This window comes from Carassius gibelio, chromosome A8 (assembly GCF_023724105.1).
Source record: "Carassius gibelio isolate Cgi1373 ecotype wild population from Czech Republic chromosome A8, carGib1.2-hapl.c, whole genome shotgun sequence".
Classification (NCBI taxonomy): Eukaryota; Metazoa; Chordata; class Actinopteri; order Cypriniformes; family Cyprinidae; genus Carassius; species Carassius gibelio.
The window spans coordinates 26229579-26301667 of NC_068378.1; the positions used below are offsets into that span (position 1 = coordinate 26229579).

At 34.5% G+C, this 72089-nt stretch overlaps 2 protein-coding genes and 1 long non-coding RNA gene across 3 annotated transcripts in view; 2 read left to right on the forward strand and 1 right to left on the reverse strand.

Annotated features, from left to right (window-relative positions):
• Window positions 1–10146: 10146 nt before the first annotated feature.
• crb2b (crumbs cell polarity complex component 2b) lies at window positions 10147–39997 on the reverse strand. Its single transcript, XM_052604991.1, has 13 exons — window positions 39610–39997; window positions 30123–30818; window positions 29084–29279; window positions 26532–26671; window positions 25176–25358; window positions 24976–25089; window positions 19090–20019; window positions 17646–18205; window positions 16447–16612; window positions 14403–15273; window positions 12511–12627; window positions 12312–12438; window positions 10147–10615 (listed from the first exon to the last, which is right to left on the reverse strand). Exons 1-13 carry the CDS (start codon window positions 39674–39676, stop codon window positions 10394–10396), a joined length of 4389 nt encoding a protein of 1462 aa, XP_052460951.1. The 5' UTR covers window positions 39677–39997; the 3' UTR covers window positions 10147–10393.
• Window positions 39998–44748: 4751 nt separating this feature from the next.
• LOC128019037 (proline rich transmembrane protein 1B-like) lies at window positions 44749–51422 on the forward strand. Its single transcript, XM_052604992.1, has 4 exons — window positions 44749–44902; window positions 46713–47011; window positions 50067–50195; window positions 50280–51422. The coding sequence occupies exons 1-4, from the start codon at window positions 44893–44895 to the stop codon at window positions 50424–50426; spliced, it is 585 nt and encodes a 194-aa protein (XP_052460952.1). The 5' UTR covers window positions 44749–44892; the 3' UTR covers window positions 50427–51422.
• A 17408-nt stretch (window positions 51423–68830) lies between these two features.
• Window positions 68831–72089, forward strand: part of LOC128019038 (uncharacterized) — a 5083-nt gene continuing 1824 nt past the window's right edge. Inside the window, exons 1-2 of the long non-coding RNA XR_008185044.1 lie at window positions 68831–69250; window positions 70458–71485. This is a non-coding gene — a long non-coding RNA (uncharacterized LOC128019038). The remainder of the gene's footprint in view (window positions 69251–70457; window positions 71486–72089) is intronic.

The window sequence follows — 72089 nt, forward strand, 5'->3', positions numbered from 1 at the left end:
GTGAATGCACAAGACTTCCAATGCTTTATGCACTATAATAACAAAGTCCATAAAACTGTTTGCACTACAGTGCATTAAAATTATTTAAGAAACACTACTTTGCTGTATCATGCAACACAATGAGCAATGTTTCGCACAGCTTGTAAACCTAGATAGTACACGTATCTGCAAGATCGCTTCATTTGTAAAGCATCTGCTGTGTACAAACCTCTCTGAGATGTCAGTTTTACATTCATTCGAAATCATAAACATCCTAAAGACATCTTCTAAACATCTGTTAGACATCTGATAGGAAGCATCCTATGGAAGTATTGCAGATGAGCAAACACTTTAAAATAGACTACTGTATGCTTGATTTGTTGGTGTGTGAATGATGACAAGATTATTATTTTGCATGAATTTGTAGGATCTGCTCACGCTTCATGATAGTTATCTTTATGGGTCGAAAGATCGTCTTAATTCATAAGAGATCACCACCTTGTAAAAGAGTTGCATTTTGAGTTGCAAAAACGACGCTGCACAGTGTTTGATCTCACACTGACAGACAGAAGAAATCCTAATTGCACCGATTCAAAGATTGAAAGAAAGGTGGAACCCTGCTGTTCAAATGCATTAGCGTTAGCTCGCATTAAACCAATAAAGGAAACACGATCTAGCTGTTCTCATTGGTGGAGAGCAGAGAGAGAAAGACGAGTCCCGCCGGGTGCGTTCTGCTCTCTGCCATAAGCAAACTGAATATGCATTAATGAAGTCCATTGAAATGCAAAATCTAGCAGCAATTTGTTCCGTAAAGCTCTTAGAGAAATATGGATTAGACAGGGGGCAATACATTAGGTGTTTTAAATAGCTTTGAGACGTTGCCTCTTTTTTTTTTTTTCTACATCTTGCTTGTTCTTGACTAAGAAAACCTGCTGTGGTTTCAATATGCATGAAGCCTTTTTCATGTTGGCCGTTCCCTCTCTTTGTCTGGCCCTGTAGGTGGCATGAGGGGGTCAGTAGACACGGTTCGCAGAGTACACAGTGTTCATATATTTAAGGAGTCGCAACACACCTGAAATAGGCCTGTTGTTATGTTGCTACAGACAGGTCGAAGATATTCAAACTGGGCTGAAGTTTAGATGATCTTGCTACTTCCCTCACTAAAAAACACTGGATGGGTTGAGAGCATGGTTTATGTATGTTTATGTTTACGTAAGAAAAAACATTATTCCAGATAATGCAAATAGTCTGTATCTCAAGTATTTAGTGCCGTTTTTTTAAGATGTTGTCCCAAACAGATGTTTTGCAATCTGTGATATATAATAAAAAAAATGATATAATTTTCTGTTCATCGGTATGTTCTTGAATTAAGTTTGTGAATGACATCTCTGGTGCTTATGCATTTATTTGATCAAAACTACAGTAAAATATTGTAAAATATTATTAAACTTTAAAATAACCATTTTCTAATTGAATATATTTTAAGAAGTAATTTATTCCTGTGATGCACAGCTGTATTTCCAGCATCGATACTCCAGTTTTCAGTCACATGATCTTCAGAAATCATTCTGATATGATGATTTGCTGCTCAAGAAACATTTCCGATTATTATCCGTTTTGAAAACAGTCATGTTTTGTACCATGAAACATTATTTTTGCAGTATTCCCTCTATTTGAAACCTAAATGAACATCCACCTGTTGCACTGGTTCAGGACACAAGTTTACACCGTCTTCATTTGCACAACAATCAGACCATGTTGTCTTCAGTACTCTACAAATGAAAAGTATCCGATCTCATTTGATTTTAATTATTTTTTTGGAAGCTGATGGACACAAGGCATAGGCTGACACATACCTATCATGTTATAATGCTATATAAATTGATGTATACAGCCTCGGGCCGTCAGAATGAGTGTTATTCCCACACACACACACACACACGTTTACACTTTCAGGAGGTCTCTGGTGTAGAGAAGAGAGCTTCACTAGAGAAGGACTGAATCGGTGACAGCAGTGACTGCACGGCTGCTGATGGACCCTGAAGCGCAGACTTAATTAAACAGACCCTCTCTCTCTCAGTCTGTTCCAGGGGGTCTTTAATGAAGTGGTCTCCTCCATCGATCCCGCTGAACATTGGGTCTCCTTCCTCTGCTGGCTTGGCTGGCAGCCACTTGGCTTCGCTCTGTCAGCTCCGCGCAGCTAATTAGCTCTGTTGTTCTTTTGCCTCCCTGAGATTTCCTCCCTGTTACAAGATGAGGAGAGAAATGCAAAGAGGGTGGATCAGGCGTAACAATCCAACTACCCACAGTCCTAACATTAACAACATCATGCTACAACACTGGAGAGAGATATCTCCATGTAAAAGAACGGCCAAAGTGTCTGTATTACTGTGTGTGGATCCACGTCTCCAAACCTATAAACTCTCTCATAGTGTTTGAACTGATATTTAATGACAAATAAGTGTAAAAAGGTTGGAAGGGAGTGAATTGTATATTCTCTTTAATAAGTTTTGATAACTGAACTGAATCATGTTATACTAAACAGTTTTAGTTTTATTTAAAACCCATTTTGAGCAGCCTTGGCTTTTTCTTATTCATTTTTTTCCCAAAGTGATTTTAAAAGCATTTGCATTTAAGAGTTATAATCCATGAATCAAACCAACCCGCTATGAGGGGAATCACAATATAAACTTTCATTCAAAGCAACAAAAAAAGTAATTGAAAACTAGATAAAATTGGTTTTTATAAGGGAAATAACTACAACCATGAAGCATTAGGATAAAAAACAATGAAACTGAGCTATTGTTTTCATTTATAGGTATATATGTTTGACACAAACCTGACGTGAAACGCCAGTCCAATCTAAGTATAGTTTGTTATTACTATAGTACGGTGGCCGAGAGAGCTCAACACGCTGCAACTTAATAAAACACCAGCAAATGAAGAAAACATCTACATCAGTTTGACAACACAAGTGTTGCAAATTATCACAACACATGCAAATTAAGATGTTTTGTGAGGATTTGCAGCGCGTTTCGTTAATGCATGTGTTGTGAGATTTTGCAGCGCGTTACGTTAATGCATGTTTTGTGAGGATTTGCAACGTTTCTTAATTGGCATGTGTTGTGAGGATTTGCAGCGCGTTTCGTTAATGCATGTGTTGTGAGATTTTGCAGCGCGTTTCGGTAATGCATGTGTTGTGAGATTTTGCAGCGCGTTTCGTTAATGCATGTGTTGTGAGGATTTGCAGCGCGTTTCGTTAATGCATGTGTTGTGAGATTTTGCAGAGCGTTTCATTAATGCATGTTTTGTGAGGATTTGCAACGTTTCTTAATTTGCATGTGTTGTGAGATTTTGCAGCGCGTTTCATTAATGCATGTTTTGTGAGGATTTGCAACGTTTCTCAATTTGCATGTGTTGTGAGATTTTGCAGCGCGTTTCATTATATGCATGTGTTGTGAGGATTTGCAGCGCATTTCGTTAATGCATGTTTTGTGAGGATTTGCAGCGCATTTCGTTAATGCATATTTTGTGAGGATTTGCAGCGCATTTCGTTAATGCATGTGTTGTGAGGATTTGCAGCGCATTTCGTTAATGCATATTTTGTGAGGATTTGCAGCGCATTTCGTTAATGCATGTTTTGTGAGGATTTGCAGCGTTTCTTAACATGCATGTGTTGTGAGATTTTGCAGCGTGTTTCGTTAATGCATGTTTTGTGAGGATTTGCAGCGCATTTCGTTAATGCATATTTTGTGAGGATTTGCAGCGTTTCTTAACATGCATGTGTTGTGAGATTTTGCAGCGTGTTTCGTTAATGCATGTTTTGTGAGGATTTGCAACATTTCTTAATTTGCATGTTTCGTGAGGATTTGCAGCACTTGTGTTGTCAAACTGATGAAGATGATTTCTTCATTTGCTGGTGTTTTTTTCAATTTGCATGTGTTTTCTTAAATTGCATTGCGTTGAGCTCTCTCGGCCACCGTACTATAGTGATATAGTTTAATTGCAAAAAAATGCATGTTTGTTTACATATTAAAGCTAAATGCATGGTTTCTATACGGCTATTACTAGAAATAACAAACAATACTTAAATAGGAATGGTATTTCACATCAGGTTTGTGTCAAACAATACAGTTAAAATATATATAGTCAGTTTCAGTGTTTATAAAGGCATTCTGCAGTGTAATGTTGGTGACAGGAGATGTTTAAGGTTAGCTCATATCAAGTGCAATTGTGGCAGAACTGCTTCCTCGGCATCACATTCACACCCACCGAGCCAATTTAGCATCCGGGAAGCAGCATAATAACAAGACATACAATTATAGGCTGGACTGACCCGAAACCATTAGACTGAAATCGTGTCTTATCTATGTATTCAAATAAGACGTGAGATATCTCCATATGTGGGCAAAATGAGGCGAGTGGATCCTGTGAATAGGCGGGAAAGAGCCTGGGCTGAGGTTGTGAGGTGAGGCCGCGTTTGAGAGTTGAACATGGAATATTTTTATTTTTATTGACAGAAATACTGGTAATGAGGAGACAAAAGGTCAGGGGAAAACAATTCAGCTTAAATGTGAAAATATTAAGTGTTATAAAAGACAGGTTTCATTGCAGTAATGGTGAGTTTCCATCAAACGCTGAATTTGAAAGATAACAGTTTTTACTGTTTTTATACTTTTTATACTTTTTTTTGTAAGAGCATTCAAAAATCACTATTCTTTGTGATTTTTTCCTCTCTTTCAGATAAGATGCATCATATAACCTTGCTAAAAAAAAAAAGATAAAAGTTTTAGCTGGTTTAGCTGGAAGTAGTTGGTTTTAGCTGGTTGTTTCAGCTGATCTCCCAGTCTGACAAAAATAACAAAAAGTTCAAGAGCATCAGCAAGCTTTTCCACCACGGAGTATAACTTTAAAAGCATTAGACCTAAAGTGAGTGTGTGTGATTGTTCTGCCATCTTCTGGTGAAAAAGCAACAGTGCTAAATCTGCTTCAATAAGCAGTTAACATCAAGCATATGATTAAAAGTAAAAAGTGCTGTGTCTGAGGAAAATAATGCACATCTATAGGGTTGCTTTTATCTTTCACAACACTGTCTGAGAATTCGTATTAGGCCTATTGCTGTACGTTTCTTCTGAAGGAATTTCTGAGGTTTATGTGTGTGTCATCACAACAACATCCCTCTGTTTACCTCAAACACGTTCATGCAAATGAAAGCGCAATGCCCGTGTGTTTATAAAATCCCTCACTCATCCTCACTTCGGTCTCAGTACCAATGCCGAGCTGTTTTTGACAGCCCCAGAGAAACACATCTCTAATCATGGCAGGGAGTCTGAACACAAACACTGGGAATGACATCCCGTGCCAACAATGCACATCCGACACTTCTCTCCCCCTCCAGATCCCTCCTTTTTGCTCCCGTGCACTCTTCTCCACGCTTGTCTCCCCTCAGCGAGAGCGTTTCTCTCTCTTAGTGTCAATTAAAAGAGTGAACTCTCTGCATTTGTCAACATATCATCTCCGGGCCCCGGCGTGACGCGCGGATGATTTGTCGGTGCTTCCTGACACGGTGTGGGAGACGGTGATCTCCCTCATTAGAGACAGAGCGAGAGCCATCATATCTGACATGATACTTACCAGCTGAACCCCCCCACCCTCAGCCACGAGTCTGTCAGGCCTGTCACATCAAGCCCCCACCAGCAGGTAAAGCGTGCAAGGCTTCAGCAAAGAGTGAGAGAGCATGCATCTCACACAGGCACCCATTTACTCACAAAGTGAAAGATTTGGTGCTGGTGTGGTGGACGTGCGATGCCAAGGATCTCATACAGATGAGCCTCACAAAACCTGTCAACATGTCACCTTAAAATTTAAATCAAATGCTTTAAGTAAAATTATTTCTATTGCAGTTAAGGACTGATGCAATGTTAGTATCACTGATTTACTGTTATAATTTTCCCATCCCAACATGAATCTCCCATAAGCCATTCCCAAAAAAACATTCTCAATACAGTTTATTAAGAGGTCCCATGTTTTGTTAAATATTCTGATTGATTCCTTGAGAAATATTTTTTTTTATTTATTTGATAATATTTGTATGCATTTCCATTTTATTTTATTGTGATATACCATTATCTGATATACTATAGTAATATTTTGAATTTGTTTATGTTTTTACATTTTTACATTTTATTTTTATAAATTTTGTCATTTTTATTTGTTCTTATTTAAATATGTCTGATTTATAATTGTAATTTTAATATTTTAGTACATCATAAGCAAACGTTAGAAATGTTGTCTTGGCAAATATAGCTGAAATAAAATAGGATTTTTAAATATTTTATTTCAGTTATTAATTAAAGTAATTATTATTTTTATTATTATTATTGTTTGTTTGTTTTTTGTTTTTTTTGTGGGTTTAGATACAGTTTTTACTATACTTTTACTTTATTTTACTATTATTTTTTTATTGTATTTTTTATTTTATGTCATTTATATTTATATATTTTTATAAATAATTTATATAATTTATATAATTTTCAGGTGACTATGACCTTGATGTGTTCTTGTGAGATTTCATAAGATTCACGCCTGTATTAATCTAATGTTATAGAAAGTTTCATGTGGATGTTGTTGTTTTACATGTTTACTGGTTAGAATTGTATCATATTTGTATGAATTTCAATTTTATTTTTATTGTGATATACCATTAGTTGTGTACAGATATATTCTTTATTTAAAGTTTTAGTGGTTACTGTAAGGAAAGTGTATTGTATATAATTAGCTGACTGCGACTTTTTAGATGTGTTCTTGTGAGATTCAGCATTTAAAGCTGCAATAGGGAACTTTTGTAAAAAAATATATTTTTTACATATTTGTTAAACCTGTCATTATGTCCTGACAGTAGAATATGAGACAGATAATCTGTGAAAAAAATCAAGCTCCTCTGGCTCCTCCCAGTGTCCTATTGCCATTTGCAGAAACTCCATCGCTCCCGGTAAGAAACAACCAATCAGAGCTGCGGTCTGTGACTTTGTTTGTGTTCAAAACGTAGAAAAAGATATATAATAAGCGGGTACACCATGAATCCATTTTCCAAACCGTGTTTTTAGCTTGTTCTGAATCACTAGGGTGCACCTATAATAAGTGTTTATATTCGGACTATTTTAGATTGCTTCGGGGGTACCGCGGCGGAGTAACCCAGTACCTTTGTGATTCTTCATAGACATAAACAGAGAGAAGTAGTTCCGGCTACGATGTTCTTCCGCAAGACGCAAGCAGTTCTGTTTATTAACCGCTAGAGCGTCAAAAGTTCCCTACCGCAGCTTTAATGTTGTTGAATAATGTTATTTTAGGTTTTATGTGAATGTGTCAGACATTATGCGATATGCCATTTAAGATCTAGATAAACCTTCAGAAAGCCAAAATGTTGATCAAATGCTTTACTTTGGTCCAATTTTTATTTTGAATGAATTTGAGCATCATCTCATGGTTTATGAATATCGACTTTCTTTTGTGAGATAAGTGGAACTCGTTTCTTGTTATGTTTGTAATCTAACCCTTTCCTTAAATAACTTAAGTGTGATTTTATGCTCTAAAAATGAAGTGAGTAAAGACTAAAAGGAAGCGTGTTTGTGTTCTTTGGGAGTTTCTCTCTCTGGAATGTTCTGTGACTCCCTTCAGAGGATCATCAGATCATGACCTAAAAACAAAAAGATGGACTGTTACCTCAATCTAATTAGCCAACATGAACTGAGATTTTTGCCTGAATTATGGCAAATATTTTTATTTATTTATATTAGTTTTTTTGTTATTTTATCAGCATTTTTATTAAATATTTTTGTTATTTAATCAATTTATTTTATTTATTTTTTTAAATTTTAGATTTATTTATATATACAGTATATATATGGGTCAAAGACGTTAAGATGTCCGCATCAAGAAAAATGTAAAAAACATTTGTGTCCATAGAAAGCACATTAAATGTAAGTAAAATGTCTACTTTTAAGGTTTTAAATACATTTTTGGAGAATTAAATATCAAAATTTGGTTGAAATAATGTTACATTGTCATTCAGTGTAACACAATATTTATGCAAAAAGTCAAACAACATGCTTATTCTGAAGTGTACATATTAAAATATCTAAATGAATAATGGAGCATACTAAATTTTACTGTGTTTTAAATTCGTACAAAATTCTTACTGACAAATGGGCAAAACCTAGGACAGTGGCAAATGTTAAAAATGTAAAATTACAAAAATTACAACAAAGGGTGAAAGTAATTAGTCTTTTAATATGTCATAAATTGATTTTTGTTGTAAATATGCCTGACAAGATTGTTACACTGAATGACATTTTACTGGGTGTCTTCTGTAAATCAGGGGAAAATGTATGATATTTATTTTTTGCTCAGAAAAACAAAAACAAAATTTCAATTAAATAAAACAGAAAACTTTGGGGATTTTTTTTTTGGGGGGGGGGGGGGGTGGACTACAACAGTTTAAAGCAGTATATATATATATTTTGGTTTATAGAAGCCCTGTGGTACAATAAAAACAACTCTGTATATTTGAGCATCCTGGGACCATCTGATGAATGGCAGCTTGCCATTTAAGTTTATTGTTCAAAAATCATTTTGCAATTGCATTTAACTAGTGACGGAGAAATTAAACGACTAAACTTAAAACAAAAAACACACAGGATCCATGATGGATTACATTTATGCATTTGATTTTTTTATCCAAAGCAACTTACATCTTGACAGTCACACTTTCCCTTCATGTATTAAAATCACAGCTTGACTGGGAAATATATATATACATATATATATTATAGAAAAAAAGCACAGCTGTATTTACTTAACACTTTCACTTTCAGTAATGTCACATACAGCAATATAAAATTATGCTTTTTTCTCATAATAAGATTCAAATATGTACATCAACTAGAAAGAAATGGCAGAACAATATGAAAATACAAATCCAGTCATCGCATCTCAGTAATACTGTAACAGCAGAAACACAGAATCAATCCAGTGGAAAAACAGTCCAGTGTTAAACGTCAAATACAGAGAAACGTTTCTTTGCACTTTTTCAGCCATGTTCGTTATGAATCTGATACTTCATTTGAACTTGAGCGAAATCAACAGAATTCATCATAAAACATTTTATAAAAACCTTGCTTAAGGAAACGGAGGGGGGGAAATTGACTCGAAAACATAAAAGTCTTGACTTTTTGGGTATATTAGAAAGGCACACATATATACCAAAACATGCCTGTGTTAAAAGGCCTATTTGACACGAAACACTATGGACAGTATGCCGACTCTGTGTTCGAAATATCTCTCGCTTCTTCTTTACACACAGTAATAAAATATCATATTTTCACGGATATCACACTCCTGTAAATGTTGGCATAAATAGATCATTTTCATTACATATGGGGGGGTGTTCATAATGGTCACAGTTACATATCTTAACAGTATATTTACACCTTTATCATGCTACAGTCGCATTACTTAAAGCATGGTGTGTGTGAATCATGGCCTGATATAATGATCTAATAAGCCGTTGCTCTCACTGGAATAGAAAATAAGGAAAACTTTACACATGAAAAAAGCCAAAACACGTCACAAACCGAACACTTATAGCCTCTACTTGGACAAAAAGCCTTTGTTACTACCAGAAACCCCTAATTTAGTGCTTTCCTGCCACTGGAATTACTGTCACAGTTGTGTAAAACACAATAATTATACCCCATATGGCAGAAAATATATATCATATATAATTTTTCTACCCAAAATATGTTTTAAATATATGCTATATACTGTATATATATATATATGTGTGTGTGTGTGTGTGTGCGTGTTGTAAACAGTGAAGTGCAGTTAAGTATCTTTGAAATATTTAAAAATTATTTCAAATATAATTACTTTCAACCATTTATATATATATATATATATATATATATATATATATATATATATATATATATATATATATATATATATATATATATATATATATAAAAGCATTTAAAATACATATTTTCTAAAATATTTTTTTTTTAAAGAAAAAAATCATGATTTCATTCATAATTTATTTTTTTTATGAGTTGATTTTTCGGGCCATTTTATATATATATATATATATATATATATATATTTTTTTTTTTTTTTTTCATATGGGATAGAAAGTGGTCACAGTGTTTATTTCTCACGTTGGCTTCATCTAACCTTCTGCTCTCTCACTCAAAGTGGTGAAAGTGAGTGTTTATGATGGAGAATCACCAGTGTTTTCTCCATCCTCCGTCTACAGAAGGCACACGCAGCTGTGCTCAACATAAAGCCACATCTGTCAGCTTCGCTGCTTTAGAGATTCATGTGTGTTCGGCCCGAACCGTCCACAGGACGACCGACGTCAGATCAGTCTCTCCTCGGGAGGCACCTTCAGGACGCTGCCCATCTCTAGTCGGGCTCCAGCTACTTCCTGTTGACTGGGGCTGTAGGTTCCCTCCGACTGGCGCTTCTTCTGGGCGGTGAGAACCAGACAAACCAGGCCGACCGCTGCTAGCAGGACGGCTAGACACGCCAGCGGGACGGCCACCATCAGCCACGGCACGCGCTCCTGCTGCTGCTGCTTCTGCAGGAGAAACACCCAACTACATTACACTGGAAATGAACACAAAACAGACTGTATGAAGAATTACACGTCATGGTGTGTGTGTTTTTCTAACAATCCTTGTATTTTGATTATCCAAACTAAATTAAACCATTCAAATGGAATCTAGAATAATTAAAGCCGAAAAAAAAAACTAAATTTGGTAAAAGTAAAAAATGGCGGAATTAATAGAATTAGGGAAACACACTTTTGGGGGAAAGAAAAATAAAACAGTTTCAACAATTTCATAGAGCACCCAAGAAAGGTTTTTTTTTTCACTTTTAATTAATTGTTGTTAAATTGGGTAAGTTTCATGACTTCAATGAATAAGAATTGCTTTTTAATTACTAAAAGTTAACCATTAAAACAGAATCCAGATAGACAGATAGATAAATAGACAAAGAAAGAACGAAAAAGAAAGATAGATGGACTACAGAAAAAAAGGAAAACACTAAATTTGGGGAAAATAAAACTGATTACAACTGGCCCTAAAATGTTAATAAATTGTTGTAATTACTAAAAATTGTATTTATTTCAAAAAAGGATTCATGAAATAGTAAAATGAATTAAAAACAATGCAGAAAATTTTAAATAGAAAACACAGAATTCAGGAAAATAAAAAGGGATTTCAAAGTGCCCTAAAATGTTTTTTTTTTTTACTTCTTTTTTTACTTTTCAGAGATTGTTGTTAAACGATTAAATTTAACGATTACGATGTTTAACGATTATATTTTATTATTTAATAATATCTGATAATTAGACACGCCTTTGAATGACTAAAATGTAATTTACCCCTTAAATTTGAATACAATGATATTACAATAAAAATGGAAAACAGAATTTGGAGGAAAATAACATACATTTCACAAAGCCGTATAATTAATTAATTAAATAAATTGATTCCTTTTTTGTTAAACGTTTAATAAACTGCTGTTAAATTAAACAACATTCAGAATTTCAATTAATCAGACTTTTATTATTATTATTATTGTTATTATTATTATTATTATTATTGTTATTATTATTATTTTTATTATTATCATCATCACTAAAATTTGAAATCCTGAAACAATTACAATGGAAAACATGTAATATGAGAAAAGAAAAAAATTTTCAAAGGCCCAAATTTTTTTTCAATATTGGATTAGGGTTAGGTTTAATAATAATCAGAAGAAAAAAAAAAGTTTCATAATTTCAATTAATTAGACATACTGTTTGTTTATTATAATCTAACTACCATATTTTTTCATAGTTTGGCTGGTCCTGCGACTTATAGTCAGGTGCGACTTATTTATCAAAATTAATTTAACGTGAACAGAGAGAAATGAACCAAGTTAAAACATTACCGTCTACAGCCACGAGAGGGCGCTCTATGCTGCTCAGTGCTCCTGTAGTCTACACTGAAAACATAGAGCGCCCTCTCGTGGCTGTAGAAGGTAATGTTTTCTCTTGGTTCCTGGTTCTAAATAAATGCGACTTATATTCCGGTGCGACATATATATGTTTTTTTCCTCTTCATGACGTATTTTTGGACTGATGGGACTTATACTCTGGTGCGACTTATAGTCCAAAAAATATGGTACATTAATTAAACAGAATACAGAAAAATAAAAAAAAAATCTGGGGGGAAAAAATAGGCTTTAGAGCATGGATGAAACAAAAGGACACAAGGACTCACCGTATCCTCACAGTTTTCTCCGCTGAAGTCGGACACACACTCACAGATGTACTGATTGTGTCTGTTCACACACGTGCCTCCATTACGACACGGGTCCGACTCACACTCGTCTACATCCACTTCACATCTGGAACACAGACAGACATCAGTCTAACCGCACGCACGTTTAATCATCCTGATGAAGTCTGCAGAAGCGCACCTGTCTCCAGTGAAGCCCGGTCTGCAGGTACACTTCGCCCCCGGCCATCCATCAGTGCAAACGCCTCCATGTTCACACTGTACATCCACATCACACTGCCGAGGAGGAAAACGCCATCTGATGGAAACAGCCTTTAGACAGTGCAGCCTTTACAAATAATAAATGTGCAATGTTTCAAGCACTTGCTGCTGCTCTGGTATCACAATAAAACTAACTTTAATGGTGCACGAATATAAACGTATACTGTAGAAAAGCTTGAATGTATTTAAAAAGTGTGATTGTGCAAATCAATTGGCTTAGTTTATGGATCAATATGGCAGATAAGTTCAGCATATACCTGTATCTGATTTAGAAAACTATTAGAAATAATTGATGTTCATTGAAATAAGGCTAAAATAGAAATATTAGATGAAAAATATGACTGGTAATCAATTGAAATATATTTATACTATATATTTGTTTTCATTTTCATTTATATTATATTGTGTTTCAGCTTTATTCCAATTGACAACATTGTTTATTATAATTTTTAGTTGATAAGGATGGCATAAATGAAAAAGGTCACATACTTCAGAGTAAATGTGAAGTGTTATTAGAGTAATATATTTGACTTTTCAAACCTTGCTAACATGGTTGTTAGAGGTAACTAAAATTAAATCCATAAAAATATATAATTTTTTAACTTTACATTGTATATAGCCATATACAGTAAAAAAAAAATGCAGTAAATTATCAACACAACGATTATCAGTTTAACTATAAAGAAAAATTATATATAGCTAAAAAAATAATTATAAATAAATAAAAAGACAATAAAATATAACAATATACATTACTATTTTTAATGTTTTTGAAAGAAGTTTCTTCTGCTCATCAAGCCTGCATTTATTTGATCAAAAATATAGAAAAAAACTGTAATATTGTGAAATATTATTACAACTTAAAATAATAGTTTTCTATTTGAATATACTTTAAAAAAAAAAATATTCCTGTGATGCAAAGCTGAACTTTCAGCATCATTCCTCCAGCCTTCAGTGTCACATGTGACATCAGTCGATCACATGATCATTTAGAAATCATTCTAATATTCTGATTTATTATGAGTGTTGGAAACAGTTCTGCTGTCGAATATATTTGATCAATAAAAGGTTAAAAAGATTTATTAAAAAAAAAATTATAATAATATATATTCTAATAATACATTTTCTTCAATTATATCATTTTTAATCAATTTAACACATCCTTGCTGAACAAAAGTATTGATTTTATAAAAATAAAAAAAAAATAAAAAAAAAATAAAAAAATACTGACCCCAAATTACTGACCAGTAGTGTATACTTTTATTACACAATATATTTACATCTTTTTTTTTTTTTTTTACAGCAGAACTGTTTCCAACTTTGATAATGAATCATCATATTAGAATGATTTCTAAAGGATCATGTGATAATGATCCTAAAAATTCAGATTTGCATCACAGAAATAAATGATAATTTAAAGTATAATACATTTAAAATCTATTATTTTAAGTTGTGATAATATATCACAATATTACATTTATTTCTGTATTTTTGATCAAATAAATGCAGGCTTGATGAGCAGAAGAAACTTCTTTCAAAAACATTAAAAATAGTAATGTCCAAACTTTTGGTCTGTACTGTATATACGACACTGAAGACTGGTGTAATGATGCTGAAGATTCAGATTTGCATCACAGAAATAAATTAGGTTTTACAATGTATTCACTTAGAAAGTTATACACACAGTAGTTATTTTTTAATAGCAGTAATATTTCACAATTATACTGCTTTTACTGTATTTTTGATCCAATAAATGCAGCCCTGGTGAGCAGAATATATACACACACACAGACACTTAGTAGTGAGACTCACTGGCAGAATGGTCCGGTGTGATCAGGTGGACAGACGCAGGTGTATCCTGTAACCGAAGCCACACATGAGCCTCCGTTCTCACAGCGATGCTCCTGGCACTCAGGCACCTCCAGCTGGCAGTTCTTCCCAGAATATCCAGGAACACACAGGCACTCATAGTCCCCCGGCAAATCCCGGCACGTCCCGCGGACACAGGGCCGTCTCTCGCACTCATCGATGTTCTGCTGGCAGCGTTCGCCCGTCCATCCCGGGCCACATTCACAGGAGAGGAGATTGAAGAGGTCCGAGCAGGTGCCGTTGTTCAGGCAGGGATCGGAAAGACAAGAGGAGGAGCTTCTGCATCCCAGACGAGGCTCCCAAATCCCACCGACCCGGATGAACTGTGACGTTTGCGGTGCTTCTTCCCCTAGGTGTCCAGAAAACGGTAAATAAATGCCGCCGACCCGCACCTCGCCCAAACAGCCGGTGTAGTTCTCCGCCAACAAAACGGTGGAGGAGTTGAAGAAGTCCATGTTTCCTGCGGCTTCCAAACTGAATCCGGCCGCTCGACCGTCCACAGCGAGGTGCCAGCGGGACGCGGAGATCCTCGAGCTGGACGTGTAGAGCTCCACCTGGTGCCAGTCTCCGTCAGAAACAGGGACGTCGCTGGTGAAGGCGTGCACCTCCAGACTGTTCCCGTCACGAAACTTCACGATCAGGGAGGAGTTCAGAAGCCCCATGCAGAAGAACTCCAGGCGGCTGGAGGCTCGTAACAGCGTCCCGTTCTCCTCTCGCGTCCGGAGCTGCATCGAGATGCTCGTCACGGGGAGGAACAAGGAGCCGTTGGCGCTGAACTTCAGAGCGTTGCTCTCAAACGTGGCGTTGGCTAAACCTGGAGTGAGCGGGAGATTATTAAATATGCACAGAGTTTGTTTTAGTGACAAGAGCTTCCAGAGCAGAAGGAAGTACAGACATTTACAGCAGATCTTATAATTTTATGTAGTTCACATTTATTTTTTGTGCTAAAACACTGAATTTGATTGTCATGTCTTGGGCAGTCATTGAAATACTATTATAGTTTGTTATTACATACATACACACATATATACATATATATATATATATAATTTTTTTATTTGCCTATTTTTATTTCAGTTTTAGTTTTGCATATTTAGTACATCAGGTTAAACTAAATTAAAATGAGAAAAGCTGCTTTGACTAAAATAAGCTTTTTTAAATATTTTACTTTATTTGAGTTAATTTTGATCAAGTGTTTTGTTGTTGTTGTTGTTGTTGTTGTTGTTAGTAAAATATAGTAGCCCTGGTTCTAGGTCAAAATGAAGCTAATTGTATTCAATACAACTGACCAAAAAATAATAGTAATAATAAAAAGAAAAACAGTAAATCGTTAACAACAGTTTAACTTCTCATTAAAAATGTATGTTTGATTTTGAATACTATTTTAAAATATTTAAATGCTAATATTATGTTATCAAAATGTTCCATTTTAAATAACAAATTGATTGTGTGTGCTTTCACAAAGATCATGTGTTTGATAACCAGCAAAATTCAAATGCATAACAATTATCTTTTAGTTTTTATTAAAGTTTTTAATTATTTTTTTTCTATATTTCTGTTATAATTTAACTTTAGTTAAAGTTTTATTAATTAGTTTGTACATATTGTTTTTTTAATATATCTATATAATTTACTGTTGTATTATTTTTAGTTTTTTTAGTGCATCGAATGAGAAATGTCTCTTAGGCAGTTAGTTGAAATAAAAAGTTTTTTTAAATATTTAATTTCAGTTAACATTTATTTTAAACAACAAAGGTGTTTTTTTAATTTATTTTTTTATGGGTTTTAGTGTGAGTTTTAATTAGCTTAACAAATATTACCAACAACTCCAAAATGTGTTGGCGGTCAAACTGACCCAGAACATAATGTAAGAGTTTCTAATTGACTTCTATGAGCTTGCTTGTCTGTTTTTTTTAATACTGAGAAATAAGTTAAGGTAAAAACACAATTCAGTGGACAATGAAGCCTCAACAGAACAGTTACTCACACTCATAACCGTCAGGTAAGTCCACACATCGAGTCCCAGAGTCGCACGGATCGCTGACGCACCACACACGAGTGTCACACGTCTTCCCAGAGAAGTTCAGTGGACACGAACACACAAAGTCATTCCAGATGACCTGACATTTCCCTCCGTTCTGACACGGCCTCATCTGCAATAACAGAGTCAAAGAGCTTTTGTGATTGTGCTTCATCTGAGAAGACCAGACAAGCACTAGAGAAGTGAATAAAACCAAGTTTAAGAATATAAAGATCAGCAGAAAAAGACTAGCTAACTAGTTTTATGCTTTGGATAGACGTCTTTTATGCTTACCAAGGCTGCATTCATTTGATTAAAAAATGCAATAAAATCAATAATATTGTGTAATAACTGTAATTTATTCCTGTGATGCAAATCTGAATTTTCAGCATCATTATTCCAGTCTATATGATTTTTCAGCAGTGTTATTTGCTTATTTTCTAGACTCAAAACTCATCTTTTCAGCTGTGCAATTATTAAATAAATAGTATATAAATATATAAATAAACTTGCTTTGCCTATATTTTGAATTAGTTTATATTTTTTTATTAGTAAAGCTTTAGTACATTTGTTGTGCTTTTGTAAAATAAAGAACTGAGAAATCTCTGTATAAGAGGTCATTGTACTATAAAAACATCCTGTAAGTTTGATACGTTTTATTTTTCAGGATTCACAGCTGAATAGAAAGTTCTATTTTTGTAGAAAGTTTAGAATCTTTTGTAACATGTACTTACTGTCACTTTTGATTAGGGATGCACGATAATATCGGCACAACATCGGTATCGGCCGATAAAAGCTTAAAATGACCATCATCGGTATCGCCCGATATGAATATTTCTGCCGATGAGCCAAACCGATATTCTCCAAGTGAAATAATTGACCTGTTTTTCAGATGTGAATGTCTGTCTACATTTGTAAAATAATACATTTATGGTAAAATCAGTACAGAAGAGATACATGGATTTCTCTTCAGTAAAATTAAAGTTCAAATATATCAGGCGAAAAATTTGCATACATATCGATATCGGTATCGGCATCGGCCAAAATTATTTTGAAAATATCGGCATATCGAATATCGGCCAAAATCCAATATCGTGCATCCCTACTTTTGATCGATTTAAAGCATCCTCGCTGAATTTGAACGGTTATGTTTCAGTGAGTCTCACCTTACACGTCTGGTCGCCGACACAGCCTTCCAGCACATTAGAGGAGTTTCTGGGTAAGTAGCTGGGATGCTGTGGTTTGTGGCTGATGCTGCCGGAGTACATGTACAGCTGTGTGTCGTCTACACGGACGTCCTGCAGGCAGCCCTTAAAATATCCACCCCACTGTCTGGCGTTTTCTCCTTCAGGAAGTCCTCCGAGATACGCCACATCTCCAGCCTCCACCTCGAAACCAATCATCTCTTCGGGAGTAAAAACCTGCTGCGTCTGATTAAACAATATAAAGCCTTGTTCTTTTTTAATGGTCACAAAGACCTTCTCCCCATCGGTTAGGAAGCTGGAGGCTTTTCTGATGGAGTTATATAACGCAATGTATAATGAGCCGTTTTTCAGAAAAACAGTGAGGTAAGCTTGATCCTCACGCTGGAGCTGGAAGACCAGGCCATTTAACTGACGTGATTTCAGCCACAGTGACACGCTCACGTCACCGGCGTGCTGCTGCATGATGGGAAACGCAGCGAAGCTCCTGTTGCGCTCGGGACTGAACGTCCATGAAGTGAACTCTGCGGAGAAAGACGAGTAATACGTCAGTGTAGAGTATGAAACCATCCTGACACACAAGCCCAGCTCATATTTCACCCCAATAATGAGAGCAAAATACTAATTTAGATTTGATAAAAAAAAAACATTATACCTGCTTATATATATATATATATATATATATATATATATATATATATATATATATATATATATATATATATATATATATATATATATATAAATATATATAGGTTAGATAGGGTTTTTTTTTTTTTTTAGCTGAACCTTTCTGACCTAAAATTATATTAAATTACAATTTATTTAAAGTACAACTGATATATATATATATCACAAAATGACTATTTGGTGGATAAACCCTGATTTTCAATCACAACAAATTAAAATATTATTTAGATCAATTGTCGTTTTCTGCAAAAAAATAAAATAAAATAATAATAATAATATAAATATATATATATATATATATATATATATATATATATATATATATATATATATAATTTTATTTAATTTTTTATTTTTTATGAAATGGAAAAATTACAAAATTTTTAGTTCAAATTTAAAAGAGATGTTACCAGACCTTTATATAATAAAACAAATATTAACATTTACTCAAACCCACACCTAGTAAATTTAGTAAATCCAGAGAAACTTTCAAGCTGTATCTTAATTTTTTCCATAGTTCCATATATATAATAATTAAGTACATAAAAAAACTACCTAACATAGTTGACGTGTATATAGCTATATATATTCATGTTACATTTTAAAAGTAGAGGCACATCAATTAAGCATTCAAGCATTCAAGGTCACAAATAAAAGTCACATAATAGGCAATTACATTTTTTATTCCAGAAAGCTGTTATTTAACAAGAAGCCTCACCTTCTGAACAGTTGTGTCCATGAAACGGTCTGTGGCAGTCGCACCTGTAGTCTGACCACAGATCCACACAGCGTCCGCGATCAGAGCAGGGCTCCAGACCGCACCAGTCGCTCTTCTCACACACCATCTGGACGTCCGGCTGCGTGCTGAAGCTTTGGGGAAGAACCGGCTGAGAATCCACCAGCAGATCCTCAAAACAGCCCATGAATCCCGTCCTGGATGTGGATCGGTTGAGGTATTCCTGCGGCACCCCGCCGATGTAGACTTTCTCCAAACCGTGCGGCTGGAAGGACAGAAGCTGGTTGTGACCTCCATCCTCCGCTTTGGTGATGTTGTCCGACAGCGAGGTCAGAATCAGTCTCTCATCCACACTAACCGAGACTTGGTGCCAGAGTCCATCGCTGAAATCCCCGCTTAACTGCACAGCGTACTTTAAATCTCCTGATTCGGCTCTGGACTGCAGATTTCCACCAATTAGCTCCAGTATGAAAAAGTGCTCTTGGCTTCCCCGGAAGAAGAGAATTAGATCCGGCAAGGTCGTCCTGAACCTCAGCTGGACACTGGGTCCTTGTGATCCCGTCTGCCTGCGGGTCCTGTTGATACGTGGGACTTCGATGACCAAATAACCTCCAGCTGTCAGGGAGAAGGTGGTGGATGTTTCACATGTGTCACCATTGAAACCTGAAGGGCATCTGCAGGTGTGCTGATGCTGGTCTCCGTGCAGTGAAGGCACACAGGTGGCGTTGTTTAGGCAGGGGTCAGGCACACAGCCGGTCAGCGGGACGTCGCAGTCGTGGCCGCCCCAGGGCAGCTGGCCCGGTGCAGCAGGTGGACAGTAACACGAGTAGTCATTGATGGCATCTTCACACCTGCCGCCGTTCTGACACGGGTTGCTCTCGCACTCGTCCAGATTAATCTCACACATGACACCTGCAGAGGGAATTACAGAGACTATGGTCATGTGATGCATTTGGCAAAGATATTCGACCCCAATAAACATGCCCCAATAAACTTAAACACTTAAATGCAAAACCAGAGCGATGCATAAAAATACTAATTATATCATACAAAATAAAAGTCATAGGATTAAAAGCCAGGTTATTATTGTGGACTAAAATAAAAACCATAAAAAATAATAAAATAAACACCAACTGAATTCAAATAATATATATAATATATATATATATATATATATATATATATATATATATATATATATATATATATATATATATATATATATATATACACACACACACACACACACACACACACACAAAAATTTCAAATTTTTCTTTTATTTGAAGTTAAAGTAATAAAGTAACTACAATATAAATGTAAAAAATGTAATTAAAAATATTTAAAATAAAAGAATAATAGCAATGACAAACAACAAATTACTAAAATTGATCTTATTTAAAATTAAAACAGAAATTAACTACAGTTTATTATTATTTACTTTGATTACAGTTTTCGTAATGTAAATATTTATATAAAAATCAACCTATGAAGCTACTATAACGTACAGTACAACAGAGCCAAAGACTCACATATCAGTGAACTAAAGGAAATGAACTGAGTTTTAATTGCATTTACTTTAATCCTTTGTCTTTAATCGTCAGTAATGTAATCCTGCTAATGGGGTTGGCATGTCTGCATATGGTTGCAACTGTTACTTCAACTTAACTGCTGTTTAGTCTGTGAGACGACGATTAAGTAAAGACATGCACCAGTAAATATGACCAAACTAAACAAAGCAGGAATGTATGCACTACATGTGCACATGCAGCTGAGTAAGAAAGTCCATCACTGGGGACGACAGCAGGTGTCAAACACACAACCTGCTATTGTGCAACCGTTCCTGAGAGTTATAATCAGTGCAAACTGTAAAAGCTTCTAGTGGTTGCTTGCAATATATTATGAATTCTTTGGCAATATTAAACATGAAACATAAATAACCGATAGGCTGCTTCGAAACCATGAAAAGTGCTCAAGTGCTATGAATCATTTCTATGCAGAATGCAAAAAGCTGTGTTACTGTTAAATTACATTAGTCTTTAATCTGATGCGTTTATGATGCACATGAGGAAAAAACAAGTTTATACTAAAACCAAAAATGAAATCAAGAGGAAACCAGTGTGATCCAAACCTAGCAGACGCGTGTGCACAGAAAAGAAAAAAACAGATAGAAAAAAGTGCATTTCTTCCTCAGTACTAAAAGCTAATGCACATTACCTGAAATTAAATTAAATATATGCAATTTTTTCATTTTTACTTAGATTAACTTGACGTACTAAAGTAAGTAAAACTGAAATATTTTTAAATGTTTTAATTTAAAATAAAAATAAAATATTGTTAACAAAATTAAAATTCCAGCTACTGTTAGAGGCCAAGGCATAATTTCTCCTTTTCATTTAGTTTACGTTGAAGTACTAAAATAACTAAAACTAAAATGTAAAATAAAGAGTAAAAATTAAACAATTAAAAAAAAAAAAAAAAAAATACAAAAACAAAAATGTAAAGCTTTAACTGAAATTAAAATGTAATGTAAAATATAACAGTTATCAAAATATTAATTAAAAAAAACTATAATACTATTTCACTACTAAAATAAACCCTAAACATCTAAATTCTTAAATCAAGATACAATTACTTGATATGCAAAATTACATAAAATAAGAATTCTTGTTTTCTGATTTATTAGAATGTATCAAAATGTTATGCTTAAATAATAATAATAATAATAATAATAATAATAATAGCTTAAAAGGAAAGCAAGTTCATACCAAACTTGTTTATACAATTTTTTTAAGAAAGCAGGACTTCTTATCTCACATCACGTTTTGAAACAAAAAAATAGTGAGCCATAAATTAATCTATTGCAGTACTTTAGCGGTTAACAAAACCTGAAGAAAGAGCATGCACACATTCTACAGTATCTGATATTAATAATAAATCACAGGAGAGCCACACACTTCATTTCCAATCGTTCTCTCTCCGCAGGTTAATTCAACACTAATGCAGAAATCCTCCAGAAAGCCCTGACGCTTTACCTGTCAGGAGAAGCAGCCTAATCACTATTAGTCCTCTCATCCTGCCAAACGTCCAGCCGGAGACTGACACACAGCCGACAGTTCCCATCCAGCGATTTCTTGCTCTCAGTCCCTATCTACTTCTCTTTCTCTCTAGCTTCCACCTCTCAGTACCAAGCGTCCAGGAGTGATTACGGTGGACTCGTCCAGCATGACTCCCTCCTCCGCTGGGATAATAATCCTCTGAGCCTCTCCTCTCCTCCCATCCCAGCTGGCTCCCGTCAGTGCTGACATCAGGAATGTCTGTCTGTCTGTCCGGCCGGAGTGAGTGAGTGAGCCATTGCTTTCCATACCGGCCAGAGCCGACTCATTATTGGAGATGTGAGTTGAGTAATAAACTACAGGACTTTCCAGATCTGAACAGATTTAACACACTAGGCAAAATACAGAGCATTTGTAAATAGATACAGAGAAAACTGGGCATCATACAGAGCTGGGTAGATTATTAAGATTACTAAGATTGCATGCTGAAAATTGCAGTTAGTAACATTAGAAATTAGATATTTTAAAGCTGCTGTCTTGTCGCATCTCTGTTTGAAACCTGCAATTGCAGTTATTTACAGAATTATCTTCTTTATGTGGGTTGCGCAGATGGATCTATATGTTTTGAGGTGTGTGTGTGTGTGTGTGTGTGTGTGTGTGTGTGTGTGTGTGTGTGTGTGTGTGTGTGTGTGTGTGTGTGTGTGTGAGGTACTGGAAAACATAATCTGAACATGCAAGTAACATGTCTGCCACTTTTGTTCTGACCAACTTTAAAAAAAAGTTTTACAATAAATTGCGCTACCAATGGTGATTAAATCCAACCAAATAAAGTTACAGAGTGCAGCTTTACGTAATGCACTCAAACTACTTTTTCATTACTTTTGAGCCCATTTTGTCAAACTGATTTGAATCGAATAAACTTTAGTATGACTACAGTTAAATAAAACTAGATCCATAAAAAATGCATTTTCATTACCTGGTGTAAAATACACATTTATTGAAGTAAAAAAAAAAAGAATAAAAAACATATTTAAGCTAGTTGCCGTCAAATACCTAAACTTAAAATTAAAATTATACAGAAATTTAGGTAACACTAATAAAAACACCAATAATTGCAATAAACACATAACACTAAACTTCTAAATACTAAAAATATTATTAACAAAAATCATCAATGATACTAAAATAGCACTGTCCAATACACATCTAATTTCTAAACTAATTTCTTAAAACAAGATACATTCATTTGAGATGCAAAATTACATAAACTAACTTTGTAAACAAAACAAAAAAATACAAAGTGTTGTTATAAACAACATCAAGTGCATTAAAAATTACATTATATCATGATTTTCCAGAATGGGAAGTTAATTAATCACCTTTTAAATGTTTTTAATTAAAATAAATAAATAATTTTACATTTAAAACAAATCAAAATAACACGTGAAATATTAACCTCTCAATTTTCCATGTAATTATAGTCACCTGATGTGCAATTCAATTAAAACTGGAAGATTTTCCTAACATAAGTAAATGGGAAATGTAAAAATAACATAAAAAAAGTGCAAAAATAAAATAAAATAAAAAAATAAATGAATTAGGGCGAATCAGTTAATTTTGAATAATTTACTGCCGTTTTATGAATTTTAATTAATTATGTAATCAATAAAAGGTAACTGCATGTAGTAAACAGATTACATGTAATCAGTTACTACTCAGCCCTGCATACAGTGAAAGACATAAATACATAAACGTATTTACACACTTTCAAGTTGTTCCAAATGCAACAAATTTGCTATACATGCAACATGTTGCTAGGAGACGCATGACAAATGTAAACAAACTTGTTTGATCTCTTCTGATTGGATGGAATCTTAGTCTGAAACTTAATAGCTGGAGTCTGTGTGCATTTCTGTCTAAAACGGACTAAAACTGAACAGCTCTGTATAAACTCCCGCCTTAGTTTTAATTACAGAGGTCATGTTTGAATCAGTGCATGAAATAGACATGCTGTAATTATGTAATAAAACCATAAAAAATGTTTTTGGTTACTTGACATAAAAGAAACGTTAACCAAAATAACATAAAATAAAACGTTTAAATTTATTTTAACCTGATGTACTAAAATAAAATAAAAAATAAAAACAACATTTATAGAATTAAAAAAAATAATAATAAAAAAGAAAATCGCTAAAACTTTTAAATTAAAATATGAAAATAAAAACTGATTCAAATATATATATTTATATATATATATATATATATATATATATATATATATATATATAAACATTTTAATAATATGTCGATTACCTTTAGTTTCAACAAAATTTACAGTATAATTTAAAAAGAAAATATAAAAATATAATCTAAAACTAATTAAATGAAAATAGAAAACATGAAAATAAAAGCTCATTTGTGGTTTTAGTTTTAGTTTCAACAAAATTAACAGTAAAATTTAAAAAGAAAATGTAAAATATAATCTAAAACTATAATTAAAATTTAAATGAAAATAGAAAACATGAAATAAAAGCTTATTTGTGGTTTTAGTTTCAACAAAACTACTAAAACTCAATATAGTAAAAAAAACTCAAAATACCCAAAATTCAAAAGAAATTAAATATCAAAAATTGTAAACTATAATAGTATCTTACTGATACCAAAACAACTCGGTGGAGTTTTGCAAAGCTGTAAATAGAGGCATGTTTTTCCAGTGGAACTCCAAGCACATTCAGCCTCTGATATATTAGCATTATTCTGAATGATCTGAAGTGAAGTCAGGTGGTACTGTATATGCAGCACACTCACACACCTGTGAACCCCGCAGGACACGAGCACCGAAACGCATTGATGAGATCTTCACAGGTGCCTCCGTTTTCACACGGCGTGGACTCGCATTCGTTCACATTAACTGAGCAGTTGTCGCCTGTGAAACAGAAAAGCTCTTTGAGAAGACAGTGTTGCAGGTGATGTGTCTCAGTGTCCCGACCCGTGGTCAGTTCTGTATCTCACCTGTGAATCCAGCGAGGCACTGGCACAGGTATCCGGCTGCGCTCTCGTAGCTGAAGTCTGAGTCCAGTTCAGGCAGAACTCTGTAGAGTCTGGAGTCAGATCGCTGGAAACATACGCCGTCATTCTCACACGGCTGCGTCTCACACTCGTCCACATCCACCGCACAGTTCGCACCTTCATAACCTGAGAATAAAGAACATGAGCTACAGAAACTCGAGGAGAAATACTATTATAATTGTATTAATATTCTGAATCAGGTTTTATTTTCATATTTTAAATTTTAGTAATTTTTGGTAATTTTTTGTAGTGCCTTTTTTAGTTTTAGTATTATTATTATTTTTAGTAGTACATCAAATTAAAGTACATAAATGTTTTTTTTTTCAGTTAACATTTATTTCAAGTAATTTTAGTTCAATAAGATAGTATTATAGTTTTTATAAATATTGGTTTTTATTTTCAGTTTTTTTTTTTTCTATATATATATAGTTAAAGTTTTAGTAATTTTGTTGCTGACCGTTTATGGATAGTTCAAACCTACAGCCTTATATAATCATATATCATGTATTATATATGTATAAGTAATGTTTATTGTTATTTTAGTATCTTTGAGATATTGTAAAAATAATTAAGTTTACCTTTTAATTTTAGCTTTTAATTTTAAGTTTAATTTTTTTATTTTTTTTCTTCTTTTTTTTTTTTTTACATTTTTGCCATTTCAAGTAGTTTTTTTATGTCTATATAATTTTTATTTTTTTCATCTCATCAAGTTCAACTTAATTAGACCGAATAATTTTGCCTTGTTTTTAATGTGTTATTTTATCTCAGTTAACATTTATTTTTATTTAAAGTAAGGAAAATGTTTTTTTTAAAATGATTTTGGATTTAGTTAACTATAATAACCCTGCTAATATTTTTTCATCTTAAATATTCTTTTCACCTTAATATTCATTTATCATCTTAAACGTGCTGCACTTACAGCTATATACCAAAGCGACTTATATAATGCAATTAATGTCATACACGCAGAACACATTTGGATTTGTCTCATATGTGAGCCCATGTTTATTTCTATAGACAATTTATATTTTATATAATTTCTGAAAATATGATAAATCTACTCCAATACAAACATGCATTTCATACAGTCATAGTCTGAAACAGCATTTCATTGGGAGTTTATGGTTATCTTTGCAATGTCCTGCATGCTCCTCTAGGTGGCAGTGCAACAGCACATCACTTTATGAGCACAATATGATGCTTAGACATTTTCACCTCAATTAATTTTCCATTTAATGAGCCTCTAAATGCATAACTAAGCACCAAAATGATGACCAGGTTAAACTGAAGACTGGTTACCTGGCCAGCAGAGGCATGTATACTGGTTAACCCCTTCCTGGCAGGTTGCACCGTGCTGACAGGGGTCCGATGCACACTCTGGTATGTCCTCTTCACAGAAAGAGCCCACAAATCCAGTGCCACTGCATTCACACTCATAACTGTAATTCAGCACAGGAAATAAACCACCACATTATTTTATACACAAGGCAATGCATTTATCATCAGATCAGATCATTCACGTGCCATTCCACTTTTACTTTAATATCCTCTTACACATACTTTTTTTTTAAGCTTGACCCATTGTGGTGGTTCTTAAGTGGTTGCCAGGTCTGCAAAACAAAACCTGCCCAATTGTTATTCAAAACTATAGCCCATTCGCATCTTTTCTGTGGTTTTCCCAGAATAGCGAGAGAGCAGAGAGAACGCTTTAACCTGCGGATGAAAAAACAACCCGCTGGAACAGTGTAAAAGTAGCCCAATTCCACTGTGAAACTGATTGATTAGTTAAGACACTGAGTGGTTAGCTACAGACTGGTTAGTTTAGACATTGGTCGATTAGTTCTGTTAAGAAGTTAACAGTACTGGTTAATTAGTCAACATTTGACTGCATCATAAAAAACCTTTGCTTTCTCTTTCCTCAGTCTGAACAATGTCTGAAACTTTGTTTTACGAGCTCTTCCTGTGTTAATTTGCCTCTTTATAACACAATAATTGCTTGTTGTATTCCTCAATCCCTTTGGATAAAAGTGTCAGCTGAAAAGTGTTTGCTAAATGAATACATTTAAATGTAAAAAACATGGACTTGGCAACACTGTTCTTTAAAGGAATCTGTAATGTGAGTAAAGTGTCAATGTGAAACACTGGTTAATTAGTTAAAATGATAACTGACTTGATTAAGTACTGGTTTTCTACCTGAATAAATGATTCAGTTAGTTAAGATGCTGACTGACTTGATAAAAAACTGGATAATTAGTAAATATACTGAATCTTAATTATTACAGATTAGTTCAGACACTAGTTGATTGGTTGGTTAATTAAGACACTTGTTTAGTTAAGAAATTAGTTGATTAGTTAATGACCTGATTAATTAGCCACAGAATCAATCGTTTAGAAGATGGTCGATTAGTAAAGACAATGTTTAAGCCACTGACTGACCGGTTAAGGCACTGATTGTTTAGTTAAGATTCTGACTGATAAATCAATCGTTCTGAAATTGATTTATTTGTTAAGTCACTGTTTGTTTAGTTGAGGCACTGATTGATTAGACACAGACTGGTTAGTTGTATACACAGATTGATTAGTTAAGGCACTTTATGTTTTGTTGAGACACTGGCTGATTCATTTAAGCACTGGTTGATTAGTTAAGGACCTGATTGACTAGCTAGAGATTGATTACATGTTGTTTGATTGGTTTAGACACTGATTGATTAGTTAAGACACTCCCAAACATTTTTAACATTGTTTAATTTAGTTATGAAACTGAATAATTAGCCACAGACTGACTAGTTAAAGCACTGGTTGATTAGTTAAGGCACCACAGATTGATTAGTTAAAACACTGGTTAATTAGTAATAGCACTGATTGATTAGTTAAGACACTGGTTGGTTGGTTAATTAAGACACTTGTTAGGTAAGAAATTGGTTGATTAGTTAAGGACCTGGGTGACATGTTAAGACACTACAGATTGATTAGTTAAAACACTGGTTAACTAGTGATATGACTGATCGATTAGTTAAGACACTGGTTGGTAGGTTGGTTAGTTGTTTAATTAAGACACTTGTTTAGTTAATATATTGGTTGATTAGTTAAGGACCTGATTGATTAGCCACAAATTGACAAGTTAAAACACTGATTGATTAGTTAAGACACTCCCTAAACAATTAAGGCATTGGTTAATTTAGTTATGAAACTGAATAATTATCCACAGACTGGCTAGTTAAAGCACTGGTTGATTAGTTAAGGCACCACAGATTGATTAGTTAAAACACTGGTTAATTAGTGATAGCACTGATTGATTAGTTGAGACACTGGTTGGTTGGTTAATTAAGACACTTGTTCAGTTAAGACATTCGTTGATTAGTTAAGACACTGGGTGATTAGTTAAGTCACCACTGAATGATTAGTTAAAATACTGGTTAATTAGTGATGGGACTGATTGATTAGTTAATACACTGATTGGTTGGTTAATTAAGACACTTGTTAGGTAAGACATTGGTTGATTAGTTAAGGACCTGGTTGATTAGTTAAGACACTGGTTGGTAGGTTGGTTAGTTGTTTAATTAAGACACTTGTTTAGTTAAGATACTGGTTGATTAGTTAAGGACCTGATTGATTAGCCACAAATTGAAAAGTTAAAACACTGATTGATTAGTTAAGTCACCATAGATTGATTAGTTGGTTAACACTGGTTAATTAGTGATGGCACTGGTTGATCAGGTTGTGATTAGTTAAGGCCACCTTCCTAAAATCCTAAAGCCAGGTGTGTTGGAGGAGGGTTGAAACTAAACTCCACCAGTCAATGGCCCTCTGGTTATTGATTAGTTTTCTGAAGCCTGATTCAACTCACTCACCCGTTCACCATATCCAGACATGTTCCTCCATGTTGGCAGGGTGAACTGTCACACTCGTTGATGTTCAGCTCACAGTTGATGCCCTCGAATCCTGGAACACACTCGCAGGTGTACAATCCCACGTGATCGTGGCAGGTGGCGCCGTTCTGACAGGGATCTGCCTCACATTCATCCACGTCAACCTCACAGTTAAATCCTGCAGCGAACATCAACATACAGACTCACCACAGAAGAAACTAGTCAATGTAATCCTCTCAAAACAGATGCTCCGTGGTCATTCTGAATACACTGCTGTATTGTCTGTGTGATATAGCCTTATTTAGAGCATAATGGTATATACTACCAGTTAAAAGTTTGCACATACTTGATTAAACTTATGCTAGATCTTTTTGGATTGCATTTATGGAATTTATTTCTGCGTATATGCCTGAAATAATTTCTGTAGACAAATACATCACCATAAAATGGAAATTTTAATAAATTTGTTTTAAATGATTTAACAATTAAATAATAAATATATAAGTTTTTTCTTTACACTTTTTAGAAACCTTTTTTGCATAGATTTCTGAAATTATTTTTGTAGACAATATTAACACATATAATGTTTATCAAATATTAATACAATTGTATTATTATATTTTATTAAATAATTGTACTAAATATGGTTTAAACAATTGTATAAATCAAACTAATTTTTTATCTAATAAATATATATATATATATATAATAAATAAATATATATATATAAACATAAATCTATATATATATAGAAACAGATGTTTTTATTTAGATTTTTTTTTATCACAACTGTATGTTATTCTCTAAAAGAACAAGCAGACTTTTCTATGATGTAATAGTTCATTGCTTAAGTTCATTTCAGAATCTCATGCATTTTAACAATCCTACAATATCTTATTCATGCTAGTAAATAATTTTTTTGTTGCCAAAAAAATATTTAAATTAATAAAAAAGAACTGTTAGAGTGTATATTAAAATACTATGCCATTACCATCCACAGTACGATTTAGACAGTCTTTACCTATAAACCCAATGAGACATTCACAGATGTAGTGGTCCTTCCCGTTGATGCACGTCCCGTTGTTCTCACAGGGTTGGGATGCACACTCATTTATGTCGATGTCACAGTGATAACCCTGAAAACCAGGCACACAGTAGCATTGATACAGGTCAATCCCATCCTGACAGATGGCACCGTTCCTGCAGGGCTGCGACAGACACTCATCTATGTCTTCTTCACAGTGTTGACCCCGGAAACCCGCGGCGCACTGGCACTCGTAGCCGCTCGGTGCCCACACACAGCTGGCGTTATTATAACACGGGTCATCAGCACAGTCTCGCACCCTCGTCCTGCAGTCGTCCCCGCTGTATCCGCTGGGACAGTGGCATGAATATCCGTCGACTCCATCCACACAGTAGCTCTTGAGTCCCGTACAGGGGTTGCTCTCACATTCATTGACGTTTCGGGAGCAGTTGGGACCATCGAAGCCGTCGGGACACATACAGGTGTAGTTCTCAGTTCCTGGAGAGCTGATGCAGCTGGACGGACAGCCTGCGTCTTCACACGGGTCGTATAAACGCTCACAGTGTTGGCCTGTGTATATAGGTGGGCTGAGAGAGCAGGTGCAGAGGTAGCCATTCACAGTCGGGGTGCAGGTGCTGTTGTTTCGGCATGGAGAGGACAGACACACGTCAGACGTGACCGAGCAGAACAGACCTGCGGATACAAACCGTGATTAGTGTCACACGCTACAAGAGCATCTGAACAGAGATGTTAGGACAGATAAAAAAAAGAGTCATCATTAGCAAGGTCATGGATGTGGGATAAAATGTATCCAAAATTCTATGTTTTTTAAATAAAGTGTGGAAAAGGACTAAAAAAGGACTGAAGTTTGGAAGGTTTATATGTTTGAGAAGATAGATGAAGCGACAGATATATAGATAGATATATAGATAGATAGATAGATAGATAGATAGATAGATAGATAGATAGATAGATAGATAGATAGATAGATAGATAGATAGATGAAGCGACAGCTAGATAGATAGATAGATAGATAGATAGATAGATAGATAGATAGATAGATAGATAGATAGATGAAGCGACAGCTAGATAGATAGATAGATAGATAGATAGATAGATAGATAGATAGATAGATAGATAGATAGATAGATAGATAGATAGATAGATAGATAGATAGATAGATGAAGCGACAGCTAGATAGATAGATAGATAGATAGATAGATAGATAGATAGATAGATAGATAGATAGATAGATAGATAGATAGATAGATAGATAGATAGATAGATAGATAGATAGATAGATGAAGCGACAGATAGATAGATGAAGCGACAGCTAGATAGATAGATAGATAGATAGATAGATAGATAGATAGATAGATAGATAGATAGATAGATAGATAGATAGATAGATAGATAGATAGATAGATGAAGCGACAGCTAGATAGATAGATAGATGAAGCGACAGCTAGATAGATAGATAGATAGATAGATAGATAGATAGATAGATAGATAGATAGATAGATAGATAGATAGATAGATAGATAGATGAAGCGACAGCTAGATAGATAGATAGATAGATAGATAGATGAAGCGACAGATAGATAGATGAAGCGACAGCTAGATAGATAGATAGATAGATAGATAGATAGATAGATAGATAGATAGATAGATAGATAGATAGATAGATAGATAGATAGATAGATGAAGCAACAGCTAGATAGATAGATAGATGAAGCGACAGCTAGATAAATAGATAGATAGATAGATAGATAGATAGATAGATAGATAGATAGATAGATAGATAGATAGATAGATAGATAGATAGATGAAGCGACAGCTAGATAGATAGATAGATGAAGCGACAGCTAGATAGATAGATAGATAGATAGATAGATAGATAGATAGATAGATAGATAGATAGATAGATAGATAGATAGATAGATAGATAGATAGATAGATAGATAGATAGATAGATAGATGAAGCGACAGCTAGATAGATAGATAGATAGATAGATAGATAGATAGATAGATAGATAGATAGATAGATAGATAGATAGATAGATAGATAGATAGATAGATAGATGAAGCGACAGATAGATAGATAGATAGATAGATAGATAGATAGATAGATAGATAGATAGATAGATAGATAGATAGATAGATAGATAGATAGATAGATAGATAGATAGATAGATGAAGCGACAGCTAGATAGATAGATAGATAGATAGATAGATAGATAGATAGATAGATAGATAGATAGATAGATAGATAGATAGATAGATAGATGAAGCGACAGATAGATAGATAGATAGATAGATAGATAGATAGATAGATAGATAGATAGATAGATAGATAGATAGATAGATAGATAGATAGATAGATAGATAGATAGATAGATAGATAGATGAAGTGACAGCTAGATAGATAGATAGATAGATAGATAGATAGATAGATAGATAGATAGATAGATAGATAGATAGATAGATAGATAGATAGATAGATAGATAGATGAAGCGACAGATAGATAGATAGATAGATAGATAGATAGATAGATAGATAGATAGATAGATAGATAGATAGATAGATAGATAGATAGATAGATAGATAGATAGATAGATAGATAGATAGATAGATGAAGCGACAGATAGATAGATAGATAGATAGATAGATAGATAGATAGATAGATAGATAGATAGATAGATAGATAGATAGATAGATAGATAGATAGATAGATAGATAGATGAAGCGACAGCTAGATAGATAGATAGATGAAGCGACAGCTAGATAGATAGATAGATAGATAGATAGATGAAGCGACAGATAGATAGATAGATAGATAGATAGATAGATAGATAGATAGATAGATAGATAGATAGATAGATAGATAGATAGATAGATAGATAGATAGATGAAGCGACAGATAGATAGATAGATAGATAGATAGATAGATAGATAGATAGATAGATAGATAGATAGATAGATAGATAGATAGATAGATAGATAGATAGATAGATAGATAGATAGATAGATGAAGCGACAGCTAGATAGATAGATAGATAGATAGATAGATAGATAGATAGATAGATGAAGCGACAGATAGATAGATAGATAGATAGATAGATAGATAGATAGATAGATAGATAGATAGATAGATAGATAGATAGATAGATAGATAGATGAAGCGACAGATAGATAGATAGATAGATAGATAGATAGATAGATAGATAGATAGATAGATAGATAGATAGATAGATAGATAGATAGATAGATAGATAGATAGATGAAGCGACAGCTAGATAGATAGATAGATGAAGCGACAGCTAGATAGATAGATAGATAGATAGATGAAGCGATAGATAGATAGATAGATAGATAGATAGATAGATAGATAGATAGATAGATAGATAGATAGATAGATAGATAGATAGATAGATAGATAGATAGATAGATAGATGAAGCGACAGATAGATAGATAGATAGATAGATAGATAGATAGATAGATAGATAGATAGATAGATAGATAGATAGATAGATAGATAGATAGATAGATAGATAGATAGATAGATAGATAGATAGATGAAGCGACAGCTAGATAGATAGATAGATAGATGAAGCGACAGATAGATAGATAGATAGATAGATAGATAGATAGATAGATAGATAGATAGATAGATAGATAGATAGATAGATAGATAGATAGATAGATAGATAGATAGATAGATAGATAGATAGATAGATGAAGCGACAGATAGATAGATAGATAGATAGATAGATAGATAGATAGATAGATAGATAGATAGATAGATAGATAGATAGATAGATAGATAGATAGATAGATAGATAGATAGATAGATAGATAGATAGATGAAGCGACAGATAGATAGATAGATAGATAGATAGATAGATAGATAGATAGATAGATAGATAGATAGATAGATAGATAGATAGATAGATAGATAGATAGATAGATAGATAGATAGAACTATATCTTTATCGTTCTCGTGCTTGGTGTGAACGGGTCTTAAGTCACAGAATAAGAGTAAGTGAGGACAGCATGGAAGATTCACCCTAACTGAGTTAAAGCCTCTTAGAGAAACTTCGCATGAGTGAGACTCAGTCCTGTCTGTGAAGACCACCAGACTCGATGGATCCTGTCCACACAGACGCTCTAACCTCACAGTCTGCGCAGCTTTACATCACCAAACCTCTGATGTGTGTGAGACACAAGGGCCTTTCAGGACAGATCCAGTATATGACAGCACCACTAAACACACACATCTGAGAGCTGCTGAGTGCAGATTTACACCGGGACTCCTGCAGGGTAAAGAGGCTTTGGTCTTCACTAGTGCCTCCACCGACAGATGGGTGACCGTCTTACCATCTCTGACTAAACCTTCACCAGATGCTCCGTCAATGGGTTATCAGCTCGAACGACCACCACTCACTGAGACTAATCCATCCTCACACACCTGACACAGAAATACACCTGTCCATATAGATGTGAGGTGTGATCAGGACCTGTTTGACGTGATTTACTGCTGATTTCTACTGATTCGGGTTGATTACATACTCTGGTACACTTGAGAAATCAACTACAACTGTCACACTTTTATTGAGATGCTAATGCAGACCAGCTACCAGGTTCACCAAACACTGGTCAATTTATGGTTAAAACAAGACAAACAACTTGGGAAAAATCGACTTAACTCTGAAAACAAGACTTAATATTTTAAAGAATAACTTGGATATTGTTAGTAATATTTCAAAATGAACACTTACTGGATTTAAAACCAACTCCAGACATAATTTTTTTGAAGAATCATGAGTATGAATCATGCATGCTTTTGAGGAACAGTTATTTGTTCATCTCTCAATCGTCATTGTATTGCATCGCATTAAGCTTTGATTGTCAAACTAAGCATTTAATTTAAACATTATCTTATTAAGACATTTTGGGGGATATCGAGTGATGACTATAATATTAACATGCATTTTATTACATGCATTTTACAGATCTCACTAATTTACTTTACACGCTATCAGAATGTATGTACACTTTAGGTGCTAATATGCACTCTTTAGTTGTTAATAACGAACCCAGTGACAGCTTTGGTTTGTTTGTTGTGTTAAAAAAAAAATGTCAGCATTTCAAATGTCAGCAGGGTTAAGGATATTAAACAATTTTTACAGAAAACATCACTTTTTTTTGCAAAAAGTGAAGGACACATGTAAACATCAGTCACTGGCCTTCACACTTTCAGTAGACAAGAACAAAGAGAGAAACTGTGTCACGAAGTCTAGGCGTGACTATGAATGACCTACAGTCTCTAATCCAGGATCATCTGGTCTGAGAAAGAGAGAGAGAGAGAGAGGGAGAGGTGAGCTTCAGAGAGACACTGATAAAAACCAACACAACTCTCTGCTACTTCGTCATCCACATATTGTTCAAATAAACAGGAAAGTCTGAAGTCTAGACGAGACAGACAGAGCTTACACGGATGGACTTCAGAAGCTTTCAGATCAAGACATTTGAAAATCTCTAGCAAACAACATCTCAGGCTTCAAAACCCCTCACAAAGACCAATGGTATGAACCCTCAGGACTATATCAGACCCACGTCCTGAAAACCAGACGGGGCCACTATAGATCATACTTTAATAAACACATGCCATTGAGTATGATTTGCTACTTTGGGGTCTTATCAGCAAACACAAGCTTCCACCACGGATACAGTTTCAATGAATATCGGTTACGGTAATTTGGGTCTCATCAAAGACTGCAAACATCTGCATGTTTTCCCACATGATTCCAGCATTAAATCATCTACAGCAGACCAATAAAGAGCCATTAGAAAAGCACAAGTGACCGTAAATCAGATAACTGCACACAAACATACATTAAAACCAATCACAACAAAGGTGAGCTGAAGTTTCCCCAAATCCTGTTTTGATTAAAACTCTAAAGCTGTCCGTAATAAACACACAGGTACAGCAAGTCTCTTGCCTAAAGGCATTTTATGTGCAGTCTCTTTCTGTCTTGTTATTGTTTCCTTGTCATATCCAGTCAGAAATATATTTCATATTTCAACCAGCTGTTGTTACCAACCTCAGAACGAATGGGAATCAAATTCAAAAATCTTCTTTGAACATTCAGCTTATTTTAACATACAGTTCAGTTTATAGCATCATCATTTGCTCTTTTTGAGTCCTAATCGTTCAGATAGGCTGTAAAAATGTAAAAAATTAAATATAAACAACATTAAACTTTATTTTATTCATGCAATTTTCTAATACTGTGCTGTTATCCTCTTATTTGAACTCAAAAGTACTCATTGCTCTAAAGAAGCCTCACAAAAATCATGTTAATGTTTATAACAGTTTTCTTTATGCCTTATAGTTGCATTTAGCTGATTAGGCAATAATATAGTTTCATTTTATGACAATACGAGCAATAAAGCTTTTGAGATTTGCTATATTATGTAAAAAAATAAAAAACCTTAATATGAGTGTACTGTATGTTTGCAAATAAAATGCACGTACTTATATATAAGTTAATATATTATATAAAGAATTGGGTGATAGTATAGTTATATTTTGCAACAAAACAAATTAAGCAGTTGCTAAATTATACAGTTTTTATTGCTTTGCATGAGTGTACAGTATATATGCAAATAGATTTGTATTTAATATATATATATCCAAATTTAAATACACACCTATATGATTTTAGTAAATGTTTAGTGACTGATGTAAACGATCAGAGATTTGCTGTTAAGTAAGTATTGCTTTGTGTGAGTATGCATGTACCATATGTCCAGCTTTTACTATATCACTAGGTGATAATTTCAAATGTCTTTTTATGCACGTTTATCTCATTTATAAACATAAGGAGATAAAAGAAAAAGCTGCAGCTGCACTTCAGCAAAAACTCATTTTGGCTTGTGAAACACAACGCAGCACCATTAGTGTCTGTCCTGGGCTGAAATGTTTTTGTTGATGTGATTCAGGGGGGAGCGTTGTACTCTTGTGTTATCTGCAGCCCTGACGACCTCTGACCTCTCTGTGTCCGACAGATCTCAGAGACATGAGCCTCCTCTGAGAGATGGATGAATCCAGTGTCTGGTACAGACTCTCACGCACAGGAGAGGGAGGAGAAAACACACACATAGGAAAACACTCAAAAGATTTTTTCACTACAGTGGCAACAATCTACTAATGCGTCACAAGAACGTTTCTGGATATAGCTTGGAAAACAACAGTAACTTTACATGTTGTTTTCAAACCCAAACTATAAGTCTATCCCGTCACAGTCACGGCTTCATCACAGCTTAAGGATACAATGCAGCACATTCAGTCAAAAACATGCGAGCTGCTATTGCACAAAGAGTGAAGTGGCTGCGCTCTCCAGCAGGGTTTCCATGGAACGGGTCAACTATGCGGCGCGTCTTGCCCTGCGCTTTCAATCTGCTCAAAAGTACCCAGAATTCAGGCTTCCCGCAAATGCAGAAATAGGTCACAGCTTCATTCGAGGTGGAGCACACCCGAAATTACTTAGAATGAAACTCCCGCCAGAACAATGAGACACACACTCATCAGATGACACACAGCTGTTTGATTCATAAGCTAGTGATAAACTATGAGAAACACGCTTTCTATTGCTTGAACTAACAGTGTGTGTGTCCTCCTGAAGCATGTGTGTGTGCTGGTGTTTTGATTAGTGATCAAATACACCATTAACAACTGCTACACCAGAAAAAATACTGTTCCCTAAACACACAAGTCTAGAAAAACCCTATAACACACTACAAATTGGAAATGCACTAACAAGAGCCCACAACACCTTACAGTACTGGAAAGCAAAACCCAAAAAACTGTGGTTGACTGTACTGAATGTGCACTTCAAATCCTATGAAAGAGTATTTTTTCTTTGCAAATACTATATTAATGCAACAACAGAGATTGCATTTTGCTTGTTTTGAAACTATTAAAAATTGCACTTTGTAATCAAATTCAAAAAGCATTTAATGCATCTGAAAACATTGTACGTGGTAATGCATAGAAACATCTCATGCAAAAAAAACCGTTAAACAATGAGACACCAATGAAGTAATGCATTACTACAATTTATCTGTAAAACCATGTGTTCATGCATACGTTTACCCTCAGACCGAGTGACAGGGACATGCTGAGGAGCTCAGCAGCGTCTCAATGGACAGTGACTGAGTGTTTGTGCTGAATGCTGAACGCCGTGTGTGTCTCGATGAGGGGCTTTTCTGATTATCCCTCATTCTAAACAATCTGATGGCCAGCTGGCTGCACTTGTCCTCTACATGCGCTAATGCCCAATTACTGCAGCTCTTCTCTTACAGCTCCCCCCGCCACACAAATCCTCATACAGAGAGCGAAAACTCTCCCTCTTTCACACACAAAATACATCTGCCGACAGAACAAAGCAACCTGCCAACTGCAGATGCTCAACTTCCTACAGCAGAACTCATCAAGAGCCACTTGTTGCTTTGAATCTTTTAATTGCACGCTAAAATGGAAGTGAAGAGACTTCAGACCATGAAATTTTGGTTCAGTAGTTGTCAAAACAATACTTTGTCTAACTACTTTGTCGATTTATAAGCACTTTTTATAAACCTAGAGATTAAAGTCTAGAAATTAGAGTCTACATGGAATATTTGCACGTTCAATTATTAATTTGTCACACGATAGGACTTCTAAAGTGAATTGCAAAAAAGCTCATATGTGATTATAAATGGAGACAAATATTAACTATGTTACAGAAATGTTTATACACTTTCTCTAATTCATTCATATATACATTTACCTAAAATGCTGATGGGCATGTTATGCATTAACTACTTGTTTTCTACTTTAACAGGTTCAGAAGTTTGGGCTCTGTAAGAGAATTTAATGTTTTTGAAAGAAGTTTTTTCTGCATTTATGTGATCAAAAATACAGTAGAAACTGTTAATATCCTTACCATTTAAAAACAGTTGTTTTCTATGTGAAAATATAGTGAAATGTACTGTAATTTATTTCTGTGATGTGCAGCATGTGTCTTCAGTGTCACATGATCTTCAGAAATAATACTAATATTCTGATTTGCTGCTCAAGAAACATTTCTGATTATTATCCATGTAAAAAAGAAACTGTTTATTTTTGTGGAAACTGTGATGCATTTTATTTTTCAGGATTCTTTGATGGATATAAAGTTTAAAAGATCAGCATTTATTAGATATTGACATCTTTTGTAACATTATAAAAGTCTTTACTGTCACTTTCGATCAGTTTAATGCATAATAAATATAATAAAATAATAAAATAATAATAATTATAATACATAAACCAAACTTTTGAGAGGTAGTGTATATTAAAATGTTTCTGAACACACACACACATCGTTTTTCTATTAGTCATATGAGCTTTACAGAAGAAAAAAAAAGTCAAATATGAAAGTATCATAAACGTGTCTCACCCAACTTGAACATCAGTGACAGCAGGACTGCTCTTTTATATCGTAAATAGATCGGTCCAAACTCCATGTCCTGAACTGATGCTTGACTTCCAGCCTCTAAACCCGCGGACACGCGCTGAAGTCTCCCCGCATCACGCGCTCTCTCCTCCGGCGTCTGTCTGTCCGCGTCTCGCTGCTGCGGAGCTCCTCTCCACGGTATGATGGAAAACACGGTGTGGATGTTTTCCAGGGAATCTGTTCTCCTGCTGGCTATCAAATCTTCCTCCTCTTCTCTGTCTGTATATCTGTCACTCTCTCCCTCGCTTTGATTTAACTCCACCCTGTCTCTCTCTCTCTTTCTCTGTGAATGTTTGAGTCTATCTCTCTCTCTCTCTTTCTCTAGGAGGCAGATGGTCAGTTCCTCCGAGCACCTTTGTGTGACCTTCATCACAGATGAGTGTTAGTTAAACCCAACAGCCCTTGAATAGTTAACAGTGTACTTGTTCAACAATCCAAATGCTGTTACAGGTTTACATAGCATTATATGTTAGATGCTGCAATTGTTCACAATTTTCTTATACATCACTAGTTTGTAATGTAGTGTCCCAACATGAAGATTATGAGAAATGCATGAAAAATAATGAGGATGCATGATTATTAATATTAATAAGAAAAATGTTGCTTAGTTTTAGAAAACATTCACTTTTGAACCAAAATCTCTAAAGTTAAGATCAGTATAATTTGACTATCTCTCTCTCTCTATTTCTCTCTCTCTCTCTCTCTCTATATATATATATACATTTATTGCAATTTTTTTGCAATATTTTCTTTTGTTATGGCTTTGTTGTCCTTTTTATTTTTATAAAGTTTTTTTTATAACATTTTTATTTTAGTTTAGTAATTCTAGTATATCAAAGTTAAACTAATAAAAAATGCAAAATGTTTTTTTTCTTCAGTTAATACATATATTTATTTGCATTTCAAGTGATTAAAATGTTTATTTTTATTGTTTTAATTATTTAGCAACATGGCTTAAATGTAATAAAAAAAAGAAAGATATTTTACACAATTTCGTGAAATTGCACGAAATATCTTTTTTTTTTCTAGATTATAACTGAACACCACTTGCTCAGTTAAACATGCAAGTAAAACAGCCACAAATGTGTGCAAACTACTATTTTAAACAATAGTTATTTTTCATATACTATTTTAAAAACAGTTAAGACAATAAAACATGGGCTAGCAAAATCACATAATCAGCAATTGATCCAGTGCTTTAACACAGCGTCTGATCTCTAATCGGATCTCGGGGAACGAGAGCAGACGCTGGTTAATTAAACTCCTGATGTAAATACAGGTCCACATCCCTCATGTCATGCCAGACTCCTTCATTCCTCACCAGACCCTCGTTAAACTCCAGCGGGGTGCTCCTCTGCTCTAATGCACTCAAAACGTTCCAGACATTTTATTCAAATGAGGGAGATTATAAGCTTTACTACACATTCTTGTGTGAGGTGTTTACCATGAAATCAGGTCTGTGCCTATACAACATAAAAACACACAAATCGAATCTAGTTTAAGCTTTTAGTTGCATTTATCTTTTATAAATGTTTGAATGCAATTCATTAGATCAGGTGTGATTTTTATTCACTTACTTCACTTTTGCATTTTAATTGTTTCGATGTTTAGTGGATGCATGAAGTCACTTCTTCCCGTACAGACATATATGACATATACTGGCCTATATCATGTAATGCAATATATAATTTTCACATTTACACTTACATATACTGTATTCCCTGGGTAAGAGATATTTTTATAACATATTAAATCCCCATAGTAATATTTGTATAGGTATATACAGTATGATGATGATTTATGTAGGAATCCATATTTGGCAGCAAAATATATTTATTTATATTATTATTAAAACAACAAAAATCTCTCAGTTTTTATAAATGTCCTTCTTATATTTACTTGTATAATATCAACATGTTTTGGTTTATTTTAGGATGGCTATGCATGCACATGATATCCAAAAATGTGTTGCACATACATGAACATATGTAATGTTACAGGGTAGATATGTATTTTAATACATGAAATTGGTCCAATTTCTAATAGGTTTCAAAAATGTTTTTACTTCATATGAAAATATATTTCATAAAGTATATGGAAATACAAGATATGTGCAAATATTACACGTGTCTCAGGTTCACACGGGTGTCCTTTAATATTTTGACATGACAAAACAAAACAATATTGTTTTTTCATCATTTCAAACCAAAACAAACTTCTATTTGTCAAATATTTTGCAAAAAAGTGTGTTTGTGCATCTTTCGTTGCAATAAATGGCACTTGCTTTGTCATTATTTGCATCTAATTTCAGATGTTTAAGTGTCCAAATACGTTATATATATATTTTTAAATATATATATTTTTAATAATATATATATATATATATATATATATATATATATATATATATATATATATATATATATATATATACATATATATATATATATATATATATATAGAAACATAATATATTTTTCATATATATTTACATGCATATGTGTGTATTTATATATTTATATATACATAATAAATATACACAGCACACACACACATATTATTATTTTGGTCAGCACTAATAAAAACATTCAGTATTTCACAAAATAAGAAAATATTTTTTCAGATTGATTTATCATACACAGTATGCCTGTATAAAACTGTCTATAAAACTGACAATTATAACAAATAATAGCTTTTTTGTTTGTGTGCATAAACACAGTTCGAGGACGAATTGAAAATAAGATTTGCTGATAATAAAGCACAATGACAGATTTGCATGCATTTTTTTTAAGACCTGTGATTTTGGACTATTGGAAATAGTTTTCATTTGGGAGAAATAAAATGATTAGATATGCCTTAGTATAGCATGCATCAGTAAAATAAGGCCTTTTAAGAAGTTAGTGGCGTGTGAGCGTGCTGTAATCCGTCTTATATCCACTGCTTCACTCAGCACTACTACTGACTCATGTACTACATTATTACAGCATCAGCTAAAGCTCAGTGAGGGAATAAACAGCAGTCAGAAGATAGTGAAGCCCTGACCACACACACACACACACACACACAGACTGAAGTGACTCTGAATCATGATGAAGTGAGTGAACGCAGAAAGAGTGTGAGATTGAGCCTGATGCTCTTAGACATCTCCTGTCTAAACCCATCAGGAGTTCATCAGACTGGTTTAAAGAGCTTCACCAAACACTTGGACTTCTTTTGGGCTTTTAAACAGAGCCCAGTGCCTGTCACTTCCTCCTTTTAACCAATCTGCTCTATTTATGTCTATCATGCTGCCATTTTAACCTGTAACTAGTCACAAAATGTTTTTTTTTTTTTTTTTTTGGAGCATCACATTTGATACATCAGGCTTTTGTGGCTCCTATTGTCATGTTGTTAGGAAAAACTTATTTGTTTTATTTTTCATCAGTCCAAAGTGACCAAAAAAATACAAATGTAAAAAAAAAAAACGATTGTCAAAAAAAAGGCTTTTGACAGTCGTCTTTTTTGTCTCATCTCAGTCATGCATTGCATTGCATTATATGTTTTGATAAAATAACTAACCATTTAAATATCATATTTTCGGGAGATATAGAGTGAAAACTGTCTATGTATTTTATGTAAGTATTTGCTGGACTGTTATACAGATCTCATTGATTTACATTACAATCTTCAGAATTTTATCGAATATCAGCATCTGCACCAAACTGCATATTTTAGCTCACTTTGGGCCACTGAAAAAAAAAAAGTCACTTTCACTTTACAAAAATCAGTAAAACTTGTAGATTGGTGTGACATTTCCAGCAAAGTTTTAATCATAGACTTTCAGAATCACTTTGTCTCATCAAAAATCCTTCTAGTTTACCTAAAAACTCTTTCTCTGTGGATAAAATAAATGTGATATTTTCTTCTAGAACTATGTTTCAATCATCACCCAAAGATTTCGCCGACAGAACAATGAAAACATTTTTGCACGCAGTATAAACTCTCTCTTATCTCCAGCAGCTCCGCTCTTCTGCTCGTCAGATTGATGTTTCTTAAAGCCCCACTCCATCTCATCCCACATGTTCGTCACGCTGGAGGAATGTTTCGCCTCATTCATCATCTCTGGAGTTTTTCACTCTGTAGAAGTGTTTGGAACTCAATGCACAGCTCAGTTTTTGAGATGCATGATGTCACACTCAGTGTTGAACACTACAGGAGCTAAAGCAGCAGACAGACACTGTTAATGACTGGAACTGTAAACAAAAATTAGACAAACTTTTTTTTTATCACTTTCAAGTCATTTTAGTCCTTTAAAGAAACCCATGCCAAGCAAAGTAATCATTCCTATAGGCATGAGTGAAACATTAATCTGTCAGCTAATCAGTGCTCTCTACTGGAAACTTATAATAATAATGACAATAATGTTTGTAGGATATAGACCTGGATGGGGAAATAAAGGACTTTCTTCTAGTTTAAGTTACAGGAGATTCATTAGAAAGTCAACATCAGTTTTCCCCTTAAACATGTGCTGGATCTGCTGATTAAAATATGTATAATTATTAATATTATAAAAGTAATTTAATAATTGATTTAATATTTCACAATATATATGACAAATATATATGACAACATTTTATTGTAAAATTAATTTAAATTATGTGTGTGTGTGTGTGTGTGTATATATAATAAAATAAACAAATTATAATTTAAAAGATATTGATTTAAGTAATTTATCATTTTATAATTGAATTTTTAAGTCATAAAAATTTAAATATTATATTTTTTTAAATATAAAAATGTTGTTGTATATATTTAAATTTCCATTTAGAGGTAGGGTTATAAATATATTCCTGTAAATGAAAACTTTTATATTAAAAAAAAACTTATAATTTACATTTTTGGTTTTATATATATATATATATATATATATATATATATATATATATATATATATATATATATTTCAATTTAATTATTTTATACATGACACGTTTGTTTACAAGAACAGACACATGAGGAATGTTCACAAGGACACTCATAAACACAAGCACACGGTCTCAGTCGTCAATTATTAAACAAACACAATACTGTTCAGAGAGAGAGAGAGAGACAGAGAGAGAGACAGAGAGAGAGAGAGAGATCAGACAGCCATTTCACACAGACACAAACACACACGCAGCGTCGACACACTCCTGCTGGATATTTCTCAGGATTATTCTGTGTCCTGACGACCTCTGACCTTCCCTGATGGACCCAGGTAAAATGACCGGCCTTTATCATTCATGCTTTCAGTCCAAACTCATGGAGACGTGTTCATCTGGTCAGAACCAGACTGAACCAGTGTTGTCTTAGTATTACTCATTTACTTTCATAGTTTTTGTTAATACAGTGAATTAGATTGGAATTTTTATATTTTCTGTTTTCACTTTAATTTTACTTAAAAGTTTTTGCAATTTATAAATAATTGTCGTTTTGTCATTTTTATTATTCTTTTTTAAATATGTTTCATTTAATCATTTTTATCTTGTAGTCTCTTTATGGTTATTGTATTACTTCAGTTTAAATTAAACAAAAATCTAATGTTGCATTGGCAACTAACTGAAATAAAACCAGTTTACATATTTTTATAGATTTCATTTGTTAACATTTTATTTCAAGCAATGACTTTTTTTGAGCATGTCTCGTCCAACATTTCGAGGAGCTCGTAACAACCAGAATTCAACGTTTCTTCATTTGAAGAAAAGCATCTCAGAAATCACCAGATCATTCGGTCATGAGTGTTATTGAAGGATCTTGTGTGTCAGCAGTGAATAATTGATGGACTGTTGTGGAGGTGAAGGTTTCTGAACAGAGAGTGAGTTTCAGGTGAAATATTACTGTGATGTGTGCAGCTGCACATAAACAATAAACTGCAAAAATCACCTCAGTGTTTATATTTTCAGCCAATGTCAAAGAGTTCTTCTGCAATTACTGTAAAGTCTCAGACTCTCTTCATTGGTTGAAGTGACTCTGAAGAGGAAATGATGCTGAAAATTCAGTTTTGCATTCCAGGAATAAATTTCTAAATACAAAATATTATTTTAAATTGTAATATTTCACAATATTAATGTTTTTACTGTATTTTTGACAGACTGAAAACAGGACAAAACAGTCCTGTTTTGTCTGTGCCAGTTATTTTATTTTCACTGTAATTTAATATTTCCTTTTAATTGTAGTAATTTTGTTGTTCAATTCAAGATTTTAAATTTCCTTGTTCTATTTTTTTTTTTTTTTTACATAATATTTCTTAATTTTTAATTAATTAGTCCTTGTTATTTTAATACATACACTAAAAATTCTTTTTTTTTATGTTTAGAAATGATGCCTTGGCAACTAGCTGATATAGTTTGAGATTTCTTTACGTTTTTTGGATGTTTATTTTATTTAAATTACTTTAATAGTTTTTGTATTATAAAACATTTTTAAACTACAAAATTAATAAAGATAATCTACAACAAAAATTTCGAAATTTTAAATCAATGCATTAAAGTTACAGCATTACAAAATAAGTTGCACAAAAACAACATAAAAGCTTGGATCAAGTTGATCAAAAGTGTCAGTAAAGACATTTATAATGTTACAAAAGATTCTATCTCAAATAAATGCTGTTCTTTTGAACTTTCTATTCATCTGTGAATCCTGAAAAATTAAATGTATCAGTTTCCATGAAAATATCGTGCAGCACAATGGTTTGCAACACTGATAATAATCACCGAATCATCATATTATTCTGATTTCTGAAGATCATGTGACACTGAAGACTGGAGTAATGATGCTGAAAATACAGCTGTGCATCACAGAAATAAATTACACTTTATAATACATCTACACAGAAAACAGTTATTTTAAATTGTAATAATATTTAACTATTTTACTGCACTGTTGCTTAAATAATTGCATCTTTGGTGAGCAGAAGAGATTTATTAAAAAAATGTTACAATCTCACTGACTTTTTCACATTTTTGAATGGTAGTGTATTTTAAAATAACATCACCTTTAACTTCTCATCTGTGTGTCCCGTTCATCAGCCGCTCCTCCAAACATCCCTGATGATCGAACACATCCCGGGTCTCCTGGGCTCCAGGAAGCTCATGATTCCTCCAGACAGAGAGAAGCCACGACATTACCCAGAATCCTCCCCGCCGTTCCCACCATCCAGACCAGCAGCGTCCCACCCAACCCTCCTCCATACAACCCTCGGGATCCTAAAACAGCCTGCTTCATGTACCCCTCACCCCTGCCACATTATCCCAACCAACCTGGAGCCAATCCTGCTTTCTACCAGCCCTCCTTCCTCCCTCGCTCCACTTATCCCTCCTACACTATCGTAAGATCATGCTTTATAATCTCTAACACTCATAAACTCATGAATGTGATGCCGCTGATTAAAGTCTCAAGCAGAAACAGTAACTGATAATATATAAAGTATTCACACAATGGCAGCAATTAATAAATTATTGAGTTTCCAGAATACTTTTTTATTCTGTCTTTTAAAGTTTCCTCTAAAAATCCTACATTCTTTTAAACTATATAACGTTGAAAACTAAACGTGTGAAGTCTTTGCCGTTTTCGTGTTTATTAATGTCTGTTCATGTAATGCAGGGATGCTTTTTTCGTTTTTTTTCAGCCAATCAACTTTGATGTAAAATATTAAGTTGAAATACCCCTGAGGAAGTGAATATTTTAATAATTTCACGAGAGATTTGCATGATCACATTTTTCTTATCGCATAGACATGCAGACATAGACATAAAATAATTATTTTGCATTTTTTATGATTAATTATTAGCTTTTTATCAACTCAAATCAAACCCACTCCAGTTCTTACATTAACCGCAGTTTGAAAAACCCTGGTGTAATGTAATGTTTAATGCATTTTTATGACGTTGATATCAAAGAATGAAATGTCTATTTCTTTATCTGTGCTTTTAATATCAATGTGGTACATTTAATGGTAAGTTTAAAACAAGTCAGGTAAAAAGTAATAAAGAAATGGAAAGCAACACATTAAATTAAACATTATATTTTGAAATAGAAAGCATTTTTCGTTGCTTTCTCCAGCTCCAGTTGTTTTATCTAAATTTGCAGTGTATTAGACTCATACAGGTGCATCTCAGTACATTAGAACGTCATGGAAAAATGAATTTATTTCAGTAATTCAACTCAAATTGTGAAACTCATGTATTAAATAAATTCAATGCACACAGACTGAAGTAGTTTAAGTCTTCTTTCTTTTAATTGTGATGATTTTGGCTCCATTTAACAAAAAAACACAAATTCTGCAATGGAAGCCCAGGTTTCTTTGACAGTGGTCTTCAGCTCATCTGTATTGTTTGGTCTCTTGTTTCTCATCTTCCTCTTGACAATAGCTCATAGATTCTCTCTGGGGTTCAGGTCTGGTGATTCTGCTAACCAGTCATGCACACCAACACCATGGTCATTTAACCAACTTTTGGTGCTTTTGACAGTGTGGGCAGGTGCCAAATCCTGCTGGAAAATTAAATCAGCATCTTCTAAAAGCTGGTCAGCAGAAGGAAGCATGAAGTGCTCCAAAATTTCTTGGTAAATGGCTGCATTGACTTTGGTTTTCAAAAAACACAATGGACCAACACCAGCAGATGACATTGCACCCCAAATCATCACAGACTGTGGAAACTTAACACTAGACTTCAAGCAACTTGGTCTATGAGTTTCTCCATCCTTCCTCCAGACTCTATGACCTTGGTTTCCAAATGAAATACAAAACTTGCTCTCATCTGAAAAGACTTTGGAGGAGTTTGGACCAATGGCAACAGTCCAGTTCTTCTCTTCTTCTGGTCAGGTAAGACGCCTCTGGTGTTGTCTGTGGTTCAGTAAATTCCTTGTCTCTTCTGTGTGTGGTGGCTCTTGATGCCTTGAGCCCAGCCTCAGTCCATTCCTTGTGAAGTTCACTCAAATTCTTGAATCGATTTTGCTTGACAATCCTCATAATGCTGTGGTTCTCTCGGTTGGTTGTGCATCTTTTTTTTTTCACACTTTTTCCTTCCGCTCAACTTTCTGTTAACATGCTTTGATACAGCACTCCGTGAACAGCCAGCTTCTTTGGAAATGTATGTTTGTGGCTTACTCTCCTTGTGAAGGGTGTCAATGATTGTCTTCTGGACAACTGTCAGATCAGCAGTCTTCCCCATGATTGTGTAACCCAGTGAACCAAACTGAAAGACCATTTTGAAGACTCAGGAAAATATTGCAGGTGTTTTGAGTTGACTGGCATGTCACCATATTCTAATTTGTTGAGATGGTGAATTTGTGGTTTTGTTTGCCAAAATCATCACAATTAAAAGAACCAAAGACTTTGAAATTCAATGCACACAGACTGAAGTAGTTTAACACAATTTGAGTTGAATTACTGAAATAAATTAACTTTTCCACAAATTTTCTAATTTATTGAGATACAACTGTACATCAATTAATGCATAAAATGCAGGTAGTTTATTATTTACCCATTTGCATAATTTATATATATATATATATATATATATATATATATATATATATATATATATATAATTTTTCAAAATGCATTTGTTCAAATTGCATAATTCTGTTAATTTTGAAAACAATTACATTATTGAGTTGAAAAAGCATGAACATGGTTAAAATATGCCTGTGGAACAAGCAATATTCATTTGTTAAATTGTTAAAGACTGAAACAAATTGGATTTATTGATGATGGCACCTTTTGTTTTGATTATTATTATTATTAATCCGCTTCTTCGTTCTGGGAGTCTATGGCAACCCATATAAATGCTTGCGGAAAAGTTATGAAATTTGTCAGACAGGTAAAGGACAGTCTCAATATTAACCATAGCAAATTTGGAGTCTCTAACTTAAACTATCTAGCGCCACCAACAGGCCAAATTTACACTCATCCTTCAAATTAGTTTTTTTTTCTTTTCCGATTCCTCAAATGCATACCACAATTTAAATTTCTATGTCTCAAGATTTTTCGCAATTTAACATTTGCTGAAAAATCTTCTGTTTCAAACTCGTCCTAGACGGCGTTTCCAAAATTAATCTCAGATCATCTAAGTTTTTGATATACAAAAAGTGTTAGAATTAGATGAAGTTTGCGCAAAAATAGACATGGGGCTGTATCTCTACAACACTTAAGTGGATTCTGACCAAACTTGGTATGTGTTATAACAAGTATGACCTGAGGGCACATGAGTAGTTTCGGTACAGCGCCACCAACTGGTCAAAAGATATAACACAAAATTACATTTCTGCTTACAACTTCTGACCAGTTTGGCTACAAATCATTAGATCCTCATTAGATTTGGAATGGCATACCGAATTGTATTGTTTCTGTTTGGATCTAAACGTCTAACACTTGATTTCAGTACATGAACGGGCTGCCACTGGGAGATGAGCAGCCGCCGTTACCTAAAGATTACCTGGTTGAGTCTCTGCTGGTGACCATCTTCTGCTGTATCATGAGCGGCCTCTTCGCTGTCATGTACTCGCATGAAGTAAGCACCTGAAACACAACGCAGTAGTACAAAAACATACATGTACAAATAATAAAGTGATACTCATTAATGACCTCTCTACAGACCCGTGCAGCGCTGAACAGGGGTGACATCCGCGAAGCTGAGAAAACGTCCCAGAAGGCTCGTCTGCTTGTCATGTTCAGTTTAATTTTCGGCACATTTGTTTTTCTGGGCTGGATTAGTTATGTAGTGATAGTGGTCTGTTTATAGAAACTTACTTCTGCATTCATTTGATCAAAAATACAGTAAAACGGGTTAATATTATTAGTCTAAAATAACTTTTCTATGTGAATATGTTATTAAACTGTAATTTATTTCTGTGATGCACAGCTGTATTTTCAACATCATTCCTCCAGTCTTCAGTGTCACATGATCTACAGAAATCATGAAAATATGAAGATTAGCTGCAGCTGCGGAGTATTTTTGTAGAAACCGTGATGCATTTCATTTTTTAGGATTCTTTGATGAAAAGAAAGTTGAAGAGGACAGCGTTGATCTTTATTGAAAATCTTTTGATATCATTTATATCTTGTGAACTTATGATCAATTTAAAGCATCCTTGCTGAATTGAAATATTAATTTCTTAAAAAAAATAATAATAATTTTAAACTGTAGTGTAATTTCTGAAGAAAAAATAAATAAAAACTAAGATGTTATTTGAAAGTACACTATAATTTCTCATTCTTAATTTATATTCTAAAATTAAGAAAATATGAATAGTCATGAAAACTCATCCAAATAGAAGCATGAAAACTCTGTAGTGATCAAAACTTCCAAAAACGTAATTTAAACGTTTGATTATGTTTGTACAATATCCTGAAACTCCTTGATAGCCATAGAAATGACTCTCATATGAAAAGCAAAAATTTTTGGATTTAAATATTAACGTCTTTCATGTTAAACAGATTCAACCCTGATTTTATTAACTCATATTATATAATATGTACTTTCAGATATCAATCATGTATAGAGTTTGTATTTACATTCATAACATGCATTTGTTCCTGAAACAGGAAATGAATGTCCTTCCTGTCACTGGTAATAAACCTTGTATTTCTTGAATTGGTTACATAAAGACTACCATCAGCTAAAGCCTATGATTGGCGACAAATTGAATTAGGTGTACAGTCTCTAGATGTTTGTAAAACGCACTATTGTGTTAAACCTAATGTAAGTATGTTGCACTGAATAAAAAGTAAACTAAAATATGTGTGTTTAAATGATCAGTAAAGACCATGAAACCTACACAATTTGATTGGATAAATATATGTAAATAGAAGGTTTTTATAGCAAGCTATTTAAATATTCAACACTATTCAGAAGAAATGTCCTAAAAGTATCAGTTCAACCAAACTGCCACTAGCCAAATATATTAAAATGTTTAATGCAAGAACCAAAATATATAATATCACTCTTTCTGATGGGGTGCCGGCGGGGTGGGGATTCACCTCGAATGAGTGAGGGGATCTTCTGAGAGAGAGAGAAGATTGATTCACTATGAGTGATCTGCTGACTAATGTGTACACTAACAAGATGACAAACTCTAAACTCACAAGTCTCCGCTGGAACTGCAAGCAAATGGGTGGGAAAAAGTAAAACAATTGTTTATAATAAGGACATGTCCTCACCCTAAGGCCATCTGAGATAAAAATGAGTTTGTTTCTTTATCAGGTTTGTAGAAATGTAGCATTTCATCAGTGTCTCCCCAACGGATGCTCTGCAGTGAATGGGTGCAGTCAGAATGAGAGTCCAAAAAGCTGATGAGAACATCATGAGTTAACATCTTGAGAAGCCAAAAACAGCATGTTTGTAAAAAACTATTAAATGATTTTTTTACTTTTTACATTTAAATCGTTGCTTCAACCTAAAATATGAGTCCATTATCCATTATATTGCTTTCTTGTCTGAATCAGGATAGAAATCTGCTCAGATCAAGCACTGTTTACAAGCCAAAATAGCTCTAAACAAAGATATAGGTGGATTTTGATGAGAGGGACAACAAGAGATGGACTTTTATGCCTCTGGAGGAAGCGTTATTATGGATTAGGGACTCTTATTTTAGCCGGCTTTTAAGTTGAGTGGTGTGGACCGTGCCCGGCGATGGGGGTGGATTCACAGGATCTTCCATCTCAGGTGCAGGTGTAGTGTCTGACAGTAACAATATAAAGAAATCGTGTCAATATCACAACCTCTATTCCTGAGGAATCCAGATCAGCTTTACACAGGGGGCAACATACACTACCGTTCAAATGTTTGGGGTCAGTAAGATTTTTAAATGTTTTTAAAAGAAGCATCTTCTGCTCACCAAGGCTGCATTTATTTGATAAAAAATAATAATAATAAAAACAGTAATATTGTGAAATATTATGACCATTTAAAATGACTTTTCTATTTTAATATATTTTAAACTAATTTATTCCTGTAATCAAAGCAGGATCACACTCTGACATTTCATAGGCAGCAAACACAGTCACCAAATAAACTGCAATGTAACCTAGATGTACAACATTTAAAACTGATTAACTTTACGCTTCAATACACTGGTAACTTAAGCTCCTTTTCTAGCCATGTCATGCTAGTTAACAGTTAACATTTACAGAGAGTTATTGTAACTTACCTTTGTGAAAATGCTTTAAACACCATCATGTGTGGTGGAGTGATATCGAAGGTAATCTTGGCCTCCTTACCACTGCTATCCATGCCATTCGTCGCCTTTTTGTCACCTCTGAAACATGGCTTGTACTATTATTTTTTCACGCTGGAAAAAGATAAAAGGATATTCCATTCTTAAGCTTTATGCCACTTCTATCATGTGAACGACTATTGCAGTTTATAGCATCTTGAACACTGTGTTCTTCCCTCATGCAAAGAAGTCTAGCGCCTAATGTTTGTGCCGCGGATTCCCAAAATGCTTTGCGTTCACCACTGGGAAAACGTCATGATGACGACACATTAGCATCACAGTCCCGCCCACAGCTGGTGCCGGAAGTAAAAATTCAATGCAATTTCTGCATTGACATTTGGGGTATAAGCCATAAAAACTTAACCATACATGGTAGACTTAAAACCAGCTACAGCTGTACTAGGCGACAGTATATGCTCATATAAACGTAAAAGGATCATGGGGCACTAACCTTGTTTTGATATAAATGCCTTTTATTCGCGATGTCTTGGCTAAGTACTTCATTACCCACAATCCTGAACAATCCCACAGTGTTGCATCTGATTGGTGGAGCCATAGACAGTAGGTGGAGCTCGTGTAACCCTCTGGTTAAACCCCGCGAAGGTCCGTGAAGACTGAAGATCATTAATAAAAAAAAATAAAAAAAATAAAAACCTGTGTTGCGTTTTCGCACGGTAGACTTATCAGTGCAAAACGCAAGGGTCTGCTCTCCCCTCTTTGCAGGACATCTACCTCAAACGCTGCAGAAGTAGAGCTGCAAAAATCATCAGACTCCACCCACCCCAGTAATCATATTTTCACTTTGCTGCCATCTGGTAAGCGCTTCCGTAGCCTGATGGCAAAAACTGAGAGACTCAGGAGGAGTTTCTTCCCCCAGGCCATCAGGCTCTTAAACTCTAAACCAGCTTCTTAACATCCTCATGCCTCCACTTAATGTTCACTTTATCATTTTCACTTTATTCACTACCTCACATTGACACACTGACAGTGTCAACCTGTTTTGCACATTTGCTTCTTGTACATTCCTGAGTATCTTAATATTTAAGACTACAGTAAAATGCATATATGCCCATTGTACATCCCTGTACATCTTAATATTTAAGACTACAGTTTACATTCATGCACATTATTTTGCGCTCTATATTTAATTCTACAATATACATTTTTTATATTTTATTCCTATATTTTTATTGTTTACTTTTATTTCATTCTTACATAGCTTTATTTATGTATATTTTCATCTGTGTTGTTTTCTTTAATAATTGCACTGTCCATGGAGCGGACCTGACTCACATTTCACTGCTGGTTATATATGCTATATATAATTTTGTATGTGACGAATAAAAATCTTGAATCTTGAATCTTGAATCTTGAATCTTGAATCAATCATGATCTCCTTGGCTGCCATGAGATTTTTGCAGGGAGGTTGGTCACTTAGCTAGGCTACTGTAGCCTTCATATGGTATGAGTCATATCAAGCTTTTTATAATGCCACTGTCAAAACAATATTTAGCCTAGGCATACCTTTTTGTGCATTTACTGAACATTTGTGTAATGGCAAAGACGTGTTGACTGAGCGGTGATTGCAGTCAGGTACAAAGCACTGCACCATTGCTGACGTTATTGTTAACCACTTTCACACACGCACACGATATATAAAATACACGATGATAAATATAAAACTCAATACACAATACCTATATAAAACACTATTTATTTACACGATTGTAAATTCACTACATTCACTATATAAAATAAAATTCACTGGAGGAAGAAGCTCGCGCGAGCGGTCTTGAAAGTCGCTCAAAAGGCTCGTTGCCTCGTTCGCGGTTGTGGCTTCAGTCGAATTCAATGGGGCGCGGTGGTTTATGGGATGAGTAGTTCCTGCGCTCTAAATGAAAATATGTACACAGTCTTGTTGTACCTTTGACTTTTTTTGGATTTTCTCTTAATTTTTTCACTCGAAATGATATGTTATATGCTTATGAGTTCACTCGTAGCTGGTTATCCTCACACATGCTCTAAAACTCTTTAGATACAGATTTTTCCGAAAGACAATGGGAGAAATGAATGGGAAATTTACTTCCGGCACCAGAGCCCTCTCGGGCTGTGGGCGGGACTGTGATGCTCTATTGTCGCCTCCTCCTTTTTTTTTTTTTTTTTTTTTTTCAATCACATTTGTTTTATTATTTCTTCTTTAGCATACATTACATAAAATGTATCAACAATACATCCAAAGTCAACAGAACTAATGGAAGAAAAGGAAAAAAGAAACAAAAATACAGCAAATCAAGTATTAATCATTGTACAAGAAAGATCTCATCATATCTCCTCAAAAAAGAAATAAATTTTTTGTTATTAATTAGTCTTAGTGATTTAATTAAATATTCTACTTCACATAAGAATTCTATAAAATTAGTTTTTTTCTTAAGAATTCTTTGTTTGTGAAAATAGGACTTTGCTACAAGGATAAGAAAGTTAACAGATGATTCTAAAGATTTGTTTGGGTTTTCAAAAAAACAAACAACATCCTTAATGAGTAAATTACAATTCATTTTAATTTTAGAAAAACAGTAAATACTCAAATCTTTCCAAAAAAGTGATGAAACATTGCATGAGAAAAATAAATGGCAACTCTCTTCACTCTCTTTTTTACAGAAGGTACATATATCAGCTACATCCCATAATTTAGACACAAATGCATTGCAAGGGTATATATTATGCAGAATTTTAAAGTGCACTTCTTTCACTTTATTCAGTATGCAGTACTTATATGGTAATAACCATGTTTTTCTCCAATTAATATTAGCTATTTTAGAACCTCAAAAAAACTTCCCTTTTGGAGAAATTGAGGTTCGAGATTGAGAAAGTTGACGAATAAATGTATTATTACATTCTTTACTTAAAAGCGAAACACCTCCCAAACATAACTGTGAGAGTTGTTTTGTGCATGACTCATAGGAAAGGGAAGCTTTCATTAGACACATTAAACCAGCAGGAATCGCCTTTATAACAGAGTTAAATTCTTTAAACGGAATGGGACATTGATGGATATTCATAAAGCATTCATAAGATAACAAATCACCATTAGAGTTGAAAAGATCAGCAACAAAAATTATGTTTTTATCAAACCATTTATCAAAAAAAATTGATCTGTTCCTAATTTTAATATCCATATTATTCCATAATATGGCTTTGTGGGGGGAAAAGTTGTGGTTGTAAACTAGTTTCCAGGCTAACAATGCTTGTTGATGAAATCTAGCCAATTTAATAGGTAATTTACCAGTAGAGTAGTTGCATTTCATCAAAAAAGAGAGGCCACCAAGCCTCTTAAATATATGAATAGGAATAAAATACCACAAAGAATCTGACCCAAGCAAACATCTTTTCATCCAATTAATTTTAAATGTATTGTTAGTATCATCAAAATTCAAGACTTCAAGACCCCCCTCACTCCTTTTGTTTGCTAAAACATATTTCTTCAATTTGTGAGATTTATTGCTCCAAATAAAATCAAGGAAAATCTTATCTATATTTTTGGAAGTTTGATTATCTACAGCTAAAGACAGGGAAGGTTACACAAATCTGGATAATCCTTCTGTTTTGGATAAGAAAACTCTGCCTAAAATTGATAAATCTCTTTGGAGCCAATTATTAAAAATATATTTTGTTTTCATTAGCCTTTGAGAAAAATTCAGAAATTGTCTACTAATTAAATTTTTTGTTATATGAATTCCCAAATATTTAAGTTCATTTTTAATAGGTATATTTTCAATTTCATTTTCTACAGTATCAAATAAGCAAATCATTTCACATTTATTTAAATTAAGTTTGAGCCCAGAAGCGTTAGAGAAATCATTGATTATAGTTAAGACTGGAGAAACTTGCTGTTTATCCTTCAAGAATAAAGTAGTATCTTTTAAAATTCAGATCTGAATTTTAAAAAATTACAAACAGGCTCCGAAGTCCCGATCTGAATCAACCGAGTTGAGAAAACGCTCCGAAATGCGCCGATCTGAATCAACTGAGTCGCGAAAACGCTCCGAAGCGCCGATCTGAATGAACCGAGTCACGAACAGGATCCGAAGTGCCGAACTGAATCAACCGAGTCGCGAACAGGCTCCGAAGTGACGAACTGAATCAACGGAGTCGCGAACACGCTCCGAAGTGCCGATCTGAATCAACCGAGTCGCGAACATGCTCCGAAGTGCCGATCTGAATCAAAACAATCAACAATACATCCTGAAAAAGTTCTATTTTTTATTTATTTTTTTATTTTTTTGGAAAGAAAGAATAAATTATACTGACCACAAACTTTTGAACTCTATTTATTTAATAGGCATATTTTCAATTTCATTTTCTACAGTATCAAATAAGCAAATACTTTCACATTTATTTAAATTAAGTTTGAGCCCAGTTAGAGAAATCATTGACTATAGTTAAGAATGGAGAAACTTGCTGTTTATCCTTCAAGAATAAAGTAGTATCTTTTAAAATTCAGATCTGAATTTAAAAAAATTACAAACAGGCTCCTAAGTCCCGATCTGAATCAACCGAGTCGCGAAAACGCTCGGAAATGCGCCGATCTGAATCAACCGAGTCGCGAAAACGCTCCGAATCGCCGATCTGAATCAACCGAGTCGCGAACACGCTCCGGAGTGACAAACTGAATCAACTGAGTTGCGAACACGCTCCGAAGTGCCGATCTGAATCAAAACAATCAACAATACATCCTAAAAAAGTTCTATTTTTTATTTTTTTGGGAAAGAAAGAATAAATTTTACTGACCACAAACTTTTGAACTCTAGTTTTTATTGTTAGAAAATACTTCTATTTTAAATAAATTCTCTTCTTTTTAACTTTTCATTCATCAAAGAATCCTGAAAGAATCTAGTTTCAGCAGCACAACTCTGATAATAAATCATCATATTAGAATGATTTCTGAAGATCATGTGACACTGAAGACTGGAGTAATGATGCCGAAAATCACAGAAATAAAATAGATTTGAATGTATATTTAAATAGAAAAATGTTGTTTTACTTCATAATAATATTTCACTTTTTTCCCCCTGTACTTTTGATCAAATAAATCAAGTCAAGTCTGCTTTATTGTCAATTTCCACATGTACAGTACATACATACAGAGAATCGAAATAGCGTTACACTCAGACCGCGGTGCACACAGATAACATTAAAGCCTAAAAATCTAGATCAAATATAAAATGTAGATACATATATACAATAAGGGAATGTAAAAAAAGGCATATAATAAAATTAAAAATAAAGTTAAATAAAGCAGCGCAAGGCAAATGACAGATTTTTTTCATCAGAACATATCATTCTGATCCCAAACTCTGACCGATGCGTGTGTGTGTGTGTGTGTGTGTGTGTGTGTGTGTGTGTGTGTAGCACTTACACACTAATCCCCACAATAATAAAGATGTTAAACCCTCACCTGAAGAAATAATGTTGCATCATAATGAAAGGATGTGTGATGTACACTTTTCTGTAAACTGAGCCAAACATTTTTTCACTGATTTAGGGTAGAGTAAGAATATTTACTTGCGCAAGTTAGCTCATACTTTTAATTTTATATGCAATATAACCTTTTCTTTTCATCATCATCTTTAAGAGTTCATGATAATTTCTGTTCAACTTTATTTCTCAGTTGATGAATCCATCCACAATTCATAAAACACAACACATGCAACTGAGGTAAAAGAAGTATTGACTTCCAAAAGTCATTGAAATAATTTTAAAATCAAAACGACAGGTTAAAAAAAGGCCTAAGATCCAAATATTCATTTATCACGAATTAACAGTTTGACAAAAACTTCCAGCTCTGATGTCCAGATCTGAATAAAAAATAAATTAAAAAAAAGTCACAAACAGGCTCCGAAGTGCCGAACTGAATCAACAGAGTGGCGAACACGCTCCGGAAGTGCCGAACGGAATCAACCGAGTCGCGAACAGGCTCCGAAGTGCCGAACTGAATCAACCGAGTCGCGAACAGGCTCCGAAGCGCCTATCTGAATCAACCGAGTCGCGAACAGGCTCCGAAGTGCCGAACTGAATCAACCGAGTCGCGAACAGGCTCCGAAGTGCGGATCTGAATCAACGTAGTCGCGAACAGGCTCCGAAGTGCCGAACTGAATCAACGGAGTCGCGAACACGCTCCGAAGTGCCGATCTGAATCAACCGAGTCGCGAACATGCTCCGAAGTGCCGATCTGAATCAAAACAATCAACAATACATCCTAAAAAAGTTTTATTTTTTATTTATTTATTTTTTGGAAAGAAAGAATAAATTATACTGACCACAAACTTTTTAACTCCATTTATTTAATAGGTATATTTTCAATTTCATTTTCTACAGTATCAAATAAGCAAATAATTTCACATTTATTTAAATTAAGTTTGAGCCCAGAAGTGTTAGAGAAATCATTGATTATAGTTAAGACTGGAGAAACTTGCTGTTTATCCTTCAATAATAAAGTAGTATCTTTTAAAATTCAGATCTGAATATTAAAAAAATTACAAACAGGCTCCGAAGTCCCGATCTGAATCAACCGAGTCGCGAAAACGCTCCGAAATGCGCCGATCTGAATCAAACGAGTCGCGAAAACGCTCCAAAGCGCCGATCTGAATCAACCGAGTCGCGAACAGGATCCGAAGTGCCGAACTGAATCAACCGAGTCGCGAACAGGCTCCGAAGTGACGAACTGAATCAACGGAGTCGCGAACACGCTCCGAAGTGCCGATCTGAATCAACCAAGTCGCGAACATGCTCCGAAGTGCCGATCTGAATCAAAGCAATCAACAATACATCCTAAAAAAGTTCTATTTTTTTTTTTTTTTTTTTTTTTGGAAAGGAAGAATAAATTTTACTGACCACAAACTTTTGAACTCTAGTTTTTATTGTTAGAAAATACTTCTATATTAAATAAATTCTCTTCTTTTTAACTTTTCATTCATCAAAGAATCCTGAAAGAATATCAGTTTCAGCAGCACAACTCTGATAATAATTCATCATATTATTCTGATTTCTGGAGATCATGTGACACTGAAGACTGGAGTAATGATGCTGAAAATCACAGAAATAAAATAGATTTGAATGTATATTTAAATAGAAAAATGTTGTTTTACTTAATAATATTTCACTTTTTTCCCCTTGTACTTTTGATCAAATAAATCAAGTCAAGTCTGCTTTATTGTCAATTTCCACATGTACAGTACATACATACAGAGAATCGAAATAGCGTTACACTCAGACCCCGGTGCACACAGATAACATTAACATTAAAGCCTAAAAATCTAGATCAAATATAAAATGTAGATACAACTATACAATAAGGGAATGTAAAAAAGGCATATAATAAAATTAAAATAAAGTTAAATAAAGCAGCGCAAGGCAAATAACAGATAGAGTGCAAATTCAATGAAGTGAACATCAGTGCAGATAAAAGATTTTTAGTGCAAAAAAAAAACTTTTTAATAAATGCAGTTTTGATGAGTAAACTCCTGTAAAAAAAATTAATAATAATAATCTTTTTTTTTCATCAGAATATATCATTTTGATCCCAAACTCTGACCGATGCGCGCGCGTGTGTGTGTGTGTGTGTGTGTGTAGCACTTACACACTAATCCCCACAATAATAAAGATGTTAAACACTCACCTGAAGAAACAATGTTGCATCCACCAATCAGAAGTCTCCATCTGTCAACTGTGGTGCTAAGTTTACATTTGTTAGTACACACAAGAGACAGCAGATGTCATCATTTCCACTTCTTAACAAATCAATTAAGTACATACAAAAACTAACTTCATGAAAGGACCATACCTGTACCCAACACGGTGACCCATAAAAGTAAAATACAAGCATAGTATATAAATTTCAAACCACCATAGGACAACAGAACATCAAAGATATACACTAAGGTCAAGTTCCTCATTCAAGCCTGGATATTTAGTTGCCTGTAGGCGAAATATCCAGAAAGATTCCCGTTGATTCAGCTGCCTTTGCCTTTTGCCCTTTCTTAAGGACAAAGGAATGTGGTCAATCCCACAGACCTGTAAGTTGGATTGGTCACTATTGTGATGTTCCATATAGTGTCTTGCCATGGGATAGTTGGTGTTTCCTATGCGAATTGTGTATTTGTGTTCAGCCAGTCTGTCCAATAAACGCCGCTTAGTTCTTCCTACATAAAAGACTTCACACATAGGACTTTCCAATCTATAAATGACAAAGGTAGTTTGGCAGTTTATAAAATGGTTCATAGTGAATTCCTTTTGAGAACCAACATCATGAAAAATTTCTGTACTGTATGTAGTGACAAAAACAGACCTCTCTTTTGTTAGTTTCGGTGTATTCCTTTGTAGTAATGATGCCCTATCTATATGTTTGGCTCTGGTGTAAGCTTTTTGGAGAGTGGAGCTTCTATATCCCCTTTCCTTAAATCGTGCCATCATCTCTAGTGACTTACTCTCAAAAACATGATCTTGGTCACAGATCCTCTTCACTCTCTGGAACTGCCCATATGGGACATTCTCTTTAAGCCAATTTTGATGGAAACTCTTGGCATGTAAAATTGTGTTTCTGTCTGTCGGTTTTCTATACACTGATGTATGCAAGGTTCCTTGGTTATCTTTTGAAATTGTCAAATCAAGAAAATTAATACACACTTTGCTATATTCTAAAGACAACTTGATGTTTGGATTAATGCTATTCAGATAACCATGAAATTCAATCAACTCTGTTTCCGAGCCAGACCAAAAAAGACATTTGTCATCAATATAGCGCCCCCACCAGATAATAAACTTGTGAAATGCATTATTTTCTTGGTTCAAAACAAAGTCCTCCTCTCATTTGCCCAGGTACAGACCTGCATAGGAAGGGCTGTAGCGTGCCCCCATGGCACAACCTTTGGTCTGTTTAAAGATCTTATCCTGGAAGACAAAAATGTTATTAGTCAAACTCCATTCTGTTAGTGACAGCAAGAAATCAGTGGGTGGCATTTCATGTTCAGGACACCCACTCAAGAAATAGCTCAATGCTGCAAGGAGAAATGTAGTTCCAGCACGGCCTTACATCCTGGACAGCAGAATGGTCAGGATGACCTGAAACACATAACCAACTGAAATCAATTTAAATGTATTTAGTCTTGCCTGAGTGATGCTGAAACAACCAGGTTTAGTTTTTCACCCAGGATAAACTGCTTCCTGTGGAACAGTCTCCATGAAGAATGATCTCTTGATCCTGGATCCTTGCTGCCATCCACTCGGAGATGATTTGGATGATATGTGGTTGTGTCTAAAGGGTAATGAATCACTGTTACAAGAATACTGATAGCAGCACTATTGATCCTGTAGCTTATGTAAATGTTTTCAGTACCGAACAAGTCAGGAACCAAATTAGTACCACTTCTTGAAACCCATCCCTACTTGTAATAGTTGTCTTGTTGCTGCTGCCCAGACTGTCTCTTCCCCTGATGATAAATATATGTGTTCATTTTAAAGCAATAAATAATACATTTAAACTACTAGGTGGTAACGAATATATTTCCTTATAACGAACTCACTGAATCAATGACTCAACTGGTGGCAGTCAGGCCCTAAAAAAAGTGAACAATTTGTTTACTTTTTATGAAACGAAAGTATCAGATCAATTTGAGAATTAAACTAGCATTAAAAAAAACATTTTCATCAAAATAAATCATTAAGATCCCAAACTCTGACCAGTGTGTGTGTGTGTGTGTGTGTGTGTAGCACTTACACACTAATCTCCACAATAATAAAGATGTTAAATACTCATCTGAGGAGGAAAAAATGTTGCATCATAATGAAAGGATGTGTAACGTACACTTTTCTGTAAACTGAGCCAAACATTTTTTGACTGATTTAGGGTAGAGTAAGAATATTTACTGTATTGCGCAAGTTAGTTCATACTTAGATATAATTTGATATGCAATATTGCCTTTTCTTTTCATTATCATCTTTAAGAGTTCATTATCATGTCTGTTCAACTTTATTTCTCAGTTGATAAATCCATCCACAATTCATAAAACACAACACATGCAACTGAGGTACAAGAAGTATTGACATCCAAAAGTCATTGAAATCATTTAAAAATCAAATCGACAGTTTAAAAAAAAAGCCTCAGGTCAAATATTCATTTATCACCAATAAACTGTTTGACAAAAACTTCCCGCTCCGATGTCCAGATCTGAATTTTAAAAAATTACAAACAGGCTCCGAGGTCCGGATCTGAATCAACCGAGTCGCGAACAGGGTCCGAAATGCCGAACTGAATCAACGGAGTCGCGAATAGGCTCCGAAGTGCCGATCTGAATCAAAACAATCAACAATACATCCTAAAAGAGTTCAATTTTTTTTTTTGGAAAGAAAGAATACATTTTACTGACCACAAACTTTTGAACTCTAGTTTTTATTGTTAGAAAAGACTTCTATTTTAAATAAATTCTCTTCTTTTTAACTTTCCATTCATCAAAGAATCCTGAAAGAATATCACAGTTTCAGCAGCACAACTCTGATAATAAATCATCATATTAGAATGATTTCTGAAGATCATGTGACACTGAAGACTGGAGTAATGATGCTGAAAATCACAGAAATAAAATAGATTTGAATGTATATTTAAATAGAAAAATTTCGTGTTACTCCATAATAATATTTCACATTTTTCCCCCTGTACTTTTGATCAAATAAATCAAGTCAAGTCTGCTTTATTGTCAATTTCCACAAGTACAGTACATACAAACAGATAATCGAAATTGCGTTACACTCAGACCCCAGTGCCCACAGATAACATTAAAGCCTAAAAATCTAGATCAAATATAAAATGTAGATACATATATACAATAAGGGAATGTAAAAAAAGGCATATAATAAAATTAAAAATAAAGTTAAATAAAGCAGCGCAAGGCAAATGACAGATAGATTGCAAATTCAATGAAGTGAACATCAGTGCAGATAAAAGATTTTTAGTGCAAAAAAAATCACTTTTTAATAAATGCAGTTTTGATGAGTAAACTCCTGTAAAAAAATACAATAATAATAATAATTTTTTTCATCAGAACATATCATTCTGATCCCAAACTCTGACCGATGCGTGTGTGTGTGTGTGTGTGTGTGTGTGTAGCACTTACACACTAATCCCCACAATAATAAAGATGTTAAACACTCACCTGAAGAAATAATGTTGCATCATAATGAAAGGATGTGTGATGTACACTTTTCTGTAAACTGAGCCAAACATTTTTTCACTGATTTAGGGTAGAGTAAGAATATTTACTTGCGCAAGTTAGTTCATACTTTTAATTTTATATGCAATATAACCTTTTCTTTTCATCATCATCTTTAAGAGTTCATGATAATTTCTGTTCAACTTTATTTCTCAGTTGATAAATCCATCCACAATTCATAAAACACAACACATGCAACTGAGGTACAAGAAGTATTGACTTCCAAAAGTCATTGAAATAATTTTAAAATCAAAACGACAGGTTAAAAAAAGGCCTCAGATCCAAATATTCATTTATCACGAATTAACAGTTTGACAAAAACTTCCAGCTCTGATGTCCAGATCTGAATAAAAAATACAAAATAAAAAAGTCACAAACAGGCTCCGAAGTGCCGAACTGAATCAACCGAGTCGCAAACAGGCTCCGAAGCGCCTATCTGAAACAACCGAGTCGCGAACAGGCTCCGAAGTGCCGAACTGAATCAACCGAGTCGCGAATAGGCTCCGAAGTGCGGATCTGAATCAACGTAGTCGCGAACAGGCTCCGGAGTGACGAACTGAATCAACGGAGTCGCGAACAGGCTCCGAAGTGACGAACTGAATCAACCGAGTCGCGAACACGCTCCGAAGTGCCGATCTGAATCAACCGAGTCGCGAACATGCTCCGAAGTGCCGATCTGAATCAAAACAATCAACAATACATCCTAAAAAAGTTCTATTTTTTATTTATTTATTTTTTTGGAAAGAAAGAATAAATTATACTGACCACAAACTTTTGAACTCCATTTATTTAATAGGTATATTTTCAATTTCATTTTCTACAGTATCAAATAAGCAAATAATTTCACATTTATTTAAATTAAGTTTGAGCCCAGAAGCGTTAGATAAATCATTGATTATAGTTAAGACTGGAGAAACTTGCTGTTTATCCTTCAAGAATAAAGTAGTATCTTTTAAAATTCAGATCTGAATATTAAAAAAATTACAAACAGGCTCCTAAGTCCCGATCTGAATCAACCGAGTCGCGAAAACGCTCCGAAATGCGCCGATCTGAATCTAAGGAGTCGCGAAAACGCTCCGAACGCCGATCTGAATCAACCGAGTCGCGAACAGGATCCGAAGTGCCGAACTGAATCAACCGAGTCGCGAACAGGCTCCGAAGTGACGAACTGAATCAACCGAGTCGCGAACACGCTCCGGAGTGACGAACTGAATCAACGGAGTCGCGAACACGCTCCGAAGTGCCGATCTGAATCAACCAAGTCGCGAACATGCTCCGAAGTGCCGATCTGAATCAAAACAATCAACAATACATCCTAAAAAAGTTCTATTTTTTATTTTTTATTTTTATTTTTTTGGAAAGGAAGAATACATTTTACTGACCCCAAACTTTTGAACTCTAGTTTTTATTGTTAGAAAATACTTCTATATTAAATAAATTCTCTTCTTTTTAACTTTTCATTCATCAAAGAATCCTGAAAGAATATCACAGTTTCAGCAGCACAACTCTGATAATAAATCATCATATTAGAATGATTTCTGAAGATCATGTGACACTGAAGACTGGAGTAATGATGCCGAAAATCACAGAAATAAAATAGATTTGAATGTATATTTAAATAGAAAAATGTTGTTTTACTTAATAATATTTCACTTTTTTCCCCCTGTACTTTTGATCAAATAAATCAAGTCAAGTCTGCTTTATTGTCAATTTCCACATGTACAGTACATACATACAGAGAATCGAAATAGCGTTACACTCAGACCCCGGTGCACACAGATAACATTAACATTAAAGCCTAAAAATCTAGATCAAATATAAAATGTAGATACAACTGTACAATAAGGGAATGTAAAAAAGGCATATAATAAAATTAAAATAAAGTTAAATAAAGCAGCGCAAGGCAAATAACAGATAGAGTGCAAATTCAATGAAGTGAACATCAGTGCAGATAAAAGATTTTTAGTGCAAAAAAAAACTTTTTAATAAATTCAGTTTTGATGAGTAAACTCCTGTAAAAAAAATTAATAATAATAATCATTTTTTTTCATCAGAATATATCATTCTGATCCCAAACTCTGACCGATGCGCGCGCGTGTGTGTGTGTGTGTGTGTGTGTGTGTGTGTGTGTGTGTGTGTGTGTGTGTGTAGCACTTATACACTAATCCCCACAATAATAAAGATGTTAAACACTCACCTGAAGAAACAATGTTGCATCCACCAATCAGAAGTCTCCATCTGTCAACTGTGGTGCTAAGTTTACATTTGTTAGTACACACAAGAGACAGCAGATGTCATCATTTCCACTTCTTAACAAATCAATTAAGTAGATACAAAAACTAACTTCATGAAAGGACCATACCTGTACCCAACACGGTGACCCATAAAAGTAAAATACAAGCATAGTATATAAATTTCAAACCACCACAGGACAACAGAGCATCAAAGATATACACTAAGGTCAAGTTCCTCATTCAAGCCTGGATATTTAGTTGCCTGTAGGCGAAATATCCAGAAAGCTTTCCGTTGAATCAGCTGCCTTTGCCTTTTGCCCTTTCTTAAGGACAAAGGAATGTGGTCAATCCCACAGACCTGTAAGTTGGATTGGTCACTATTGTGATGTTCCATATAGTGTCTTGCCATGGGATAGTTGGTGTTTCCTGTGCGAATTGTGTATTTGTGTTCAGCCAGTCTGTCCAATAAACGCTGCTTAGTTCTTCCTACATAAAAGACTTCACACATAGGACATTCCAATCTATAAATGACAAAGGTAGTTTGGCAGTTTATAAAATGGTTAATAGTGAATTCCTTTTGAGAACCAACATCATGAAAAATTTCTGTACTGTATGTAGTGACAAAAACAGACCTCTCTTTTGTTAGTTTCGGTGTATTCCTTTGTAGTAATGATGCCCTATCTATATGTTTGGCTCTGGTGTAAGCTTTTTGGAGAGTGGAGCTTCTATATCCCCTTTCCTTAAATCGTGCCATCATCTCTAGTGACTTACTCTCAAAAACATGATCTTGGTCACAGATCCTCTTCAATCTCTGGAACTGCCCATATGGGACATTCTCTTTAAGCCAATTTTGATGGAAACTCTTGGCATGTAAAATTGTGTTTCTGTCTGTCGGTTTTCTATACACTGATGTATGCAAGGTTCCTTGGTTATCTTTTGAAATTGTCAAATCAAGAAAATTAATACACACTTTGCTATATTCTAAAGACAACTTGATGTTTGGATTAATGCTATTCAGATAACCATGAAATTCAATCAACTCTGTTTCCGAGCCAGACCAAAAAAGACATTTGTCATCAATATAGCGCCCCCACCAGATAATAAACTTGTGAAACGCATTATTTTCTTGGTTCAAAACAAAGTCCTCCTCTCATTTGCCCAGGTACAGACCTGCATAGGAAGGGCTGAAGCGTGCCCCCATGGCACAACCTTTGGTCTGTTTAAAGATCTTATCCTGGAAGACAAAAATGTTATTAGTCAAACTCCATTCTGTTAGTGACAGCACGAAATCAGTGGGTGGCATTTCATGTTCAGGACACCCACTCAAGAAATAGTTCAATGCTGCAAGGAGAAATGTAGTTCCTGCACGGCCTTACATCCAGGACAGCAGAATGGTCAGGATGACCTGAAACACATAACCAACTGAAATCAATTTAAATGTATTTAGTCTTGCCTGAGTGATGCTGAAACAACCAGGTTAAGTTTTTCACCCAGGAGAAACTGCTTCCTGTGGAACAGTCTCCATGAAGAATGATCTCTTGATCCTGGATCCTTGCTGCCATCCACTCGGAGATGATTTGGATGATATGTGGTTGTGTCTAAAGGGTAATGAATCACTGTTACAAGAATACTGTTAGCAGCACTATTGATCCTGTAGCTTATGTAAATGTTTTCAGTACCGAACAAATCAGGAACCAAATTAGTACCAGTTCTTGAAACCCATCCCTACTTGTAATAGTTGTCTTGTTGCTGCTGCCCAGACTGTCTCTTCCCCTGATGATAAATATATGTGTTCATTTTAAAGCAATAAATAATACATTTAAACTACTAGGTGGTAATGAATATATTTCCTTATAACGAACTCACTGAATCAATGACTCAACTGGTGGCAGTCAGGCCCTAAAAAAAGTGAACAATTTGTTTACTTTTTATGAAACGAAAGTATCAGATCAATTTGAGAATTAAACTAGCATTAAAAAAAAAAAAATTCATCAAAATAAATCATTAAGATCCCAAACTCTGACCAGTGTGTGTGTGTGTGTGTGTGTGTGTGTAGCACAATAATCCCCACAATAATAAAGATGTTAAATACTCATCTGAGGAGGAAAAAATGTTGCATCATAATGAAAGGATGAGTGACGTACACTTTTCTGTAAACTGAGCCAAACATTTTTTCACTGATTTAGGGTAGAGTAAGAATATTTACTGTATTGCGCAAGTTAGTTCATACTTAGATATAATTTTATATGCAATATAACATTTTCTTTTCATCATCATCTTTAAGAGTTCATGATAATTTCTGTTCAACTTTATTTCTCGGTTGATAAATCAATCCACAATTCATAAAACACAAAACATGCAACTGAGGTACAAGAAGTATTGACATCCAAAAGTCATTGAAATCATTTAAAAATCAAATCGACAGGTTAAAAAAAAGCCTCAGGTCAAACATTCATTTATCACCAATGTACTGTTTGACAAAAACTTCCTGCTCCGATGTCCAGATCTGAATTTTAAAAAATTACAAACAGGCTCCGAAATGCCGAACTGAATCAACGGAGTCGCGAACACGCTCCGGAAGTGGCGAACTGAATCAAAGGAGTCGCGAACACACTCCGGAAGTGCCGAACTGAATCAACCGAGTCGCGAACACGCTGTGCCGGACTGAATCAACGGAGTCGCGAAAACGGTCCGAAGTGCCGAACTGAATCAACCGAGTCGCGAACCTGCTCCGAAGCGCCGATATGAATCAACCGAGTCGTGAACAGGCTCCGAAGTGCCGAACTGAATCAACCGAGCCGCGAAAACGCTCCGAAGCGCCGATCTGAATCAACCGAGTCGCGAACAGGCTCCGAAGTGCCGAACTGAATCAACCGGGTCGCGAACAGGCTCCGATGCGCCGAACTGAATCAACAGAGTCACGAACAGGCTCCGAAGTGCGGATCTGAGTCAACCAGGCTCCGAAGTGCGGATCTGAATCAAAACAATCAACAATACATCCTAAAAGAGTTCTATTTTTTTTTTAGAAAGAAAGAAAACATTTTACTGACCCCAAACTTTTGAAATCTAGTGTTTATTGTTAGAAAAGACTTCTATTTTAAATAAATGCTCTTCTTTTTAATTTTTCATTCATCAAAGAATGCTGAAAGTAGTATCACATTTCAGAAGCACAACTCTGATAATAAATCATCATATTAGAATGATTTCTAAAGATCGTGTGACACTGAAGACTGGAGGAATGATGCTGAAAATCACAGAAATAAAATAGATTTTAATGTAGGCCTATATTAAAATAGAAAAATGTTGTTTTACTCAATAATAATATTTAACTTTTCCCCCTGTATTTTTGATCAAATAAATGCAGTTTTGATGAGTATACTCATGTAAAAAAAAAAAAAAAAAAAAAAGAAACATGAAAAAAATCATTCTGATCCCAAACTGTGTGTGTGTGTGTGTGTGTGTTTGTGTGCATAGCACTTACACACTAATCCCCACAATAATAAAGATGTTAAATACTCATCTGAGGAGGAAATAATGTTGCATCATAATGAAAAGATGTGTAACATACACTTTTCTGTAAACTGAGCCAAAAAATTTTTCACTGATTTAGGGTAGAGTAAGAATATTTACTGTATTGCGCAAGTTAGTTCATACTTTGATATCATTTTATATGCAATATTAACTTTTCTTTTTATCATCATCTTTAAGAGTTCATGATTATTTCTGTTCAACTTTATTTCTCAGTTGATAAATCCATCTACAATTCATAAAACACAACACATGCAACTGAGGTACAAGAAGTATTGACACCAAATGTCATTGAAATCATTTAAAAATCAAATCGACAGGTAAAAAAAAGGCCTCAGGTCCAAATATTCATTTATCACGAACGAACAGTTTGACAAAAACTTCCAGCTCTGATGTCCAGATCTGAATTAAAGAAAAATAAAATAAAAAATAAAAAATCACAAACAGGCTCCGAAGTGCCGATCTGAATCAACCGAGTCGCGAACATGCTCCGAAGTGCGGATCTGAATCAACCGAGTCGCGAACAGGCTCCGAGGTGCCGAACTGAATCAACCGAGTCGCGAACAGGCTCCGAAGCGCCGATCTGAATCAACCGAGTCGCGAACAGGCTCCGAAGCGCCGATCTGAATCATCCGAGTCGCGAACAGGCTCCGAAGTGCTGAAGTGAATCAGAGTCGCGAACAGGCTCTGAAGTGCCGATCTGAATCAAAACAATCAACAATACATCCTAAAAGAGTTCTATTTTTTTTAGAAAGAAAAAATAAATTTTACTGACCACAAACTTTTGAACTCTAGTGTTTATTGTTAGAAAAAGCTTATATTTTAAATAAATGCTCTTCTTTTTAACTTTTCATTCATCAAAGAATGCTGAAAGAATTATCACAGTTCAGCAGCAAAACTCTGATAACAAATCATCATATTAGAATGATTTCTGAAGATCATGTGACACTGAAGACTGGAGGAATGATGCTGAAAATCACAGTAATAAAATAGATTTTAATGTATATTAAAATAGAAAAATGTTGTTTTACTCTATAATAATATTTAACTTTTCCCCCTGTATTTTTGATCAAATAAATGCAGTTTTGATGAGTATACTCCTGTAAAAAAAAAAAAAAAAAACATGAAAAAATCATTCTGATCCCAAACTCTGTGTGTGTGTGTGCGTGTGTGTGTTTTTGTGCATAGCACTTACACAGTAATCCCCACAATAATAAAGATGTTAAATACTCATCTGAGGAGGAAATAATGTTGCATCATAATGAAAAGATGTGTAACATACACTTTTCTGTAAACTGAGCCAAAAAAAATTTCACTGATTTAGGGTAGAGTAAGAATATTTACTGTATTGCGCAAGTTAGTTCATACTTTTATATCATTTTATATGCAATATTAACTTTTCTTTTCATCATCATCTTTAAGAGTTCATGATTATTTCTGTTCAACTTTATTTCTCAGTTGATAAATCCATCTACAATTCATAAAACACAACACATGCAACTGAGGTACAAGAAGTATTGACATCCAAATGTCATTGAAATCATTTAAAAATCAAATCGACAGGTAAAAAAAAAAGCCTCAGGTCAAATATTCATTTATCACCAATAAACTGTTTGACAAAAACTTCCTGCTCCGATGTCCAGATCTGAATTTTAAAAACTTACAAACAGAATCCGAAGTCCCGATCTGAATCAACCGAGTCGCGAACAGGCTCCGAAATGCCGAACTGAATCAACCGAGTCGCGAACATGCTCCGAAATGCCGAACTGAATCAACGGAGTCGCGAACAGGCTCCGAAGTGCCGAACTGAATCAAATGAGTCGCAAAAACACTCCGAAGTGCCGAACTGAATCAACCGAGTCGCGAACAGGCTCCGAAGTGCCGATCTGAATCAACCGAGTCACGAACAGGCTCCGAAGTGCCGATCTGAATCAACCGAGTCGCGAACAGGCTCCGATCTGCCGAACTGAATCAACAGAGTCGCGAAAAGGCTCCGAAGTGCGGATCTGAATCAACCGAGTCGCGAACAGGCTCCGAAGTGCCGAACTGAATCAACCGAGTCGCGAACAGGCTCCGAAGCGCCGATCTGAATCAACCGAGTCGCGAACAGGCTCCGAAGCGCCGATCTGAATCAACAGAGTCGCGAACAATCTCCGAAGTGCGGATC

What these genes read in the sequence shown, in the direction of transcription:
- LOC128019037 (XM_052604992.1), top strand. An exon ending in CTTATCCCTCCTACACTATC is followed by an intron (nt 47,012 to 50,066) that starts GTAAGATCATGC and finishes ACTTGATTTCAG; the next exon opens with TACATGAACGGGCTGCCACT. An exon ending in CTGTCATGTACTCGCATGAA is followed by an intron (nt 50,196 to 50,279) that starts GTAAGCACCTGA and finishes ACCTCTCTACAG; the next exon opens with ACCCGTGCAGCGCTGAACAG.
- crb2b (XM_052604991.1), bottom strand. Translation starts at nt 39,676, where the DNA reads ATGGAGTTTGGACCGATCTATTTACGATATAAAAGAGCAGTCCTGCTG. An exon ending in TGGACACAACTGTTCAGAAG is followed by an intron (nt 18,206 to 19,089) that starts GTGAGGCTTCTT and finishes CTTTCTCCGCAG; the next exon opens with AGTTCACTTCATGGACGTTC. An exon ending in TCGGCGACCAGACGTGTAAG is followed by an intron (nt 16,613 to 17,645) that starts GTGAGACTCACT and finishes CTGTTATTGCAG; the next exon opens with ATGAGGCCGTGTCAGAACGG.